The sequence below is a fragment of the Pseudorca crassidens genome, chromosome 9, assembly GCF_039906515.1.
Source record: "Pseudorca crassidens isolate mPseCra1 chromosome 9, mPseCra1.hap1, whole genome shotgun sequence".
Taxonomy (NCBI): Eukaryota; Metazoa; Chordata; class Mammalia; order Artiodactyla; family Delphinidae; genus Pseudorca; species Pseudorca crassidens.
Genome location: NC_090304.1, coordinates 4,134,509 through 4,204,308, shown reverse-complemented (window position 1 = coordinate 4,204,308; position 69,800 = coordinate 4,134,509). Strand labels below are relative to the sequence as shown.

The window sequence follows — 69,800 nt, the reverse complement described above, 5'->3', positions numbered from 1 at the left end:
CGCGTACTGCAAAAAAAAAAGAAAAAAAATTTTTTACTGAATTAAGTTAGGCACAATGGTAGTATTTTAAAGTGACAACTTCCAGTGAGGTTTTTAAAACAGATTTTTACAAGCTGTTTTTTCTTCCCTTTTTTTTTTCTTTCTTGTTTTAAACCGTGCTCAGTGAAAAGCCTTCTAAATTACTGTTAACCACATTATTTTCAATTCTTGAACCGCGATTTTTCCCTGTGCCTGGGGAGGCTCCGTCTCCGAATTTACAGATGGGCAGGCCAGTTTCCCAAAGGGCAGCTGCAGCAATTCAACTCTAAGATTCCTTAATGTGAGTCTGCAGAAGGCATTTAACAGTAACCCCGTTCCCACGGGCCCCAGAAGGCCTCTGATGGGAGACCTAACGCTATGAGCGCTGTGATTCCTCAGAGGCCGGTGTCCACATCTCTCCCCCACGCTTAAGGCAAAAATGAGAAGATGGAGTGAGGAAAGACCTTCTGTAGCAATAAGCCACTTGAGACTAAGAGGCGGGCTACGGACTGAACGTTTACGGCCCCCTGAAATTCATATGTTGCAGCCCTAGAGAGATGTAACTTAGCTTTATCCGCGTCACGCAAGAGAGTTTGGGAAGTTCATACAGTTCTGCGATGGGAGAGAGGCCGCTGGCCCTTGGGCCGTCCGGTTCGCCGACAAGCTGCCCTCATTGGCCCTTGGAAGATGGAGCTGCACCCTGCCGAGCTAGGTGTGGGCACTGGGATCCTTTGCCCCGAGTATACCCCCAAACTCCCCCTCCTCCGTCCCCCACCCTGGCGCCCAGGTGCCACCCTGCCAGGTGGTGAGCTGCCACTTTTCTGAATGCCATGGGGAACAGGGCAAGGGTCTTCCCCACTCTTGGAAAGCACCCACCCCCCTTTAAATACAGCCCCATCGTGCCTACCAGGTCCAGCTGCCTGCAGTTCTAGCTGCTGTTTCCAGCCCCTGATGCAAACCCTGGCTTCCCCCTGCCCTTGAGCCAATTCAACACTGTTCTCAAACCAGAGCAAACCAACCCTCCCCTGTGGGTGGAGAGGCCCCCATCTCCCTGTCTCAAGGACTTGCCTGCCCTCTGGAAGGAGAGGTAGGGAAGGGAAGAAAAGGTTTCGTTCCTTTGGATTCTTCTAGAACAGCAGGAACACAGATTATTATCACAATACACTAACCTCCCGTATACGTTTGTCCACCTGCCTGAATCGTGGAAAATTCATATCCTTCAAGGAATAAATAGTTCTTCCATTCAATAGACTATTATAAATATATATATGGGGTGTGGAATAAATTAGGAGTTTAGGATTAGCAGATACAAATTACTGTGTACAAAACAGGTAAACAGGTCCTACTGCATAGCACAGGGAGCTATATTCAATATCTTGAAATAAACCATAATGGAAAAGAATATGAAAAACTCTCTCTATTTAAAACTGAATCACTCTGCTGTACACCAGAAACTAATACAACATTGTAAATCAACTAGGCTTCAATAAAAAATAAATATATATGGGGTACACTATATAAGTATGACACAAATAGAGTTTTGAATCAAACGGAAAAGAACAGTGAAAACGTATAGGCTAGCGTCAGTCATAAACATAGACCCAGAAATCCAAACACTAAGGAGACCTAGCAAAATCCAGTGAAGCCTGGAGTTTAGTTAACCTCAGTGTCCAGATGTCGGTTTCCTGGCTTTGATGCACCAGCGGTCGTTATGTAAGATGTTAATAACAGGGACATTTCGTGAGGGATATATGGGAACTCCCTTGCCATCTAAATTATTCCTAAATAAAAAGCGTACTTTAAAGGCCCAAATACAAGCAGAGACTCTCAGCACTTCAAAGAAGAAAGTGTCTACAGCAACCAGGTAGGGTTTATCCCACGAATAAGTTGGTGGCGATAAAGTAGGAAAATGATTTATCATATATTAGCACAAGAAACAGTAAAATGTGATTTAATTATCTCAATAGACGTCAAAGAGCCATTTGAAAAAACTCACTATCTAAACATTCGTATAACTAAACAAAAATTGTGGATCCAAAAACCAATATTACTTAAGTAATAAGTCATGAGCATTAAAAATCATAATCATTCTGTGATGCGTCCCATCCAGTCATCAATCCTATTTTAAAATAAAACTAGAAATATTGGCGAAAGCTATTTGATAAGGAAAAGAAATAACATACACATGCAGGAAGAGAAGACATACAAGCATCAGCTGTGCTGTGGTCATGCGTATAAACCTAGGAAAGCAACCAGAAGTGCGAGTAAATTAACTCTGGAAGTTATGCTACATAAGAAAACAATGTTTACCAACTGTGTCTTATATGAGTATCAGGCAACCAGAAAATGCATGTAAGATGAAAGAGATTTCAAAAGCAATTTTAAAAATCAAATAAGTGAGTATCCATTTACCTGGGACTACAAAACACATGAAAAGACCCTAATAGGAGAAAAAAAAGGAAGGCAAAAAAGCGGAACTTTATTCTGCTCTTGAGGAAGAAGAAACAGAACAAAGAGGACGGGCTAGTGGGCTGGAGCCAAACGTTAAATATTCAGGAAATTCACAAGCCATCTGACAAATCTCGGAGAGCTTGAAATCGGCCACGTCAGCCACACTGAGAGTATTTACACCACAGGAATCAGCAAGAGCCACGAATCAGGGCTCTCCTTCCTACAGAGCCGGTTTCCTGCACACCATCAAATTTGATAAAGGTCAAAGGGTTTTTACTGGTACTCTTAGCCATGCGATAAATTGTGAAATTCCAAAATTCCAGTGGAAGAGTGTGTGTGCGCCTGTGCACACGTATGCATATACATACATGCATGGGCAAGGGTATGTACACTTGAAAAAAATTAAAGTTAAAAAATTTTGAACTTGTATGTAAGCACAGAAAAGTCCGAAAAGAGCTACAAAAAAATATTATCAGTGTTATCTGGGTGGTGAGATTGCAGGTCCTTATATTTTTCTTATGTTTGTTTATTTTTATTTTCCATAACATGTATTGCTTGTATGATGAGAAAACACACATTTTAATTTTTTTCAGGTTTGTTTTAACAAGCTAGAAGAAAATAGAATAGCATTTTTTCCCATCCATGTAAAGGAAACAAATTCTGACTAAAGAAATGGAAACATCTCATTGAAGACAAGATGGAGGGTTTGAATATGTTAAAATAAACAAGCAATTTCAACCTCTCATAATCATATGCATGATAAAATTTTTAAAAGAGCAGCAGCATTGGGAAAATGTGTAATAAACAAATAAAAAGTTAAGCTTCCATGGATATAAGGTATCGGTATAAAATATACAAGATGGATATTCAGTTTCAACTTAATAAGTGATCAGAGACAAAAAAGAAATTAAATTTATATGCCAGAAAATTTAGGTAACACATCGTCACATGGGAAAATGCAAAGCTTCTTCACTAGCAATTAAAGAAATAAAACTCTAAACAATACGAAAGTATTATTATACCCCTGTGAATCCAGCCGAAAGAACCAAAATGATAAGACTCTGTGTTGGAGGAGTTGAAGGAAAAGAGTATCTTTCTCCTGCCTGCCATAATCTGGTTGTGTCTGGCGAGTATTCTGACAGCGCTATTTGTCTTATTGAGTAAAAGAGACCAACTATTTATATCCTTTTACATCACGTTGGAAAACATGTTCTGAGGCAGTGTTTCTGAAGAAAATTTCTGGAACCCTGCCAAACGAGCATGTTTCTACACTGCAGGACTTTTCAGTGCCTTTACACACAAGTGTGTACCACAAATCTCCAAGAGTATTTAGCATTTACCCAATTAATAGGTCCCCAGAACCTTTCTTGTGGTAACTTTACTAACATCCCACAGAGCACTAGGGTACTGGAAATCAGACTGAAAATAAGAGACGTATTTTGTATAAAGATTTTATTTGGAAAAGTGAAAACTTTGAAAGAACCTGAATTTACTCCAGCATAGGAAATGTTGTCCCATTCAGCTGTATTTAGTAAGAAATCTTTTGAGTGGAAGTTGCCCATCGTCTGCCATGCAGACAAGCAGGCTTTTTCAACTTCTTATTGAACTCATTGGGAAAGAGTTGAACAGGACTAGAGCCCTGTGCCTTGTCACTAAAGCCCCATTTCCTCAGTTGCCATTGCTCAGGGGTCCCTGTTTCATTGGGTAAAACCAACCGGACTCCATCATCATCTTGCCCAGAGATGTTATCAAAAATCACATGTCCTGCCGCAGGCAAACCGGAAGGTATACTTAGCACTAGATGTGTACGTATCTTGGTTAACCTTCAGAAAGGGGAAGAAACAGAAGCCTGCTTCCCCATCGATGGTGTCAGCTCAGCCAACTGACCCCTGATTAGATCTTTGTTTGAGTTAGGATCGGAAATTAGCACTGTATAAACTCATTCACGTCTTATTCGGTCTCATATCCTGCTGATTTGTTTGTCTTCAGTTTCCTAGGAAGCATTCCTGTTTGAAAACATCCACATGGAGGGAAAGAGGGAATTCACCCTACTTTGGTCACTGGCAGGGGTGGGGGGTTGAACCAAAGAAATGTAAGTGTAAAACGAGAGCGTGGAAGACTCACCCACATATCACACATGTTCACAAGGCAATGGTGGTGAATGCAGCCCAGGGGCCCTGCAGGGACCGAGAGGGTGGAGACCCATGGCTGTGGACAGTGATTCCTCCACTCCACCCCCAGCCCCCACTCCATCTCCCCACCCCGTCCATCCACCCCTCACCCCATCCAACCACTTCCATCCCATGCCTCCCAATTTTCCCACAACATTTAACACACACAAACACACACTTAAAATTTATCTGTCTTCTCAATAGCCTGATCTTGGGGACTCAGGAAGCAAGAGAAAGGTACCAAAGTGGTCATTAGCCAAAAAGGACCCATGTGTTCTGGCGACATTCAAATGACCTTGGTCATCAGGAAGACCTCTTGGGGCAAACCCCAAGCTGAAATGACCCGAGGGCCATCACTCTTCAAACCAAAGACACATCTTTTCGCCTTTATCCCATTCATTCCTCATTCCTTGGTCCAACACATCAGTGCGAAGCCCCTCAGCGAGCATGACCCCAGGACAGGGTACGTTTTATGCTTCCCCTCCTGCCTTCAAAAGTTCACGGTCTAGGACATGGAGAAGCTCAAAGACCCACGTCCAGCAAAAATCAAGCCCTCCATCAGCGTGCGTTTAGAGCAACATGGCAAACAAGACCAATGAATTTTATTTCCAGATTTCCAAAGGCAGCCACGAAAGGAGCAGTTTCCACGGCCTGTGGAGGCTCAGCCTTCCCGGCCTGTCGCAGCCACAGGGGCTGAGTACGTGTGCCACCAGCCCTGAGGGCTGTCCGTGGGGGCCGTACTCCACGTCTGGTCACCAGCAGAGGTTTGCGAGTTTATCACATTAACTGTGTCTGACCCCCCGAATCCAAATTACAGGCCAAAGCCACAAGATTGTCTCCAACCAGAGGCCTCTTGCTCAAGGCCCTCACGAGCACCAATTCCCCTTAATCAGGACCTAGGGGACGGGCCAGGCACTCTGCAGCAAGGAGACGCTCATTTTTCCAACTTTGCAAGACTCCTCGGCAGTCTCCCTCTAATTTTCCCGTTCGTGTTCTTTTGAGGAGGTTTTGTGCATGGCAAGCCAGAGTCTGGCGGCAAACAGAACAAGAACTGCAACAGCAGAATGCCAAGCTGAGAACCCTGGAGGGCCGCCAGCCTAGGTTCCATCCCAAGAGGTCCCCTGCGAGCTCTGCGTTCACGAGTCCCTCGTTGCCTCGGTCTGCGCCTCCGATCACGACGTGCTTGAATCTATGAGTTCTGGGTGTTTGCGTGACATCCAAAGAGTTACCTTTGCGGGCAGACACCCTCCCTTCCTGCATCCCACCCTTGCATCAAAACTCAAAGTGCGATTTCCAAACTCTCAAGACTTTCAAAGAGACGGCTTCCCTGGGAGGCCAACCTGGGGTCCCTTTTTCCCCTGAGCTCCTGGGAAGTCCGGGATGGTGGTGGGACGCGACGGATGGTTATAGACTCTAAAGGAAATAACACTTTAGCCCAGCAATGTGGGCGGCCCGCTCTGCGTGAGAAGTGCCCACGGTCGGAGGTAGCCATGCGGTTGACCACACAGCAGGCTTCGTGAAGGGGTTGCACAGCATTTAGGTCTTGCGTGAAGGCCAAGCTGTAATGCACTTAGGGCAGGGGGGACACCACTGCAAAGGAGGCTGAATGCCAAGGGCAGAAATAGGCGAGTGGTGCACATGTGAAGGTTTTATAGGAGGAATGAGAGGTAAGGGAGAAGTTGACTTGGGCAAAGGGGGTCTTGGAATACCAGGTTAGTGACTTGAGAATGTCTTCAGGGGGCCCTGGGGAGCCACTGAGAGTACCTGAGCTTGGAGGAGCATCATGAGATAGAGTCCTCAGGCGCGGCCCACAGGGTGAGTGGGAAAGGGGAGCAGTTACATCCAGAGCAGGGTAAGAGTCCTAACTTCAAGCCAGGTGATGATTACAGTGTCGACGAGCATCTTATTCACAATGGTGGTTCCACTCAACGATGCAGCTTTACGGTAAGCCTTGAAGTCAGGTACTGTCAGTCCTCAAACTTTGTTCTCCTTTATTTATTTTTTATTTTTATTTATTTTATTTTTTTTTACATCTTTATTGGAGTATAATTGCTTTACAATGGTGTGCTAGTTTCTGCTTTATAACAAAGTGAATCAGTTATACATATACATATGTTCCCATATCTCTTCCCTCTTGCGTCTCCCTCCCTCCCACCCTCCCTATTCCACCCCCTAGGTGGTCACAAAGCACCGAGCTGATCTCCCTGTGCTATGCGGCTGCTTCCCACTAGCTATCTATTTTACGTTTGGTAGTGTATATATGTCCATGCCACTCTCTCACTTTGTCCCAGCTTACCCTTCCCCCTCCCTGTATCCTCAAGTCCATTCTCTAGTAGGTCTGTGTCTTTATTCCTGTCTTACCCCTAGGTTCTTCATGACATTTTTTTCCCTTAAATTCCGTATATATGTGTTAGCATACGGTATTTGTCTTTCTCTTTCTGACTTACTTCACTCTGTATGACAGACTCTAGGTCCATCCACCTCATTACAAATAGCTCAATTTCATTTCTTTTTATGGCTGAGTAATATTCCATTGTATATATGTGCCACATCTTCTTTATCCATTCATCCGATGATGGGCACTTAGGATGTTTCCATCTCCGATAGAGCTGCAATGAACATTTTGGTACATGACTCTTTTTGAATTATGGTTTTCTAGGGTATCTTTAATATTGTGTTGGATTTGCCTCTCCATATAAAATTTAGAATCCGTTTGTCAAAATCTACAAAATAATTTGCTGTGATTTTGATCAGATAGCACTCTATAGACCAAGTTGGGAAGAACTGACATCTGGACAAGATTGAGTCTTCCTATCTGTGAACATGGAATTTATTTATTTTGCTCTTTGATTTTGTTCATCAGAGTTTTGTAGTTCTCCTCAGATAGATCTTGTACAAATTTTGTTAGCTTTATACCTAAGTATGTTATTTGCGGGGGAGGGGGAGTGCTAATGTAAACAATACTGTTTTTCTAATTTCAAATTCTGTTCATTGCTGGTACATAGGTAGGCACGACTGACTCTTGTATATTAACCTTGTATCCTGCAACCTTGCTATATGCCTTTACCTTTTAATGTCCCAACCTGGAAGTTTCACTCATCACTCTTACTCACAGCCTATTGGCTAGGACTAGTCACATGGCCATACAGCAGCAAGGGAGGCTGGGAAATGTAGTCTTTAGGTGAATAGTAGGTGCCTAGTTAAAAATTCCATTTCTGTAGGGAATGGATCTCAGAGGACACAGTGATACGTGCCCCACAGCCTCCTCCCCCAGCAGTCTCTCCTTGAGTGATTCTGTCTGTACAACGTCTATTTGTGTACAATCCAGGGGTGGGACACTCTAGGTCTAGCCCCCTTCAAGGTGCCTTTATTTGTCCTAGTAGACAGCAGGCAACTGCTGGATCAGCACACACACATGTGCCTCCCAAGGACCACAGAATTCTCAGAGATAATGCGGTCCAAGTCCACACGGAGGAGAAGACAGCTGCCCCAAGTGCTTCTCATTCATACTCTCAGCCGCAGCCTTGCTGGTCACAGAGCAGAGATCATTGTGCACGTCAGGCTCTATCTGTCGGTTCCCCTTTACATTTCCTCCTGCTTTCAGCCGATGCCCTGCATCTTAGGAGGCAAAATCTGGGCCTCGTCCACTCCGAAATGGGCACTACCCAGTGACGATCACACTGGCTATGTGTTTACGAGCACTGTTTACTCTGGGACCCATTAAACTCTGCCTTGAAACACCAGCCTCCCACCGCTTTGTCTGCTGGAGTCATGTGAGAGTTGAGGCTCCTCCTGAACTTGCACCAGGGACGCTCCTCCACGATGGGGAGGACCCCATGTGGCTACTGCCTGATGGACCACAGGGGGTCTGGCTCAGGTGTCCCAAGGACAGCAGGGGACCTGGGGGCCTGGAAAATGCCCTTGTATCTTTTGGAGTTGTCTCTGGTTGGATTCTTTTTTCTGGTTTTAAGATAATATTTGTTCATAAGAGGATACAGTATATGGAAAGCACGTGATAGACTACAGAAGGAAGGAGAAAAAAATCATCCCTGTCACCTCCCCAAGGCTCAGCTCTTTCCATTTTGTCACATGTCCTTCAGATCAGCTACGTAAGTCCTACAGTTGAGCTAATGCAGTACTGTACGTTTGTATCTTGCTTTGTTTCATTCTCTGAATATACCGTCCCTCATTATCGGGATGTGAATAATCCATTAATTAGTCCTTAATAATCCCTTGATGATCTACCGTCCCTTTTTATTGGACCTGAGCTTGTTCCTAGGGTGACTCTTGTAAGTTGCATATTTGGCAGGGACGTCATAGGTCTTCGTGCAAGAGCTGCAAATGTCTTCAGTCAAGGTGCCCTCCTCATGCTCGTTTTTGGTCTAACGCAACCGAAACCAATGCTGATGGATTTAAGCAGAAAAGGTAAACCAGATGGAGAAAACAGGCGGGAACAAGGGAGGTAAAGGCAGCATGAATCCCAACCAGACCGTGCTCCGATCCTGTCTCAGGAGGGGCCCATACCGTCCCCAACACCAGACCTGCAGCACGACTGCCATAGCCCCGACCCTGTCACCGACCCTGTGACCTCAGCCATGGCTACCCCTGAGCCTCGATGCCCTGCCAGTCCCACAGAAGGGATTTTCTACCTCTTCTGATTCTCACCATCACCAGTCCCCAATTCAGCGCATTATCGCCTCTGTGGCGGAGGAGACAAAGCAAAGGGCCACTGCGTGGAAACACTCCAACTCCCTCACCACGCGGGGTGCGGTGATAAGCCTTCTGTTCCAAGGTGAGTCAGCTGCCCTGGGGGCTCTGCAGGCCCAGACCTACCGGTCAAAAGAGAGAAGAATCTTGGACATGCTTCCAGACTTCTCCCCTTCCTCCCTCTCAAGTCTGGAAGCTCTTTTGACAGGTTGAACCCCTTGGGTTACTCATGGGATGTTAAAGGTACGGGTTTATTGGGTAAAGGTCAGAGCTGACACACCCTGGCTGCCTTTCCCGGGGTCTCGAGGACCGCCCCTCCCTCACCCTGCTCTTTACTGCGCATGCCTAATTAGGGCTCGTATCCATCCTATTGAGTTTCTTAACGTCAGGCAAAAAAAGCATTTCTGGTGCATATTTGCTTAGGTTCCATGCTTTAGGACCTCCCTGTGGACGCTGTAGGAGACAAGGTGAAAGAGAGAGGGCAAGAGAAAGACGGGTAAGGCAGGGGGTTTGAAACCACTGAGAAACCCTCGGACACATCCAGGTCTCTTCCTGGGTCCCAGAGAGCAAAAACCCCCAAGACTGACCCTCCACCTGATTGCATAGTAAAGATGATCCCTGTCACACAGAGAAACGGAAACATAAATGTTCAGAACAGCATTCTTCTCACAGTCCAAACACGGAAGCAACCCAGATGGAGACATCAAATGTGGCACCTCCACGCAGTGAATTATAACTCAGCCACAAAAAGGGACGAAGTACTGATGTGTGCTACAAAACACAGACGAACCTTGGAAACATCGTGCTAAATGAAAGAAGACACAAAAGAACCCATATCGGAGGATTCCATCTACAGGAAACATCCAAAGTGGCAAATCCAGAGACACAGAGAACAGATTACTGGGTTCCTGGGGCTGGGGAAGGGCGTGAGGGGGAGAAGAAAAGGGAGTGTCTGTTAACGGGTTTGGGGTTTCTTTGGGGGTGATGAAAATGTTCTAAAATTAAACAGTGGTGATGGTTGCACAACTCTGCAAGTATACTGAAAATCACTGACTTACACACTTTAAGTGGGTGAACTTCATGCTGTGTAAATTATATCTCAATAAAGCTGTTTTAAAAATAGGTGGATGCTGCAATCTCTGGGGGCTTCATAATTCGCCTCTTCCCTTGGGTTTTAGAGTCAGAGCCGGAAGTATCCCAGTTCTGCCAGAGCTCATGACACTGTGGGCCTCGATTTCCTCGTCTGTAAAATGGGGATGAAGTGACGGTCCTCAGAGGCTGCTGTGAAAATGACTTAGTTGCTCTCTGTAAAGATGCTGTGCGGCTGTACAGGAAGAGGTCTGCGGGGTGCGTTCCTAACTTTCCTTTCTGCTCCCACCTTCCAGGTTGCTGCTCCCCCCTCCTCCCCCACTCCCCTGCTTCGCAATCACACCTTCCTTGCCACCATCCCTATCTTTCATCTCCTCTTTCCAAACAGCCTCTTTCTATGACCTTGACACTTATGTGGGAATGTGCTGGTGGGTGGATTCTGAGCTTGGCCTCATCAGCCAGTAAGGGAAAGGCAGAAGGAAGGGGTGGGTGAGGCCAGATTCCTCTTCCCAGAGAGCTACTCTGACCTCACCCTCGTGGCCCCCCGACCCTGCTCTCTGCCCTCTGTGACCCTCAGTGGCTCCCTTCCTGCCGTTGTAATCCCAGTCTGGGAAGCGACAAAGGATCGCGAGACCTATTGTTTTCAATACCTCTAAAAGCACAGAGGAAGCCATACATTCACCCAGGACAAAGCAATAAAAAGAAACTCTCAGATATTTTCCTCTATGTCTGGAAGGGTATCAACTCGGCATAACAACTTTGCTAATCTCACGTTGATTGAACTCATTGGCAGTTACAGAAGCTTTTGATTGAAAAACATGGGGAGACGAGTCGGTTGTGACTTAATGAAGGGGCTCCTTTTCATGCCTACGGGTTCCAGACTTATCGTGAGTCTTGGCTAATAATGGCCTCACTCCCTGGGTGCCTGGATTTACTGACACTAACTCGTTTAGTCTCCGTGAAAACTCTGTGAGGTCAACACCATCCTTACAGGGAATTAATGCCCTGGCGGCCCAGCGGTCAGGACTCCGCGCTTTCACTGCCGAGGACGCGGGTTCAATCCCTGGTCGGGGAACTAGGATCCCGCGAGCCGGAAAACAAAACGAAACAAAAACAAACAAACAAACAAAAACACTATCCTTACAGCCAGCCCTCATATCCATGGGTTCCCCATCGCGGATTCAATCAACCATGGGTCAAAAAATTAAAATTCCAGAAAGTTCCAAAAAGCAAAGCTTGAATTTGCCTCCAGACGGCAACTATTACATAGCACTGACAGTGTTGTTGGTATTATACGTAATCTAGAGATGATTTAAAGTATACGGGAGGGGGGCTTCCCTGGTGGCGCAGTGGCGGAGAGTCCGCCTGCTGATGCAGGGGACGCGGGTTCGTGCCCCGGTCCGGGAAGATCCCACATGCCATGGAGCGGCTGGGCCCATGAGCCATGACCGCTGAGCCTGCGCGTCCGGAGCCTGTGCTCCGCAACGGGAGAGGCCACAGCAGTGAGAGGCCCGCGTACAGCCAAAAAAAAAAAAATTAATTAATTAAAAAAATAAAGTATACGGGAGGATGTGTGTAGGTTACAGGCAGACGCTACACTTTTATAAATAAGGGACTTGAGCACCTTTGGACGGTGGCATCTGAGGGGGTTCTGGAACCAGTCCCCCATGGATACCGAGGATGACTGCATCTCCATTTTCCCCCAATCTGCTTTAAAGCGTTCAGAGATTCTTTGCTTTTCAGCCAAGTGCATATCCTGCACCTCCTCCTTTCAGGGTTTCGCTTACGCTGTTCAAACATCTAGAACATTCTCTCTTCCCTTTTTGCCTTCCTCATTCTCGGGTGAAGCCTTTCTCTTTACCCCTCCTTAAAATTCTAATTGCAATCGTGCTGCTCGTGATTTTTCCCTGGCTACCTCTGGAAAGGAGTGAACTGGACAGGGATGGGGGTTGCCTGCAGAAGGCACCTGCCGACTTGGCCATGAACTTGCATTAAAGAAGAAAAAAATTTCCAGGCATTATTTCTCAGGTCCCCAGTGGAAAGCCCTAGAAGACAGAGACCATAACTCAGTCATATTTGGGCCCTGTCTCCCTGCCCCGAAATATCTAACAAGGCCTGACACAAAGCAAGACCTTATTTGTTTGCCTAGTTTAAGCTTTAAGACCTGTACCATCTTTCTCCCTCTTCCTACCTGTAGTGAGCTGAATGGTGGCCCCCAAGAGACGTGGTCACCTCCTCACCGCCAGAGCCTGTGAATTCGACCTTATTTGGAAATAAGGTCTTTGCAGATGGAATCAAGTTAAGGATCTTCTTGGATTACCCAGGTGTGCCCTAAATTGCATGACGGGTGTCCTTATAAGAGACAGAAGAGGACAAGACACACAGAGAAGAGACGGTCCTGTGAAGACGGGGGCAGACACTGGAGTGATATGGCCACAAGTCAAGGGACATGGGAGCCCCAGAAGCTGGAAGAGGCAGGAAGGGTTCTCCCCACGATGCTGCAGAGGGAGCAGAGCCCTGCCAACATCTTGATCTTGGACTCTGGCCTCCAGCACTGTGGGAGAATCCTTTTCTGTTGTCTTAAGCCCCCCAGTTTGTGGTTCTCTGTTACAGCAGCCTTGGGAAACTCATACACCACCTGACTCGCCAAAGGCCAAAGAAGGGTTGAGGCTTATGTTGGAGGGAGGAGCTCACCCATCTCACTCCACAGGAGCTCATGGAACATTTTTTTGCCTGTTGGCTGAGCTGCCGGCACTAAGGTTGCGTTTTGCCTGGAAGCCTCCCAGAGGATGCTTCCAGCTTCCTCTTTGGGTTAGAAAGTTGATTAGACAACTTGGTCCAAAGGAGCAAAGGAGAATGGATGACCAGAGTCCTGGGGCACCGGGATGCCCTCCAGACTGGTGGTCCAGAAGCCCTCTCTCCCCAGCGATCTCCAGCTGTAACTAAATGTTTAAACCAGCCTCCCCCTGCCCTTCCCTCCTTGCAGGGACCCTGAGGGCTGACTGTGCCCTGACCATGGACTGACACCGTCAGCGGCGTCAGTCCATGGCTTCTTGACACTTCTGCCTCTTTGCTTCTGCCAGTGTCACTGACCCGCACGTTTGGTCAGTTTCACTTGTGATCGCCTCCCCCTTTTGTGAACAGGGCAACAGGCCCTGCCCCCCCCCCTCCCGCCATCCAGAGACCTGGGCAGGGCCTCAGGCTGTCCCCTTCCCTTGACGCCCCAGAAATCCTTCCTTTTGTTTCTGACCCTCATCCTTGCCTTGACACTTGTGCCCTTAATTAATGCTCTTCCTTTTTTAATCAACCTTTTTACTCCGTTTGCATGTTGAGAAGGAAGAAGGGAAGATGAACGTGGTTAAACTTTTTTTTTTTTAATGTGTGTTCTAGGATTTAAACCTCACGTCCACAGACAGCTCAGGAGAAGTCACCAAATAAAAGTGAATTTATAGACTATAAAGCCATTTTTAAATCCTCTTTCTGAATATAAACTGAAATGTTTAATTAATTCCACATACAGCATGCATCACACGGCCTTCTTTCCGCACAAGAACAAATACACGAATAACGCTTCACACACATTACCGTAATTACTCGTCTCCACAGCCTTAGAAGACACACAGTCATACCCGCTTTTCCAGATGGGAGAGAGATTTGTCCAAGGTTGCATGGCAGTTACAGAAGCTTTTGATTGCCCTACTGGCAGATGTAGGTCTGTGTGTGATACTCTTGTGCATCCTCACAAATACGCTTGCAAACTTCCTGGCATCTTGAAAAGTGGTTTGGTTTTGCATGAATCCTTGAAAAGTAGATTATTATCCTGATCCTCAGAAAAAGACACCTCAGGATTTAAAAAAATAGTATAGGCAGCTTTATGGACGTTTCCTATGCGCTAAGGACGTCATGGATTCTGTTTCCCAGTTTCACAGGGTATTGCACTGAGCCACCTACTGATGTGGAATAATCAGAAAAAGGAGAAGAAAGCCATCAGCCGGCTGCAGCTCCTCCTTTTCGCTGTCACTGCTGGGAAGGCAGAATGGTCATCGGTCCGTTTCGGTCACGTTCCTGAGATGGACAGTCGCCCTACTGAGAAACCAGCGGGGCCTGAGCACCCTTCCTGCCTGTCTTTACAAATGAGTGTGTCATTACTCCAGCAGTACTTCTACTTATTACGTAAAAGAGCAACCTCTATCTGCGCACCAGGAGTGGGCAGGTCCGGCGCACCCTGGGAGGTCCGCACGCGCTCCGAAGCTGGGGAGTGCTCGTCTCCTCTGAGCTTTACGGTAAGCGCGGCGCGCAGAGCGACCACGTGGCGGCTGAACCCAGGCCGGGCGGGAATGCGCGGAATGCGCGGCGCGGCTCCCGAGCCGAGGCTCAGGTTCCCGCGGCGCGCGCGCTCTCGCCTCCCCTCTCTCCCCAGCGGGGCCGCACCCCAGTACCCAGCCCCGTGTCCTCGGACTCCCAGGGCAGGCGATCCTAGCTCGAGCACCCCGGCGGGGCGTGGGGACAGAGCGCGGCCTATCGGGCCCCTAGCACCCCGCACGCCCAGAACTACCCAGCGGGTCCAAACCCGTGTCCCGCCACCAGCCCTGACAGCGCGAGGCCGAGGGACCCAAGGGAAGGCGTGCAGGGCGTTAAGTACGCAACCCCTCTCCCCGCACCTGGAACCTTACCCCGACCCCCACGGCAAGAGTCGAGAACCCTGTAACTCATAGACTGCCCGCAACTAAGACCCCGGTCGTCCCCGCACCCATCCCCAAGGCCAATTCGAAGGACGGAAACGTTTTCGGGCATTTCAAAGGCGCAAAAAAGCGGGCTGGAACGCACGAGGACTCGGGGTCCTCCCCGCAGGCACTCTCCGGAAAAGGGCGAGGATGGGGGCTGCGGGGGGGGGGGCAGTGACAAGTCCTGGAGGCGACGGAGCGGGTGCAGCGGGACCCAACGAGGGTCTTAGCGAGGGTCCTCCTCGCGGAAGGTTTCCGAGGCCCCGCGGGCCTCCGCAGCGGCGCCCCGGTCCCGGGGCAGAGGTGGGGGGGCGGGGGGATCTGCTCAGCCACTGGTAGGCTTGGCCACGGGAGACGCGGGAGGGGTATGGCCTCCTAGGTCATTATCCCCACCTCCCGCCCGATTCCTTCGCCTTGATTGGAGGTGGTTATCTAATGAGCCTGGGCGCCCACTCCGCGACCCTTAGTTAGAGACCGCGCAGGGGCCTGGGCCAAGAGGCCAGGCAATTCCTAGTGGACTTTCATATTGCTCAGGGCAGCAGGCGATGCGTTCTGAGGGGCGGAGGTCAAGGAGTTAGAATCTTCTTTCATCCCCAAGAGTGCACCTTCTCCCTTGGGATTCCAGCGGCGTTGCGGGAGCCAGCACCCTCCCCCGCCCACCCCCGCACACACACCTGTTGGGGTTTGCTTTCATCTCCCGCGCACACCTAGCCCACGGCCTTAAGAGCTGGGGGATGGGTGTCCCACCCTCGCAACCTGCCCGACCCAAGACTGGTGCGCAGGGGTCTGTGTGTGGCTGAAATTAATTGATCAGAGGCGGAAACGCACGTCCGGGGTTTGGGGCGGTGGGAGATGCGGCTGCCCCTGTTCCCAGCGTGTGAGTGTCCCGGGTGGGCCCGGGGCCAGAGTTTGCTCGGGCTCGTTCCCCAGCTTTCGGGGGCCGGGGATCCGCGCCGGGTAGCCGGGGCGGAGCTACCTCAGTACGTGGACCGCCACACGCCCCCCGAAAGCGAGCAGTGTGGGGGAAGTGGAGCCCGAGCGCCCCCGGAACCCCGCGGTCCGCATTCGGAAGCGTTTTCCAGAACGACTTAAGGGCTTAACAATGGAAAACTCGCGTAGCTGGAGCCAAGTCCTTTCAAGTCGCCGCCAGGTATGCGGCTGCAGGTGACCCCACCTGCATGCGCGCGCCCGCCCTCCGCCCAGTCCTCTCGGGGGAGGGCGGGTGCCGGAGGTCGAAGCCCGTGGAAGGTCTCCAATGGGCCCCGCACCCCCTCCCCAAAGCCCCCGGCCGGGCGGCGCGCAGCCGCGGTGCGTCCCGAGGTCGGCGCCGCGGCGCGCGGGTTCCTGAATGAACGCGCTCCCTTCCCCCGCCTTGAATGAAGGTTCCCACAGCCAGGGACGGTGGCAAACGCTCCTGCCGCGGAATTCGCCCTCTCGGGGCCGGCGATCCTCCCCGGCCGCGGTCACCTCGGCGGGGGACGAGGGGGCGAGGAAAGTGGGAAGGTGATATAAGTTACTTTTGGATTTTCTTTCCAACCAGAGTGGTCTCCTTTCCCATTGGGCCACTGGCCCTTTGTTCCACAGGGTCCCCAAGAAATAGCGCAGAGCACTTTAAATGAGCCCAGAACGTGCAGTTCCTGCTTCGCGGTGGGTATTTTAAAGGCCTTGCAAAATTAAAACTTAAACAGTAAAGTTTTTAAAAGTTGCTTTTCTCTCTGAAAAAAATAATTAAAATCAAAACTCTTTCCCCGCTCTCCTGGAAGCAGCCGCTCTCAAGGGCCCCGAGGCTGTTGGCCCGCTCTGAGTCTCCGGTGAACGCAGATCTGGGCTCCCTGGGGTGGGGGCTGGGCGGCTAGCGCTCCCCGCCGGGCCCCAAATTCCAGCGCCTCCCCCGCGGGTTCCTGGACGGCTCTTCACGCTCGCCGGCCGGGCTTGCACTTTTGCGCCCGTCCCTGAGCGGGGAAATCAACGGAGTTCCTCGTCGAGATCTGCCCGGTCCGCCTAGTAACAGCGCCGCGCCCCCATTGGCTCATGCTAATTCCAGTTTCCTCTGTCTTTCTCCCGGGTTAGGGGGAAGCTCCCTCCTGGACCCAGAACCCGTTCTGCCGGAGTGGGCGATGCTCTTTATGACCCGATGCCCCTCGCCGTCGCCAGCCTGCCTCGGGCCGGGCCCGGGCGCACGCGGGGCTCGGGTCCCCTAACCCCCCGGGACAGAAGCAGCCCGGTGGTAGCACGCAGCCCCATAAATCATCCGGGCGGCCGCCCGGTCGGGATTTTATGAATGAAAAAGCAGCCCGGCTGCCCTCGTGCGCGGGCTGATGCTCCGAGGCTCCGGCGTGCCGGGGGCCAACGCGAGCGTGGGTGCCCAGGGAGGGGGACACGGCGGTGGGTGCTCCCTGGTCGGGCCACCCTCTGCTCCCGAGGCGTGAGCCGGGGGTAATTACCCTCCTGGACCCGGAATATTAGTAACCCTAAATCTCGGCGGGGGAGGGGGCGCGGGAAGAATCAGCCCCGAAAAGGAGGGGGGGGAGGTCCTTGTCCTGTGGCGTGCGCCCTTGCGAAGGGAAGGGGGCTTTTTAATCCGTTTTCTTTGAGCCTTTAACATTAGGGTATATGGTGGTTTGATGACACTAAACTATATTCAGAGGGAAGTTAATGAACAGTTTTCTTAATTTGGGGCAGGTAGAGTAAAAACTGTAAAAAAAAGTATGTTAAGACTGAGCAAAATGTCCTTTTATTTTAAAAATAAGCACCAAAGAGACTGAATCTTTAATTCGAAAAGAAGCTTTATATATTCTTTTATATGTCGTACAAGTTTGCGATAATATTTGGGACTCTCTTCTAGCCACGAACATATATAGGTTTTGTTTAAAATCATCAGATCAATACACCCATTTCTTTAACTTGTAATTGCTCTGATTGTTGCCAGCCCCCACCATCCCCCTCAGGCTCACGAATGCAGCCCCAGGGCAAGTTCTAAAGGTGAAGAGACGTCCACACCCCCAGCAAAACCAATTAGGAAGCTTCCGGTGGTCTTGTCCCAGGCGGAGAGGCGACTAATATTTCCAGCGATTTAACTTAATTTTTAATTTTAAAAAATGAGACAGGACAGAGACCACTATTTTGCAGCCTTCCTTTCAGGGTGTTTTTCTAGCTGCCGGGACAGGGCGGGGGTGGGGGGGATTGGGGACCCCCGCAAGAATGGACTGGCTAAGGTAGGAAGACAGCCCGCAGATTCCCCCAGGCGAGGAGGACAGGATGAAGGAAATGCTGGCCACCATCTTGGGCTGCTGCTGGAATTTTCGGGCATTTATTTTATTTTATTTTATTTTTTGAGCGAGCGCATGCTAGGCTGAAAGTCCTTTAACATTTAGGGTTACCCCCTCGGGCATTTGCAAGACCCCCCCCGTGTGCGGGAATGAAGCCTCCACCAGTGTTGCCGGCTCTGCCCTGAGTCCCTGAATGTTAAATGGTTCCTGAAATTTACACGTGTTAATGAAAATGAAAGAAGATGTAGACGCTAAGATTCCTAGGCTGCCTCTCCGCCCGTGGGTGCCCTCGTGGCGTTCTCGGAAATGCGCCCATTCTCCCGGCTCAGATATAGGGTGTCACCGAACTCCAGAGTCCCCCCTCCATGCGGTCTCCCCAGGCTGCGTGTGGCCTGCCCGCCCTTCTGGCTGTCCCCCTCTGCAGAGCCACCTTCACCCAACCCCCCAAATCCTGAGGGACCCACTCGGGGACGACAGGCCCCCCTGCACCCCTCTTCCCCGGCGGGGAGAAAGGCAGCCTCGGGACGATTTGCATTTCTATGAAAACCCGGCTTCGGGGGCAACTCCGCGCGGTGCCGGCGCGGCGCCTCCGGGATGGCTTTTGGGCTCTGCCCCTCGCCGCTCCCCGGCGCTCGGCGCCCGCGCCCCCTCCCCCTGCGCCCGCCCCCCCCCTTCCCGCTCCCATTCTCTGCCCGGCTTTGATCTCTGCTTAACAACAGTAACGTCACACGGACTACAGGGGAGTTTTGTTGGAAGTTGCAAAGTCCTAGAGCCTCCAGAGGGCTGTCGGCGCAGTAGCAGCTAGCAGCAGCGTCCGCGCGCTCCGGCGAGGGGCAGCAGGAGCTAGAGCCGAGCGCGGACCCAGCCCCGGACCCACCGCCGCCCCAGGCCGCCTAGCAGAGCCCCTGCCATGGCACACCAGCTCCTGTGCTGCGAGATGGAGACCATCCGCCGGGCGTACCCCGATGCCAACCTCCTCAACGACCGGGTGCTGCGGGCCATGCTCAAGGCGGAGGAGACCTGCGCGCCCTCGGTGTCCTACTTCAAGTGTGTGCAGAAGGAGATCCTGCCGTCCATGCGGAAGATCGTAGCCACCTGGATGCTGGAGGTGCGGGGCTCCGGGCGGCTCTCTTAGCACTTTCCTGCGACTTGTTGCGCAAACCCACTTTTCTTTGCCACTCATCGCCCTCCCTTCCCTCCCACCCCAACTTTTGAAGTTTGCCAGAGTGTTGATAGGAATCGTAGTTCCGAAATATATAGATATTCTGGGTATTTTTTGAACAAGGACGGGGTGGGGGTGGGGTCATCGGATATTCCCTTGGGGGGCAGCGGTCGAGGAGGGGTACCTTGGGGGAAAGCCACGACCGGGGCACCCCAGTATGCTTCAGGGTTGGGGCCCGCAGGCTGGGCGCCCTTTGCGGCCCCCGCCTGGACCGCCACTGCTCAGTCCCCGCCTGCGCCAGAGCCCCGCTGCGCCTCTTCTCCCGGCCGCGCGGCCGCTGAGCCGCCAGCTCCAGGGGGAGGGGGCATAGATTTGATTTTTAAATTAATATCCATGGACACGTATGCAAGGGACGCTCGTGCCAGTATTATGCGCCATCTTTGTTCTTTTATTGCAAAGCAAAAGTGTTTATTAATAATTGGGGGCAGGGTGGGGGTGGGGAGCGGCCGGCGAGGCGCTTGGGGCCGCCGCGAGGGGCCGTGCGGCCACCGGGAGCCGGCGGGAGGGGTGAGGGGCCAGAGCTCGGGCAGCTGTGAGGGGACCCCGCTCGGGAGAGGGGGCCCCTTTGTTCAAGCAGTGAGTCCCGGGGCGCCCCGCACGGCCAGCTTGGGCCGGAGAGCACGCCGGGCTGCAAGGTCGCGTGGCCCCCGAGACGCTGGGGATTGACCCTCATCTGCAGGGGTCTCAGCTTGGGGGACCAGTCCGGAGCGAGCCGGGGTCCAGGGGCACGTTTTCAGGCCTTCAGTGGGCTCCTGAGTGCACCGCAAGTATTTTAAAATAATTTTTAAAAGTGCGGCGTGGTGCCCTTGCGAGAGGGAAACAGCGCCCGCGCCCAGGGGGAAGGGGGGCCCCCGAGTTTGAATTCCTGGGGCTCTCCCTTGAGCCTGCAACGAGCTCCCGACCCCCGGCCTGGGTAAAGGACCGCCTGAGGGTCATTTTCAGGGGGGTTTTATATACCCAGTTAATTTTTTAATATTTTTAAATATTTTTTGAAAAGATGACGTCTGGGGAAATGCGGCGCGGCGGCCTGGGACGCCACCTTTGTGTCTCGCAGGCGCTGCGAGCGCGGCGCCCATCCCCGCGGCCCGCCCCACGGCCCTGCACCCCATTTGGTGCCGACCCCAGGCCTGGAGGATCCCGAAGCACCCACGCGGGCCGGGGTCCGCCGCCCGCGCGCGGCACACGCCGGCCAGCCGTGCCAGCTCCCGCCCCCACTGTGCCAGCCTTGCCGGGACTTTCCCTTTCAGTTTCGGGTGGGTGGGTTTGGGGGACTCTCGGGGAAGGGGGCGCGGCGGCGGCAGCTCCTGCCGCCCCCTGTCCTGACCCTCCTCGCGCTCGGGGCCCCGCAGCCCTGGCGCGAGCCGGGTGGGGGGCGCGAGGTCTCCGCAGAGGGGGCCGGGCGCTCCCGGTCGCGGCGGTCACGGCCCCCGGTGCCCCGGCAGGTCTGCGAGGAGCAGAAGTGCGAGGAGGAGGTCTTCCCGCTGGCCATGAACTACCTGGACCGCTTCCTGTCGCTGGAGCCCGTGAAAAAGAGCCGCCTGCAGCTGCTGGGGGCCACCTGCATGTTCGTCGCCTCGAAGATGAAGGAGACCATCCCCCTGACGGCCGAGAAGCTGTGCATCTATACTGACAACTCCATCCGGCCCGACGAGCTGCTGGTAACCCTGGGACCCCCACCGCCCCGGATGCCCCGTTAGCCGTGGGACCCCGGGGGTGGGGGAGGTGCGGAGAGCCAGGGGCCCCCGCGGGCCGCTGAGAGACCCTCTGCCCCCAGGGAGGGCGGCCACACCGGTGGGGCCCCTCTCGAGGAGCTGACGGGTCCCCCGCCGCCCCACCTCACTCACACTTTCTCTCCCTCCGACTCCCACCGCCTCGGCGCCCCTAGCGCCGCGAAAAGTGGGCGGCGTGCGCCCTCTAGCGGCGGCGGCGGCGAGGGGCCCGCGCGAACGACCAGACCTCGCGTTCCAGGTGTCGCGGGCTTCTGGTCTCCACCCGCGGAGGGTGGGCTTAATCGAGAACGGGAGCCTTTGCGAGCGGCACCTTCTCTGTTTGGATGTGGGGTTGCGCGTTGTCCCCCCAACTTCCCGGACCCTCCAACACGCCCCATTCCTTCTCCTCGCCCCCTGTCGCATTGGGGTCCGCGCCTGCGCCTCTCTTTACGCACGTGTCCCTCCATTTCCGCAGCAAATGGAGCTGGTTTTGGTGAACAAACTCAAGTGGAACTTGGCTGCCACGACCCCGCACGACTTCATTGAACACTTCCTCTCCAAAATGCCGGTGGTCGAAGAGAGCAAACAGGTCATCCGCAAACACGCGCAGACCTTCGTTGCCCTCTGTGCCACAGGTAGGGTGCCGGCCGGGCCTCTGGGTGCCCCTGGAGGAGCTTCGTGCCCTCTGCCTCGGTTTCCCTGTCCAAGGACATGGTCCCCAGGCTCCTCCGCTCTCGGAAGCTTTCCTCTTTCCCTGTTCCGGGGAACAGAGGGCTGGGCTTCTTGTTGGGGCTCCAGGGAGGGGGTGTGGGCTCCTGGGCCCGGGTCGCTGAGGCTGGGCGGCAGCCTGCCTGTGTCCAGCTGATGTGGCTTCTGCTCCCCACGCCAGGCGGGGGTCACTACATGCTGAACGGGGTTGACTTTGGCAGTCTAGCCTGCCTCCTCCCCCCACCCCAGTCCTTCCCGTGTCCTCAAGGAGCCTGAGCTGCGGGGGCCCCCTCCTGGCCTCTCCCGGGCTGGGCCACCTGCCAGGGGCGCCTACAGGGGTGGGGAGCGCCGGCCGGCAGTGCCTGGACCACGTGCTCTGGGCGGCCAGCAGCGGCCCTCGTGCGGGGGCGGCCAACAGAGGCGCTTGGCCGCCTGAGGCCCCGCCAGGGGCGCCGCAGGGCGGCTCAGCTCACTGCCCTGGGAGTGGCTTCCTAGCGGCCTGGGCTTGGGCTGCTGTGGTTGGCGGCAGCAGCAGGCCCTCCGTCCTTCCCCCGGCACCGCTCTGGACCATCCCTGGGGGCCCCTCCCCGGCACAGCCCTCTCCCCAGCCCCCAGACGGCCAGTCACTCAGAACCCAGTGAGACACACGGTTCTGCCTCCTGCCCGTCCCAGCCCTGCCCCTGAGCCCCTGCGACCTCTTCCTCCTCTCCAATCCCATGAGCTGGCCCAGAACCTCCGGAGACCCTGATCGGAGGACCCTTGCCCCCATCCTGCCCAGCTCTGCCGTGGGCCACCTCTGCCGCTGGCCAGGCCTCAGCCGTCAAATCTGCTTGGGGCTCACTCGGTGCGACCTGAGGGCGACAGGGCACCAAGGGGGGGAGTTGGCATCCTTCACCCCCTCCCCGGAAGGGGTGGAGCCCCCCCAGCCTGCCACCTCGTGTCACCCTCCTGACGTCTGGGTGCTCTGGGGACCGGGAGTTCTGGGTCAGGAGAGCTGGGAAGATTCTGCTGGCCTCCCCACCCTCCTTTGCCCGCTCAAGGCGTGAACCCCTTTCTGAGTCCTTCCAAGCGAGCCGCGGGGTGGGGGCAGACCAGAGGCCCGGATGAATCTGAGGGGTCAGGGCGCCGCCTCGCCAGGCGTTTCTGCCCCGCAGCACCCGGCCTTGGGCGGGGAGGGGGAGGCTCTCACCCGCGTCCCCTCAGCCTCCAGGCCTGCCCAGCAAGCAGGCAGGAGGCATTCTCCGGCTGGGACGCCTCTGAGAAGAGAAGCCTCCAGGGACTTCCCGGCAGCCTTTTATGGAGCTGAAAGTGGTTCAGAGAAACGGCAAAGTCTCCGGCAGATAATGCAGAGAACACTTCCTGCGTGCCCTCCCCCCAGGGTGGCTGGGGCAGCCTGGACCTCCCCCTCTCCCAGGACCCCAGGAGGCGGGGTGTGTAGCCCGCGTGGGGTGCTGGCAGCGCAGAAGCCGGGCGCAGAGGCCGTGAATGAGCTTGGTGTTGGCTGTCCAGCTACTGAGACTGTCCAGCACCCCCGGCCTGGGCACACCTCGGGTGAAGGCGGAGGGATGGTCAGGGGTGACCCAGCTTTTCACATGCGTTAGCTTCGGTGGGCCCCGGTGGGGGACAGGCAGGCCAGGGGAGGGAGGGGAGCGGCACCCCACCACGACCGGGTCCTGGTCCGTTGGAACCTAACTGGCACACAGCAGTGTCCTTAGTCACAAGGGGGCCTCTCGAGATGAGATCGACTTATTACAGCCTAAAAACAAACAGATTTTGTGAAGTGGAGGCTTGAGTGAAAGTCCCGGGAGATGATTTGCTCTCCGTGTAGCAAGGGTCCCTTTTAAAGGTGCAGGGGGCCGGCGGGGGAAGGGTGGCCTCTGCTCTCCCTGGTCCGTGCGCCCTGCAGACCTGGGTTCCCGGGTGTGCATGGGGGCGGGAGGGGGCACGTCACCCATGCACAGCGTTGGGTTTTGCCCTGTTTTTAACCTGTGTACGGATGTGCGCACGCAGGAGAGCGTTTCTGCGGCCGGTGAGGTACCTCTGAGGTTGGCACGTAACTGAGCTGAATGAATGGGCCTGAGCAGGGTCAGTGGAGCGGTGCAGCTCCGATGCCCACCCCGGCCATGGCCTGCTGGGCTCTTTGCAGCCGGGCAGTGAATAGGAACAGCTGTTGGAGCTTCCGAGTTGAAACCTGCGGGCTTCTCAATCTAAGCCCATACACCCGCCAAGGCACGCGCACATGTGCGTGCGCACACACACACACACACACACACACACACACACACACCCTGCGTTTAGTTATTCCTTCCCTGTCGGACCGGGTCTCGAGCTGCGGCCAGTCAGAACCTGCGCTCTGGCCACAGCGATTTCTGTGCAGTCCTGGTTAGCCTCAATGAAAACCTCTCATCCCGGGCTCCTGGCTCCCAGCCCGCGTGGAACTGGTCCCGTTTAAAGGGGAGAGAGGGCGCGCCTTGTGAGGGACTTGCTTTTTCAAGTGGTCGGAGCGCCCAGCAGCAGCTTTGTCGCCCCGTCAGTGTGGCCGCCTGGCTGCCTTTCTTCTTCCCACCCCTCCGCTGGCTCCCGCTCCGCTGAATGAGAGGCCCTGGCTGTTTATTCTCAGGCCAGTGGGAGGGGCAGGGGGGGCCCCCCGCCCCCGGGGGCCGCACACTCCCTTTGTGCCCAGTGCCCTCCCACTCAGCTCACCGTCCAGTTCCTGGGCACAGGATGAGGGGGTAGGGGCTGACCTTCTAGGGCCTGGCTCCACACTGAGAGGCCCCCTGGTTCAGATGCTGAAATCGGTGGCCTCCCCTGCCAGGAGTTTCTCGTTGGGAGCGACAGAAAGGCGGCCCACAGGCGCTGGGTCACCTCTTAGGTGTCCTCATGTCCGTGACGAGTGTGCTGCCAGGAGGGAAACCAGAAGTTCCCATGTCAGTGAGCTGCCAGGAGGTGACCCTGGAGCCCACCTGCCCCGAGGTGCAGGGTTTCCCAGCAGTTTGCGGAGAGCTGCCAGGAGGTGACCCTGGAGCCCACCTGCCCAGAGGTGCAGGGTTTCCCAGCAGTTTGCTGAGAGCTGCTGAGGACGGGCAGATGAAGTAACGCTGTAGCCCTGCCGTGTCCCTGGAGGCAGATGAAGTGGGGATAAGCATCTGAGGGCAGTGGGGGCTTCCCTGAGCCCATCTTCCCATGTGCAAGACGGCCACTCCCCCTGGGACCTGGCAGCGCAGGTACTTGGGGTTAGTGTTGTAGGGGACACGGGCTTTTGTGAATAAGTGATACATTCACAGGCTCACGTGCTAAGAGAAGGGAGTGAGCGATGACCCCTCTGCAGAGGCCACTGTGCCTCCTCGCCCCCCCCCCCCCCCCGCCGTTGTCTCTTCCAGCAGCTGTTCTCTTGCTTAGCACTTCTGCTGTTTGCAGTGGGGGGCGGGGAAGGGGATGGGGAGGTTTTTTGTTTTTTTACCATTATTTATTTGGTTGCACTGGGTCTTAGTTGCAGTACTTGGGCTCCTTAGTTGTGGCATGCAAACTCTTAGTTGCGGCATGCCTGTGGGATCTAGTTCCCTGACCAGGGATCCAACCCGGGCCGCCTGCACTGGGAGCGCGGAGGCTTAACCACTGCGCCACCGGGCAAGTCCCTCTGCTGTTGTTAAATGAGCATCACAAGCTCGGGGTCAGAGGGTCCGGCCCGGCTTCTGCCCCTGCTGGCGCCCACTCCCTGACCACCCCCTCAAGACCAGCCATCTGCGGGACAGGGCCTCAGGGGGGTCCAGGTCACGGGGGTCCTGCTGCGTCCCCACTCACAACCCCTTTGCCTCCCTCGCTCTCCGCAGATGTGAAGTTCATTTCCAACCCGCCCTCCATGGTGGCTGCCGGGAGCGTGGTGGCCGCGGTGCAAGGCCTCCACCTGGGAAGCGCCAACAGCTTCCTGTCCTGTCACCGCCTGACGCGGTTCCTCTCCAAAGTGATCAGGTGTGACCCGGTACGTGACCGCTGCGGCGCTGGCTGGGGGCCTGTCCGGCACCGGTACTAGAAGCATCCAGGGCCTGGGAGGCCCAAGCTGCAGTCGTCCGGTGGGAAGTGGCAGAGGCTGGGGCCACGTGGGGGACAGGCAGCCACCTGCGTCCAGAGGCACAGGACCTGGCCGCGGCCCTGGCACACGCTGCCTGGGGGCCACTGCACCCCGTCTCCTGGGGGGCTCCTGGGGGAGGAGAAACACCTCCCAGAACCTGCGATGGGCGGGAGGGTCCTCCCAGGCTTCTGGTGGCCCCAGGGGCGCCCAGGAGCCTTAACCCCTCCTGGGGTCGTGGCGGGGGGCCGTCAGGAAGAGGGGCCACACGGCAGGCCGGGTCAATGATCCGTGCCCTAATGGTGTGTGGGGTGAGGCCCCGTCGAGCTTTGTCTGGGCGACAGCGTGGACTCCCAACAAATGGCCGCTTTACAAGGGCCCCTGTGAGGTTTCCCGTCCACAATGGGCCTGGTACAGACAACTTGTTTTTATGACCCCCTTTGAGAGGCTGCTGCTTTGGAAGCCGGAGTCCATTGTATCTTTTTACTTAAAAATGCCACTGTCTTATTCCCCATTCTTTTCTTTTCTTTGCTCAAAGAATTAAAATAACAATTACAAGGGTTTGGGGCTTCACCAAATTAGACCAGCGAGGTTGGTGGCGGGGGTCACTGCCAGGCCCCGCTAGTGTCCCGAGTAGGAGCCAGTGACCACCTTGACCCCGATCCCCGGTCCGGCTCCGGCCGCTTCTGGCGGTCCACCCTCGAGCGCCCGGGAGGCTCGGGGAGGAAAGCTGGTGTGAGATGGATGCCAGCGGTGCTTGGCCACCAGCCTGCGTGACCCCCAGAGGAGGATGCCTTCTTGTTTGTAGGCGCGGGCAGCTCGGTGGCCCCCTGGGAGGGGGAGGCATCCTCGCCTGGCTGCCAGGGCCAGCGCCGTCCCCCAGCTAGAAATGCCACAAACAGCGCTGTCTACAGACAGTGGTAGGAAATCGCTGTGTGATCCCTTATCTGAATAGAGATTATTTTAATTAGATCTGAAGCAAAATGCCCTACGGCTGAGGAATGCTGGGAGGAATCAGTTGAGGCTGAAATTCGTCAGTCTGGTGACCGGGTGACAGATGTCGCTGAGCTCAGACGCAGCAAATTCTGGGCTGTGGAGCCCCGGGGCGTGGCCGAGTCTGCCCGTCCCTAGAGCTGGCCCCCGTGGCCACAGTCTGCTCTTCACGGGGTGAGGCTGCAGTGCCAAGCAGGCTGCTGGGAGGAGGAAGCGTGGGCCGTGGAGCTGGAGGATGCACCGGGACCTGCAGAGGGGAGGCCCCTCCTGTACGCCTCTGCTCTCCGCTCCACAGCGCGGCCCCCCAGGTTACAGGGCCCAGGGGGCCACCTCTGGGGGGCTGCCTTCAGTGGGTGGGTGGAGGCTCTCGGGCCTCAGTAGGCCGTGGTGGGTGTTTGGATCAGAGCCTGAGGAGGCCGTCAGGAGCCTTGGGCCTCAGTTTCCTCCTCTGTAAAATGGGGCCTTTGGCACCTGCCCTGCCTCCTCCTTTGCCGTGACGAATACTGAAAAGGTGGGTAGGAAAGCCCCCCGGCCCCATAAGCCCTGTCCCCTTGGGACATCTCCAGGGATTCATTCAGAAGCCCTCCTGGCCTGGCTTCACTTCTTTGGGGCGGGGTACACCGTTTCCAGCCCCATCTAGGAGGAAGTTAGCAGCGCCTTCTCCGTGCTGAACCTCGTTCTTGTGGGAAAGGCATGGGTCTGTTTCCCAGGCTGCCCTGGAGCCTTTCCCTGGCTCTAGAACAGAAGCCCCGTGTGGCATCCCAGGAGTTGGGGCAGCCTCTCTGTTCAGATCCGGGAGCCGCGACTGCCCGGCTGTGGGCGGCACCTTCGAGCTGCTGGGAGATGTGCCCGTGGTGGGACCAGGAGAGGCCCCCGGCCTCCGGGGTTCCTCCTCTCCATTGAACACGCGGGGTGGTCGCTGCCGGGAGCTGTGCGCGGCCAGAGCGTCTCCCAGGACGCAGGCCCGAACGGGAGAGGACAGGGGATAAAGGCCCCGGGGCCACCCAGCATTCATCCTCGGTCAAGCACGGCCTAACGCTTTTGACGGCCATTCATCACGGAATGCTGGGTTCACTGCGAGGGCTGACACGGCAGAGGTTAAGTCCGAAAAGTGGGCCTCAGAGGGCCTCCCCATCCTGGATCAGATGGCACTGAATTCGCGGAGGGCAGCAGTGGGGCTGGTGGGGACCTGGGCCCAGAGATGAGAGCCCCGGCGAGGAGTTCCAGCGAGCGGCCGGGCAGGCAGGGGATTCGGGGCAGGTGGGCAGGAGCGTCTGTGTCCACCAGAGCCCTTGGGTCCCGAGTGGGCTCACCGTGGCCTGGTTGACGTGGGCTTTTCAGGCCGGGAGGGCAGCTGGTGGGCAAACAGGGTCCCCACTGTCGATCCTGGGGTCTGGGCGGCGGCTTCCTGGGTTTGGGGGAGGCGGCGTTTTCGGTGAGCATTGGGAAGGGGCCCCTCGCCGCGGGCCGCCTCCTGAGGACCTGTCTTGTGCAGGACTGCCTCCGCGCCTGCCAGGAGCAGATCGAGGCCCTCCTGGAGTCCAGCCTGCGCCAGGCCCAGCAGCAGAACTTGGACCCCAAGGCCGCGGAGGAGGGGGAGGAGGAGGACGAGGCGGACCTGGCCTGCACGCCCACCGACGTGCGCGATGTGGACATTTGAGGGCGCCGCGGCGGGAGCGGGGCCGGCTGGGCTCGGCGGACGGAGCCGCTCAGGCCCGGTCGCCGTCGGAAGGCAGCCCGCCCCTCAGTGTCTTGGTGTTTTCCTTTGCTCTTTCTCCCTTCTGTCTCTGAGTTAAGCAAAAGAAAAGAAACGTCCCCGAAAACCTATCTTTAAGAAAAAAAAAAAAAAGGAGAGGAAAAAATAGAATTTGCATAACCCTGAGCTGGAGGGGGAGGAGGGTTGTGCGACAAAAATATAGGATTGTATACCCCGTAATCAACTAGTTTTTATATTCATGTGTTTGTGTCTCTGTGTTATAAGGATAGGCGTTAACACAAGAAGCGAGTCTGCAGGGGAGGATTAGATTTGATTCTTTATGTGTTTCAAACAAACAAAAAGCATAAAAACGTTTGAAAAAAAAATAGGAAGAAGTCCACAACCCGTTTTTAAAGTAGAAGAGGGTTTTAGATAGAACTCTACCCGTGTGCTTTTCCCAAGGGCAGAGCTTTAAGGCGGTTCTAGGCATCCTGTATCTCGCTTATGCATGTAGTCACTTTATAAGTCATTTGTTTATTTTATTTCGTAGGTAGGCGTGTAACCTTCACCTTGTCGATGGCTGATGTAACCTCTCGGCTAGGGTAGCGTAGAGTTCGGCATTTTCAAGGCCTGATCCTCTTTCTGCCTGTGGACCAACCACCTGAGGGGTTTGCGGGCGCCAGCCTGCGCCTCGGTGACGGAAGGCCACCTCCGACTCCTAGCGTCCGCTACTAGAAAGAGAGACCGCAATAGTGACCTAATATATTCTATTTTTATAATCTTCATATTTTTGTAGTTACCTGTTTATGAGGTGCTGGTTTTTCACCCAACAGATCTGCAGCCTGCTCACATCCAGGTGAAATCGTTTTTTGGTTTTTGTTTTTTGTTCCTTCTCAATATTCCAAAACCATTCCATTTCAAAGCACTTTCAGTCTCTAGGTGACATCTCTGTGTATGTTGTGTGTGGAGGGGGCGGGGAACGGTTTCTTAATGGAATGGTTTGGGAATATTCCAGTACTTGGGTGCAGACAGGACGGCGAGGCAGGTGCTTGTTGATATGGTGTTAGCGAAAGGGAGATGATGTTTTGGAGGGCTGGGTTCCGGTCAAGGAGAAGAAAACGTGCATTCATTCTCACACTGCCAGGATGATGTGTTCCTTTCCTTTTCTGTAGAGAAGTTGAAGTTTAGGAATCCTTCCGTGCCAACTGGTGTTTGAAAGTAGGGGCCTTAAAGGTTTACCTAGAGAACCAGCAGTTTCAGAGTTCTCTTTAGATGTTTTGCCACGGAAGGTTTTTAAACACTAAAATATATAATTTATAGTTAAGGCTAAAAAGAATATTTATTGCAGAGGATGTTCGTAAGGCCAGTATGATTTATAAAGTAATGCAGTCTCCCCTGATTTACACACACACACACACACACACACACACACACACACTTTTCTGCCTTAGATGTTGCAGGTGTAGGACAGTTTGTTCAAGTTAGGTCCTTTTATAAGAGAGGGGAAAAAATCCCGAGGAAAAAACACAAAGACGTGGATTTGGCTAATTTGGCCCGATTGGCTTTTCGCAGAGGGATCCAACTGGACAGGTGTCAGAGTGATAAGCACAATTAGGATGCTGGAAACAAGTTCAGTTCCGAGTTCAGTTCCAATACGATCTCATCCCCGAACCCTCCTTTCAAAAAAGAAATTTAGCGACCGCTAGATAATTTGCACATCTTGGCTATGTTCGTTTTTGTAATTATTCTGTAGGGAGTGTTGAAGGGAGCGAGGAGGTGAGGGAGGAAGTGTGTGGAGGGGAGGTGGGCGGGGACCACGCGAGGGACAGGCTGCGGCTCCATTTTTCTTTATTCGCTGCTACCGATGACTTCCCAGTACAGTTTGGAAACAAGATGCATATCGCTTCTCTTATCTTTCACATTGTTTTGCTGCTATTGGAGAATCAGTTTTTTTTTGTTTTACAATGTCATATACTGCCATGTTCTAGTTTGAATTTTCTCATAGAAAAAATGTATTACGGATGCCTTTTGTTTTTGGTAGCGTTGTTGTTGTTGTTGTTTTTCTTTTTTTTTTTTTTTATGTGATCAATTTTGACTTAATGTGATTACTGCTCTATTCCAAAAAGGTTCCTGTTTCACAATTACCTCAAGCTTCACTTAGCCATTTTGCAGACCAGGTGGTCAGGCTCTGTCTGCTGCTTTGGCAGACAGACACGCGGACGAGATCCCAAAAAGGACCTGGTGGGGGATCCCCACCCCGCCGGGCCGCGTTCACGAGGACCCCCCCGGGCGTCTCTGGAGACAGGCCATGTCCGTTTCCTTTGCCCTGCGCCTGTTATGCTGGACTCCCCATCTGACCTGGGATTTACCATCATCGTAGTTTTTACAGCCCGTATCGTTCTTTGCGTATAGCTATGAAAGTTGCATTATTATTATTATTATTATTATTGTAACAAGTATGTCTTCATGTGCCACTGTGGTGCTGTGCTGTAGGACTCGGTCATTTGGCATGAGTGGAATCGCTTCTGGCCTGTGTCACAGTTTGGGGTGCGTTGTATCTGTTATTAGTGTTCTGTTTGTCGTTCTGGTCATTATAGCAAATGCTCCTTTAAAGAGACTTCAGATCTCAATGAAGCCAGCCAACAGTGCCGTGTGCCCGAGAGCCGCCTGACACGCTGCCGAACCAAAAGGATTTGGATTTGCACCGTCCGCGGCGGCCCCAGCGGCCCCAGCAGCCCGTGCGCTTCAAGGCCATTGGCAGGTGCAAACCCGCCCCGCCCCACCCCACCCCTGCAGGAACACTGCTTCCGCTTACCTCAACCATTCTGGCTGCGGCGTCTCTGTCTGAACCAAACGGGGTCCGTGAGGGACGGTCTGTCCGTGGTGGGGGGTGAGATGTGTGTGCTCTAAGGCCAAAGGCCAGTGGCAGGTCCGGGAGCACAGGAGGTCTGTCCCGTGACCAGCAAGTCTGAGGGTCCGGGCGGGCAGGCACTTGGGGGTCTGTGTGTGTTTTTGGTTGCACACCACGGTGTTTCCCAGCACAGACATGTAACCGGCACGTTTCCAGCAGGAAACAAGACAAACGTGAAAAGTCTAGAAATAAAATTGGTAAAACCCCAGTGCAGTGTCCGCTTGTCTGTTTCCTGGGGCGGGCAGGGAGCCAGGGCCATGCGCCCCAAGTTCCTTGGATGGGGGTGGCAGGCGGGTAGGGGGCCCGCCTCGGCCCTGCGGACGCCGGGGCCAAGCCATCCTCTGTCATGGGGGGCTGCCCTGGGCACCGTGGGCTGTTGGGCTGCATCCCCGGCCTCCACCCGCTAGATGACAGGACCGACCCCGGTCGTGACCACAAAAATCCCTCCAGACGTGGCCAGCGGTCCCCTGGTGATGCAGAAGGAGGGTGTGATTCCCTCCCAGCCAGGAGGAAATCCGGACCAGAGGTCAGTAGTGGGAGAGGGCCGCGTGGACCCCCTCCAGAGTTTGAGGACGGCTCGCAGGCGGCCCCGACCACCTCAGACTACGGCTCTGGCCCGGGTCACGTGAGCCCCGTCGATCAGCCGCCTCCCAGCCCACGTCTGGCCAGTTCACCCTCCCAGGTTATTTGCAGATAGGAAAGTAAATGAATGCGCTAACCCTCTTCTGGCACAAAGTGCTGTTTGCTCTGGGTGAATCATGGCCCCAAGGTGCCCTGAGCTCGGGGCAGGGGGGAACGACGCCAGTGTCCGGGCAGCGGTCCAGTGGCCTTTCACATGGACCCGGCGACCTGGGAGGCCTGGTGGACACCTGTGACGTCCACCTTTGGGCTCCAGATGCCTGCGAACTGGCCGCGTTCCCAAAGCCGGTGGAGGTGGGAAATGAATCTTGGTCCCAGCTCTGCGGGGCCGGGGCCTCTTCCCAGAGCCGGGAGCTCCCCAAGGTGCCCTCACCCCCCAGCTGAGCATTCAGCGAGCGCTCCAGAGCCCGGAGGAGGCCTGGGTCACGCGCCAAGGATGGCACTGGCTGCCAGGTCAGTTCGCTGCAGCCCTAACGAAGCGCGTGCCGTGGGCCAGCCTGCCCAGGGGGTGCCCGCAGGGTCGGTGGGGCCTGGAGCTTCTGGGAGGAGGTGGGGTGTGCAGGCGCCGGAACTGCTGCCTCCCTGCCCCAGTCCCTCGCCGGCTGGGTGGGGACGTGAGGCAAGGCCCCTGCCCCCGGGGCCTACAGGGTGCTCTGAAAGGGAACCGAGCGAGGGTCAGAGCCTCGGGAGGTGCCCTGAAGCCCAGGGCCTGCTCTGCACCACCGTGTGGCTCAGCCCCGGGGACCCGCTAGTCTGTGCCAGCACCAGGGCCCAATGACATCGACGACCATGGGCGTACAGAGGGGCCCAAGCGAGGCTGCGACGCCGCAAGGGCCTCGGGGTATCTTGAGGAGCAGGGCCAACACTCTGACTGCATTAAGTTCCAGCGAGGATCCGGGCAGCGGAGGCCGGGGGGTGGCCTGCACTCCACTGGCAGCTGGACGCACAGGACGCCAGGCCTGCGGGGCTGTTTGATGGTTTCTAATGTTGCAGGTGGAAAATCTGTTTGTGGGCTGACAGGTCGGACAGTGGAAAGGAAGAGGGCGTGACGGGGAGGTGGCCTGTGAGGCACAGGGGGAGGCGGGGGGAGGCAGGGGCAGGGGCGCAGGTAGGACCCAAAGTACACAGAGGGTTTGGGCCGAGTGAGGAGGGGCCCGGAGCCCCCCAGGGCCGTCTCCCCGGCCGTGAGGCCCCCGGAGGAGGGGCAGCAGGCTTCTCTCAGTTATGCCACGGGTCCAGACCTCTCCAACCGCCCACGTCAGCTCGGGCATCCCCTCATGGGGACCCCCCCGCATGGGGGTCTGGCTGCCCTGTGCATATCAGGAAAACAAAAACTGGCCTTTGGAGACAAAGCCTTCCGTGTCCACTCCACTGCCCCTCCTGGAAGCCCGAACGCCTGCTCTCACTCGGGCCCACGGCCACTCACCTGGGGCCTCCCTGCCTCCCAGCCAGTCTCCCTGCCCCAGGCGGGCCCACCACCCTCTGCCAGAACCCCCTGGGGCTTCTAGCTCCTTCCGGCTCCATCCGGGGTCCTGGGACCTGGCCCATCTCTCCAGCCTCACCCCCCGTCTCCCCCAGCCTCAGACTCCTCATTCCCCGAAGTTTCTGCCCAGGGGACTGCAGGACACACCAGACTACTTCCGGCCTCCAGTTTTGTGCTGGAGTGCCCACCCCCTGCTCTCCCCCAGGCTCATGTAAGACTCTCTGCGGTGTTCTCCACCCTGCCCCAGCCAGGTGGCTCTGGTGGTCCAGGAGCCATTACACGTGGTGTTTCCCCTCTGGGCTGTGAGCCCTTGGGGACAGCTGTCCGGCTGGTCCTTCTCTGCCCACGCCCTGCACCCCGCCTGCACGCAGCGGCGCTGAGCAGTAGGGCCACGTGCGGGCCGCGGGCTTTGTGAGCTGCCGAGGGCTGGGCCCTGCCTGACCCGGGTGCGGTGGGCACTCGGGGGCCGGGGGGCTCCCCAGGGGCCGGGAGCACCTCATCGCCCTGATGAGGCCCGATAAGCCCCGGGACACAGCCTGGGCACTAAGGCGAGTCAGTTCCCTGCCAGGGCCCCAGATTCGAGGGGCCCCAGGGCAGGCGTGTTTGCAGAGGTGGGTACTGCTGGGACCCTGGGCGCTAGGCTCCCCACCTTCCCTCTGAGCCCGTCCCTCCTGGAAGCCCGGCAGCAGCAGGGCTTGGCTGTCCCACCACGAGGCCAATCCCAACTCTGGGGGGCGGCTGCATGGGGCGTGTGTCCCGCACGCTGGGCTGGTCTCCGCCATGCACAGGGCTCTGTCAGCCCAGGAATGTCTTTGATCAGGAGTTTATGCAGAGGGGACGCAAGCCCCTGGCCTCTAATCCGTTCCCACAGTCCCCCTGCCCGCCGGCCCCTGCCCTGAGCCACACCTCGGCCCAGCAGACAATAGCCACGGCCGGTGGGCGGGCAGCGCCAGGGACGAGGGCCGGAGGCCCACATCCGGGGGCATTGTCACCGCCACTCACAGGGCGCACAGGAGGATGGGGAAGCTCTTGGCTCAAGGGCTGCCATCGGCCCAGAGCCTATCAGAGATGGCAGCGTCTGTTAATCCTTTCAAGTTTCAACTAGCAGCGAGACAGCCTCCCCAGGGCGGTCCCTCTAGAGCAGACCCGTCTAGCTAGAGGGTCTACCCACATTCTGGACCCCAAGCCCGCCGAGCACGCCGGGCAGTGTTCCTTGCCTGCTCCCATCGCAGGAGGACAGTAGCTTAAGGTCACTCAGCACGTACTGGGGGCTGGGCACTGTGCTAAGGGCCAAACACACCATTTCTCCCACATCTTTTTGTTGTTGTTGTTTTGTTTTGTTTTTACGGCCGTGCCGCAGGGCATACGGAATCTTAGTTCCCTGACCAGGGATCTAACCCGTGCCCCCTGCATTGGGAGTGCAGAGTCTTAACCACTGGACGGCCGGGGAAGTCCTCTCCCTAAATCTTGAAACAGCCCCCAGGGGTTGGTGACAGGCAGGGGACACACTGGCGAGGGGGCCCTGTGGAGCCCACGTTCCTCTCGCAGGTACAAGTATTCCCATCTTCCAGGTCAAGGGTGGGCAGGCTTCTCCACAAAGGGCCAGATAGGGAGTGTTTGGGGCTTTGCTGGCCATGGTCTCCATCCAGCTCCTCTACTCCACTGCACGGAGCAGGCAGGCACGGAGGACAGTACGGCAACGAGCACAGCCAGGCAGGATCTGGGCTGAGGGTGGGATTGAGCCGACTCCTGCTGGGGACGAGTAAACCGGGGCCCAGAGAGGTGAAGTAACTGAGCCAGGATCACATGGCGGGGAGCTGACCGAGCCAGGCCAGTGGCCGAGTTTGTGTCTCTGGGGCCTGGGCCCCCGGCAGTCAGCTTGGCTGCCTTGCCGAGAACGAGGTCTTCAAAAATGGGCTCGAAGAAAACGCACGAAGTCTTCATTTGAGTATTTTTCACCCGACGGTCAGTGCGTGCACTCGGGGCGGCCCTGCTTTGCCAGGAGGCCCAGGGGTCGAGGTCAGGTCCACCCACGTCCAAGACTTGAAGTCAGCGGCCCCTGCGGCCAGGGCAGTGTCTCGGTCAGCCGGCCTGGAGAAGGGCGGCCAGGCGTGCTGGCAGTGTCGTCTGACGTGGCCAGTCGTTGTTTGAAAAACACTCTCACACGTGAGCACATTTTAGAGGAAAAGACCCAGGAGTTGGATCTCAGCTCTGCAACTTTCAGGCTGTGCGGCTTCGCCTTCTGGGCCTCAACTTTCTCACGCATAAAATGGGGACAGTCACGTCTGTAAGAAGGGCGGCTCCGAGAGGGCACCCTAGCATCTGTGACACACCCAGCACGAAAGCGGGGCTCAGTCAATCTGTTCAGTGACCGCCTCCTGGGGTGACGCGAGGACCAATGGCTCGACGTCCATGAAGCATTGAGCACAGTGCCTGGTGCACAGGCATCACTCAGTAAACGTCACCACACTGTCAGCGTGACCACCACCATCCCATGCATCGTCCAGGTGTGCAAGGAGGCCCCGCTGGTCCCCGGGGGGTGGTCGAGGCCATCCTTATTTCCCTCCTCTAGCAGTTCTTGGTCTTTGTGCCCACACTGAGCCTCCCACCTTGTGTTGACAGCACCCAGATTTCACTCGGTGGGAACCACCGTTCTCAGCTCTGTGGCTCAGGTGGGACCGACCCCATCCCCAGCTCCGGGACAGGCGCCAATGGGCTCAAAGCCAACAGCACGTCTGCCCCCCCGGACCAGTGGCAGGTTCAAGGGCGGATGTGAAATCTAACAGCCAGCGAGACTCAGGGAGACATTGTCTGGAGCTTCTGGAGAAGAGAGCACTCCACTCTGTTCCTTAGGCCTCCTGGGGGCGGGCACAGCCCTTCTGCCCCGATAGGGGCGTCCGTGGTGCTGCGGCCCCAGGATGGGTCCCGAGCGTGAAGCCGGTCGTGCGGGAGAGCAAGAGTGGGACCAGGTCTCCAGACGAGCTGCTGGAGCTGCCCATCACTGCCCCTTACTGTTTGAGTCCATTTGATGAGTTTCCTAGCATTTTCAAGGCTTCTTAACTATCACACTGTATGTGTGTTTTCTACCTTTTCTAGATGTAACATGTATTATTGATATAAACAGGGGCTGAGACCAGGGGAGAGCTTCGAGCCAGCCTTCACTGGCAGACCCTGTCTCGGCCCCTGTACAGAGCCAGCGGGGCCCCCCAAAGGCAGCAGCCTCTCAGGGGAGGGAGCCAGGGGGCTCCCGTGCCTTGAGACAACAGCGTCTTTCTGGGGTGTAGGTACCACCTGCCCCTCAGAGCAGCTGAGTAGGGAGCTGAAGCAAATGCCTTAAGAAGGAAGCTCGCCACACGTCAGGCCAGGAAGAAGGGTCTGGACATCACCGCGTCCTGCCTCTTCACTCAGCAGATGGCCGAACGGCAGCCCAGACCTCGTTATCAGTGTCCTGGGGCTGCTGGAACAAGCCATCACAGAGTGCGTGGCCACATCAACAGGAATTTATCCTCTCACCGTCCTGGAGGCCGGGGCCGTGCTCCCTGCCCCAGGTCTCATGGAGGCCGGGGCCGTGCTCCCTGCCCCAGGTCTCATGGCTGCTGGAAACACCCGGCGTCCCTGGGCTTACAGACGCCTCACTCCGTTTTCAGCCTCTGCTCTCGCACGGCTGTCTCTCCTCCATGTCTCTCTTTACATGGCATTCTCCTCTTCAAGGACACGGTCACGGGAGATGTAGGGCCCCCTACTCTAGTACAACCCACCATAACCTACACGAGTCACGGCTGCAAGAACCCTATTTCCAAAGGTCACATTCCCAGGTACCAGGGGCTGGGACTTCATCACATCTTTTAGGGGATATGGTTCAACTCAACAGATGTGTCTGAGCTCTCAGAGCTAGGGAACCTGCTCGTGGAGCACCCTGGGATTTCAGGGGCGCATGCCCACCAAAAATAATGGAAGTTCAATAAATCCTTGCTGAAAGGATGGAGACAGCCCGCCACTAAGTCTTCAGTTCCATGGCCGTTTACTTGGGGCATGGGGTCCCCTGGCCCATCACACTCCTGAGTGGGCAGAAACAGGATCATACTCAGATATCGCTCCAACCCTAGGGACCCAAGGCCCAGCTGATCTGGTAAAGGGCACCAGGGAGATGGGGCCGAAGCGCTGTCTCCACAGGGGCCCCCAAGGGACACACCAGCCAGGGCCTCCATGTCAGGTGAGTTTAATCAGCCATCAGAGCTATGGAGAAGTTCACAGGCAAGGAGCGACTGTCCTTCTAGGGACACTGAAGTGAGCCCCTAAGTCCTGGTGGCTTGGATAGGCCCGTCCCTCTGGGGGCCTGGCCCAGCACCTGCACGGCTCTCGTGTCCTGTGAGAACTGAACGCAGCGCCCGCTGTTCTCTGAGGGATCATACTCGCTTGGGGACACGTTTCCTGGGCCGCAGACCGGTTCCTCACTTCACTCACCAAGGAATGGAATAACTGTGGAGTTGGGACGACCTCACCAGTTACTTACAGGTTTTGATCTCTCCAAATTACATGGTGTTTTCAGGTAGGGTGGAAGAGACGTTCTCCACGGTGCTGAGCTCAAATGAGAGCTCACAAAGCGAGTCATGCCAAGGTCACCTCCTCCAAGAAGCCTTCCTGCCCACCTTCCCACTCCCTTATCCCCCAGGCAGAGCTGAACGCCCCCCCCACCCCGCCTCCCCATCCATCCCTCAGTGAGCCGTGCTCAGAGGGTCGAGGGCAGCCGATGGCCCACGCGGTCCACGCCTCCCCTGCTGCGGCCAGCACGGGTCCCTTCCCATAACGCCGACCGTCTCTGCCACGGTCAGCTAGGTGCAGGACCGGTCACACAGACAGGCTGTGAATCATCAGGAAAGTGAGACTGCGCCTGGCTAAGAATAACTTAAGCAAGGCCCCTGACCCCCGCCGTGCTCAGGCCTGAGGTCAGCCACTTACTGCGACCGCTGGTACATCACTCAGCTCGGCTGGGAGCCCCAGGCCCCCATCTGCCGGGGTGAGGGGGGCAGGCAGCGACCCCACCTCATGGGCTTTGTGGACACTTCAATGACCCAAGGAAGGTCAAGGCGGCCACGAGCAGCCACTCAGTAAATAAGACTTCTTATCCCTCCCTCCAAATCACTTCATTCTTTTCTCACCACTGGGTAGAGAAAAACAACAAGCTGAATGGGAAGTAAAGCAAGCGTCCGGGACTGGGCTCTGGCCTGTGGGTGGGTGTTTCCCACCACCCACCGCGGTGCCTCTGAGAGTATAGTTCCAACGTGGTAAGTTCAGGTGGACTGATTAGCCTGCTTACTCCCAATTACTGATGTTCTAAAAAATAAAATGAAGTAACTTCAACTTTTTTTTTTAATAAAATTTATTTATTTACCTATTTATTTTTGGCTGCGTTGGGTCTTCGTTGCGGTGCACAGGCTTCTCTTTGCGGCGGCTTCTCTTGTTGCGGAGCACGGGCTCTAGGTGCACGGGCTTCAGTAGTTGTGGCGCACGGCTTCGTTGCTCCGCGGCATGTGGGATCTTCCCAGACCAGGGCTGGAACCCGTGTCCCCTGCATTGGCAGGCAGATTCTTAACCACTGCGCCACGAGGGAAGTCCCAAAGTAACTTCAACTTTTAAGTGAAATGGTCTTCTTCTCTCCCAAGTTAAGTCTGTCCAGGCAGCCAGACAGGGTGGCTATTACAGGCCACCCTGTATTCACCCTATGGCTGAATTATGTCCCCACAAAAATTCATGTTGGAGTCTTGCCCCTCAGAACCTAGAATGTGACTATATTTGGAGATGGGGCCTTTAAGGAGGTCATCAAGGTGGGCCCCAATCCAACAGGGCTGGAGTCCTTAAAGCAACACCAACACACACACAGGGACGACTGTGTGAGGACACAGGGAGAAGATAGCCGTCTACACACCAAGGAGAGGCCTCAGGAGGAACCGGCCCTGCCCACACCGGGATCTCAGATTCCAGCCTCCAGGACTGGGAGACAGTGAATGCCTGTTGTTTAAGGCACCCACTGTGCGGCATTCGCTATGGCAGCCCCAGCTGACTAATAATGTGGCACAAAGTATGCTGGGAGCTTCCGACAGGGAAGAGCAAGCAGGCCAGAGCGGTGGGAAATCTACGAGCCCCGGAAAGGGGGAGATCCAACAAGGTTAATATCCACCAGGACCAGGTGTAGGTGGACAGGAAGGGATGGGCTGGGCTGGGGGACAGGGCAAGCAGGATACCTTTGCCTGCAAACAATGGAAGCCCTACCGAAGTGGCCTTGAACTAGGGCATTCATCAGCTCCTATAACCGAGGCTGGCAAGCACAGCGCCTCTCGGGGTCAGTCAGCACAGCTGCTCGGCAATGTCCTTGGGCTGGGTCCTCGCTGGCTGGGCTCTGCCATGCCCAGGTCTGGCTTCATCCACAGCTGCTTGCAAGCTGCCTGTCATAATTCCAGGTGTCGCATCCCCACAGGACAACTTCCAAAAGAGATACCATCTCTCTCAAGAGTGATGTGACCTTTCCCAGAAGCCCTTGGGTGTCCTCCACCGTCTCATCAGCCAGAAGAGCAAGCTCCCCGGGCCCCATCGCTGGAGGTGGCATCACAGGAACAGAGTGGTTGTGACGCGAACAGGGGCTCTGTCTGTACTGTAATCCAGAACACCTGTCTTTGGGTGACCAAGGGGTCCTGGAAACTGGGTCTCATCCTCCAAGAAGGAGCCAGGCTGGCACAGGTCAAGTCCGGTGTCCAGGGCCCCTGAAGATGACGGATGAGGCAGCTCGGCCCCGCGGGACGGGGGAAAGGAAGTGGCTGCCGGCTGCTCTGGCTGACACCTGGCATGGGAGAGGCTGAGCGGAGAGAGATGGAAGGGGTCGGGGGGAGTGAGGTTTGGGGCAGGAGAGGTCAGTGATAAATGCACGTGGTGGCTGGCCAGGGGCAGCAGGACCCGACCCTTTCCTGAACATCACGGGGCGCCGTCCTGTCGTGGTAGCTGCCTCCATGCGTGTTAATGAAACATGCAGACACAAACACAACAGAAGGCTGTTCGGTGCGACCCTGGTACCTCAACCCCAGATATCACGGAGAAAGGAATGAATTCGCTAGATGTCGCATCAAAAATGGTCCCAGGGCTTCCCTGGTGGTGCAGTGGTTGGGAGTCTGCCTGCCGATGCAGGGGACGCGGGTTTGTGCCCTGGTCTGGGAAGATCCCACGTGCCGCGGAGCGGCTGGGCCCGCGAGCCATGGCCGCTGAGCCTGCGCGTCTGGAGCCTGTGCTCCGCGACGGGAGAGGTCACAGCGTGAGAGGCCCGCATACCGCAAAAAAAAAAAAATCCACCCAGAAAAACGACAACAAAAGCCCCTCCATCCCACCAGCCCGAGATACGCGCTACTGGTGTCTGTGACCGAGATGCACCTGAGGCCGTGCACCGCGTACAGATGGTGCCTTTTAAGTCCAGGCAGAAAGCAGAAGAACTCACACTAGAAGGAAGGCTGCAGTAAGGCTCCAAAGTTTCTGCACACAGAACGGTGGCCTTAAAGGCTCCTCCCCTTGACCATTTTTGAGGCTGCAGAGCCCCACCCACCCGGGGACACAGGAAGAGCACGTCCCAGCTTCCTGGGGACAGGGCTGGCCTCTGCTCCTCTCAGCCAGACGCCCACGTCCATGGCCACATGAGAAGCCCCAGGGCTCCAGGGGGCACAGCGGGGACCTGCGGGCAGGGACCCCCGAGACTGTGGGTGCGACTGTGCATTCCAGAGCGGGCACCAGGAGACAGGGCTGAAGTCCCAGCTCTGCCGCCCACTGCCCTTGGACCAGGCAGTCTCTTGGGCCTGTTTCCTAGTCTATAAAATGGGAATAACGCCTGCCTCATGGGCTCCTGAAGGGACTAAATAAAACATGAGAAGCAGGTCACAGCACTGGCCCATCTCAGGGGTCAATAAATGTCCCAGTACCCATCACTCCTTGCCATTAACCTGCTTCATGTCAACCCTGTGGCTCTCATTTTTTTAAAAACTGTCCCTCTGAGCGCTGACCAAAGCCCGGGGAGTAAAGGGGAGGTTTATCCTATCCAGAGCCAACCCGAGTCTAGATCCAGCCAGGCCTGCCAGGTGACGAGAACCTGTGAGCCAGGGGCCTGGATCCTGGCTGGACCAGAGAAGAGCAGCCCGGTTAGGGCTCTGCCAGGGCTGCGTTCACGCTGCAGAGCAGACAGGGCCCAACAAAGGACGGGCCTATGTGGAGGGGCCCCGTGGGGGGAACGGAGGCCACCCGGCAGACCTCGGGGGAAGGAAGCCCTTTCAGCGGCCAAGCTGGAACCCTCCCTGCAAAACAATGAATCCCCCATCATTGTTTTGCCTTTAATCACATTTTTAAACACTTAACATACAAACATCTGTTCCCTGATGTTTCGTCTTTGTGCGTCTGTCATCCTCAAAATGAAAGTCCGGAACCTTCTGCACTAATTTTAAAGTCGGGCTGGAGGTTTAGTAATGAACAAAGCTGAAAAAACACAAAAGAAAAAAATGTTTTTTTAAATTAGAGCAGAAGTCTCTCTAGCTGGAGCTCTACTTGTCTAGGTCACCTCCCTTCAAGAAGTTCCCACACCTGTTCCCTACATGGTCCTCGGTCTCCTTACATCGACACACACAAGGATTTGCTTTACTGACCATTTGTATGTTACCGGTGGCCCCTAAACCATTAGCGAAATGAGCCCCCAGGGCTGCCCCAGCTACATCTGAGAAAGGCACCCCGATCAAAAAGAAACACACAGGACACAAACCTGCTTAAATTTCCCTCTAATTCTGTCTAGGTCTTCATGAAGTTTATCATAAGTAGGGTCATCATAAGGGAATTTCTGAATCATTCCAAGCAGCGATTCTAAGACCTTCATCTTTTTGCTGTAAAACACAGAAATAAAGACTTTTGGTCCTTTGCACACAACAGGCTCAGCTTACGTAACAGATGCCGCTCGACGGCTTTAAAGTGCTGGTGCCAAGCGTGCCTGGCCTCAGGGCTGGTGACTAACTTTGTCATCACACGAAACAACCTTTACTCACCTGCCAATGTGAGCCCGCCCGCACCCGCATCTGGACGTCAAGAGCGAACTGACCTTACAGGGACGGCTCCATCCGGACCCAGCGGCCAAGGCAACACCGACAAGCACACCGACCACCGGTCCCCAGGTCTGACCCCAGAGCGGACAGAAGCAGACGGGAAAGAGTGCCGGGCACAGCCTTGCCTGCTCTGGACTTGGGGATTTTCCAGGATCTGCAATCTTCACGCTCACGGCCTCTGGGAGTTTAACAGCAGGTAAACCGGCAAGCCCCCTCCATCCATAGGGCAGAAACCAGTGGCCGGTGTTTGAGTTCGGCTCCGGCTCCCTTTCCCAGGAAGACGAGGAGCTCAGCTGGTGGGCGGCCTGGAGCGCAACCGCCCCGAGGCACTCAGGTGTTTCACATCTCTGAGCCTCAGTGTCCTCATCTGTAAAATGGGGCCTTAACGGCCACCTCCCAGGCTCTCAGGACGATAAAGCCCAGAACGTGCTACAGAGTAGGGGCTCGATAAACGTCAGTCTCCTCGCTTCATCTGGGCGGGTGGGTGCCCTCTGGGTCACAGGTAAGCGACCCTGCCGAGCCACCTTCCCCTCACCACATCTGATCCCCAGGGTGTCAGGAGCGTGCCAGATATCTGATCCCTGGGAATCCTGAAGGACTCATCCTTAGGATGAAGCAACGGCCATTCAGAGTGACCAGGGCCTGCTCACATCTGCGGCTTTTAAACCAGTTTAGAAGAACTATGATGGCCACCTCTTGGAGAAAACACAGAACTGCAAAAGGCCAGAGCGAGTGAAGTAAAGCAACAAAGCACTTGGTTCCCAGGGAGTTGCAAGGCAGATGCCAACACGCGGGAAACGACTGAACCTGCCACGGAACAATGACTACCACCCACTCCCAGCTCTGCAAGCAGCGACGGGTCATTCCTGCCCTCCCCGGTCAGTGAAGCTACTCCAGACACACCCAGCCCGTCGCACGGTCAAAGCCAGTGCGTGTCAGGAGGGTGTGACCCGCTCACGGCTGGTGTAAGGGAAAAAGCCTTCACCCGACTGCGGAAGGGGCAGAGGAGCGTCTCGGGGTGGGTCAGAAAGCTACGGTCACCTGATGGAAAGGTCGCCATCCTTCAGGCTGAGATACGGCTCTCCACACAGCTTCTCTGGTGTTACCGTTCCCTTAGCTCACTGAAGGATAACACACGTGGCAGGTGTTTCTCTTTTAACATCCTTACTTGAAACATAAAGAAGCAGATCCTCGGCCCGCCTTCTACCATTTTTAGGAAAACTGTAGACTTAGAAAATCCAAAATCCACTGCTCTAAGATAAAGGGTTTTAGGCTCTGCCTGTGGGGTGGGGATGGCGGGGCGGCGGGCCACGGGCCCTCTGATGGATGGACCGGGGGCACGGCTTTAGGAGGGGAGGGAACCCCTGCCCTGGGGTGCGGATGGGCAGCCCCCAGGTGCGAGACCCTTCCCACCCAGTGCGGGCCCTCCGTGAGCCGCAGATCCCGGGGCGGGGAGAAGGGGAGGCTGCTGGAGCATTCCAAGTCCGTGCGCTCCACCCCGCCTTCGTGGACCGGGAGTGGGGAGCCACGCTCCGCTCCGACAGCCGCCCAGTGGCGCCCGGGGCTGCCAACCCCTGTCCCAACCTGACCGCCAGCTACCCGCCCACTCCCACTGAATCTTCAGAGGAAAATCTCCCCAAGACGGCCCTCGGCTGATGGACGAATCCGGTCAACTCCCACGCACTCCGTGACGGGACAGGTCAGAGGGCAGGCGACCCCACAGTCACCCACACTGTCTTGAGCATCCCTGCTCTGACATTTCCATATGGCTGTGGCCCAAGTTCTAGAAATTCAAAATATTCCAAATAAGATGACAGGTCACGTGGACGGGGGAATGCCAGCTTCCCTGCTCTGTTACCCACTCTCCGGGCACCCCTCCCAGGCCAGGCAAAGCCACCAGACATCGAGATGATGCGGCGCAGCCGCCGAAGCCCAGTGTCGGCTCCCATGGGCGGCAGGACGGCCTTTCACGTAAGGGTGCGTTTCCAGCTTAAGAATGAAGACCGGGGGTGGGGACAGGGTCCCGGGGCTTCAGGAAGCAGCAACCAGCACGAGCACACTCCAAAGGCTACAGACGGGCTTCCCTGGTGGCGCAGTGGGTGAAAATCCGCCTGCCAATGCAGGGGACACTGGTTCGAGCCCTGGTCCGGGAAGATCCCACATGCCGCGGAGCAACTAAGCCCGTGTTCCGCAGCAGCTGAGCCTGCGCTCTGGAGCCTGCGAGCCACAACTGCTGAGCCCGTGTGCCACAACTGCTGAAGCCTGTGCGCCTGGGAGAGGCCACCGCAATGAGAAGCCCGCGCACTGCAACGAAGAGGAGCCCCCGCTCGCCACAACTAGAGAAAGCCCACGTGCAGCAACGAAGACCCAACGCAGCCAAAAATAAAAAAATAAAAAAATAAAAAAAGGCTACAAACACTACAAATAACAGCTCATGGTTACTTAGTGCTTCCAGGTACCCGACACCTGTGAAACACATGAAATGTGTCTCCAGGGAAAAGGCAGGGGGATCCGAGGACCCTTGGGAAGTAATAACAAGGGATGTTCACCCAACACCAGAAATGCACCCGGCGCTTTCTAGTTACTATTTCCTGTAAACCTCATGACAACGTTTCAGGTTCGGCCTGGTTATTTCTCCATTTTACAGGTGAGGAGACTAACCGCCCAGGGTCAGAGTGAGCTATGAAACCGGAACTTCCCGTCCAGACGCCGAAGAAGAAAGAAGGCTCAGCTTTACCTGTCTTTCTCAGTGGTGCAGCCGTGCAGGAGACATCTCCAGGCAAGAGCAAAACCTTGGTAGCACCCGATCTGTGAATTTACAAAACATTCAAGAGTGAAGTGACTCACCAACAGCTCTACTTGATCTAAATATCAAGCTCTCAAAACAAAAAGGGGGCGGGGGCCCAGGGGGCAGCGGTGCTTCTTCTCTTGCTGCTCTGGAAGCACCCACTGGGCACCAGGCTACAGAAGTTGGAGGTCAAGTCACCAGCGGGGCAGCCAGCCTCCAAGATGGCCCTACTGGACCCCACCTCCCCACCCCTTGGTATTCCTGCCCTGTGCGGTCCCCTGACCGGATCAGGGTGACCTTGATGAGCAGAACACACAGGAAGAGGCAGCACGTGACCTCTGAATCTAGGCACTGACAATGTCACCTCTGCCCTGCCGACGTGGGTCACCCGCACAGTGTCTCGAGGACACTCCAGCAGCCCTGTGGAGAGGTCCACGCGGTGAGGACCACAGACCCTCAGAATCCGTGTGAGACCCCAGCAAGCTGACTGCAGGCTGGCTGACTCGTAACTCCAGCATCCAGAGACCCCGAGCCGGAACCAGCCGGCTCAGCGGCTCCTGGACCACAGACCCTCAGAATCCGTGTGAGATAATAAACACTGGCTGTCTTCCGCCCACGTGTCTTGTGCTGATTCGTTCTGCAGCAACAGACACCTAATACAGTCCTCACGGCCTCAGACGTTAGTGTTTAGGGCCAGTTATCCCCATAAGTGAGGGCCAATCTAGGTCGAAGGGCAGGAGAAAAGGGAATCAGGGATTTTATGGAATTTCAACAGAAATATAAATGGCATGTCTTCGCAAGACACAGGGTGCTCACTCTCTGGGGGAGGATTCAGCTGCCTTAAGACACAGGGCGGCACCATGACACTCGACGTCGACTGAGGTGAGGGGGGACTTGTCTTCTCTTTCTCCGGCCCACCTGACTCCATCATCTCCACACAGCAACACCCTCTGCGGGCTCTGTTCTGTGACGACTTCTCCGTCAACGTTCTGTCTAGCCTACTGCCACGTGAAGAGGCCTGAAGTGGCAGCTCCACCACACCGATCATCAAGGCAAACTGTCAACAGTAAGAGAAAAGGATTCCTTTCCAAGTGGGGGGTCCCACTCACCTCAGATCCGATTTTAGCTCCATGTAACGTGCCATACCGTCTTCCTTCAATCATACCCAAACTACTTCCTTCTTCGTAGCCTTCCTGATAACCTTCCCCGTGAAACCTGCGACAAAGGAGAGGAAGCGTGAGCAAATAAACAGGAGAAAGAGCATTCTTCCTGCAAAAACTTTCCTCTTCCACATTACCCAGACCTAGCAAGACAAGACCGAGTACTGCAGAAAAAGAACAAAATGTAAGTCGGAAAACGTCAGTTCCAGTCTCAGCTCCACCCCTCCCCAGGCCTCTGCGTCTGGCAAGTCGCTGTAATTCTGGAAGCCCAATTTACCTCTTCTACAAAGAGGAAGGTGGGCTAAATCGGTGATTCCCAAACCTGGCAGAATATCGGAGACACACAGGAAATTGTCAACGATACCAATTCAGGGGCCTCACCCCTCGTATTCAGTAAGTCTGGAGGAAGGCCCAGGAATCCGCTTTGCAAAATCTCCCCGGTAACTCGTCTGCAGCCAGGTCAGCGAGCCCCAGTTCTGGGTCTGTAAGCTAGACTGCTTGGTCAAGTGCTTCAAAAAAACTCAAAAACTCTGCAACGTGTACCGGGCTTTCCATCACATCTCAGGAGGCTAGCAAGGAGAAACGCCATCAGATGATCACAAAATGTACCGTGACCGTGGCGCCTGCAGTAGCATAAAGGCTCTGACTTTGAAGGCCCAGCAGTGTAATTGGCACCAGCATAACTTGCGGTCGCCGAAGTGAAAGGGGTGTGCTGGAGCGCCCAGTGAGGCCGAGGGGATAGCTCCCACTTACTGGCTGTGTGGCCCTGGGAGTGACCTTGCCTCCTCATCTGAAAGACAGGGTGAAGGATAGGATCCCCTTCACAAGGAGAGCTAAAATAAATAACTGGATACAACGCTTAGCTCAGCGTCCAATTCACAGCAAACTCCAAATAAACGTCAGCGACTGTTTACTGTTCACTCTCTTTCTTAACTGACATCTACTGATGTCTCAAGTGGGCAGGGCACTGGAAGACAGCCACAAAGCAACCAGCAGCTCCCCCGTCACAGCCCTAGGCGCTCCCCGGGGGCTCAAGAGGGAAAAGGAGGACGCCTGACACATTTAAGAGCATGTCCGTGAATGCTGCCTTATGTCCTACCACTGAGGAACAAGAAAAAGGGGCAGCGCCCAGATGGCAAAGGTCCGTCCCACCCGAGGAAGGAGCGTCCCTGGAGGGAGACAGTCACCAGACCGAGCAGATGCGTGAAGCAGCCCCGGATGGGGGAGGCGGATCCAGAGGAACAGCTGGGCACGTGGCGCTCGCCCGAGAGGCCGATGAGCAAAGGAGAAGCAGAAGCATCTCGGGCCCTCCCGCGCCAGCCGCCTTCTGAGCCACAGCGCGTTCCCCCAGGGCCCGGGCGGCCGCCGCAGCCCAGCGGCTGAGAGCAGACCTGCTCGGGTGGGGGCCCGGCCCAGCCCCCTACCCACCTATCATCCGCCATCACGACGGCGTCGAACATGTCCTGACTCCCGGCCATGGCGGCAGCCGGCCCGCCCCCAACCCCCGCCCCTCGAGCTCCGGTGCCAAGCGCTGCGGCCGCAGACCCACGAGCCTAGCGCACAGACGCACCGCTTCTGAGGAGGCGAGGTCCACTTCCGGGGGCGGCCGCGCGGCGCAGGCCGGGTAAGGACGGCACGCGGGAGGGCTCAGCACGCGCCGGCGCGGGGCCAAGCCGCGTGCGCGGCGGCGGCGCTGGGCGGGGCTGGGTCGGGACGCGGCCCCGCCCCGAGGCCTCTTCGCGTTGCTCCACGGCTCCCGCCAGGGGTCAGCTGCTACCCGCCTGGAGCATCCACCTGGTTGCGGGGGTGGGGGTTGGGGGGGGGTGACCCGTGACCTCACCGTCAAGAAACCAGGCAGATGCAACCGAACTGCCAAAAGCAGCTTGGAAGGAATCAGGGGAAAAAAATGGAAAAGTTACCAAAGAACCAGCGCCTCCGGAGGCTCTGCCAGTGGGGTTTTGGGGGGAAAAGTTCCAGGAAGGGCAATTCCCGGGGTGGAGGCACGACCCAGAGGAGAGTGGCCCGGTCGCCCACCGACCCCGACCCAAAGCCAGGGGCCACCCTCCGGGACGACGTCAGACTTGAGACCCCGCCTGCAATGCCATTAAATCCATGTTAACAGTAATCCAGGGACTGCAGGCCTTTGTCCAAGAAACGCAGGGCTGATCCGACCCCAGGGAAAGTGAAACGGCAGCAGGTGACAGGGAAACAGCCTGGTCGTCTTAACACTCGCTGGGAAAGGCATTGTACATGTTGAAACTTGATTGAAACTCTATAGTTTTTTGAAAACTGGAAATAAAAGTTTTTGTGTTTTTATTCTTGCAGTTGTTTGATTGTAAAGCAAAAGCAGATTAATTCATAATTCACGTAGCGAGTCAAGAATTGGCACAGAAGGGTTCATGATTAAGAGCCACCTGTGCCCTCACTCCAGCTGGAGGCATCCCTGCCTCTTGAAAAAATAGCTTCTAGCTTTAGTCCTCCCATTTGTCATTGCCATGACAGATACTTCCTGAACACGATTTTTGAAAGGTACTTCAAACTATCAGCCACAATAGAACATAGATATGAAATACCAAAAGAATTCCCATTAAAATCGGGAGTAAAACGAGAGTGCCTTTATCACGTGCCCATTGAATGCGTCTAGGAGGCATAACCAACTCAATAAAATTGAGCAAAAAGTCTACCCAAAAAAAAAAAAAACCCAACAAACTACTGTTATTTGTAGGTGTGATGGTCCATCTAGAAATCCCCAAATAAGCATTTAAGACACTCTCAGAATTCGTAATAGAGTTCAGCAAGTAGCTATATACATGGAGAATCGCCCAAAAAAATCACTTGCTTTCTATTATTCTAACACTAATTGGTAGTAGCCTGAGCAGGGATGACTGGGGAAATCCACTATACCAAGGTCACAGTCAACTTCTTAGAAATAACAAGATTTGAGCAGGACCTATACAAAGAAAACTACAGCTATACCACCCCCCTGGATGGGAAGAAATGCAATACCAATCAGTTTCCGCATGATCTGGGGAGAATGTGTCAAATTCTAAATTTCATCTGGATGAATAAATTGATAAGAATAACTAAGATGTTTTTGAAAGAGAGAATGATATGGAGGACTTGCCGTACCAGGTTTGAAAAGATAGAAGTCTCCATAAAAATATTGTAGCATGTTGGTTCAAGAACAGACAGATGAATGAAATAAAGATGGAATGGCCTGGAAGGAGACTCTAGGAAATGTGAAACCTTTCCACATGATAAAAAGCACCACAAATGAATGAGGAAAGGGGATATGCATCAATCACTAAAATGGGAACATTTGTGGTTTGGGAAAAGTCAAGTTCCATTTATATCTCATACCATTCATCAAAATAGTTCCAAATGAATTAAAGACTTTTTCAAAAAGACATTTAAAAATTTAGGTGGAACATTCAGGTAAGCGTGGAGATGCATCTTTTTAAAAATATTTATTTATTTATTTGGTTGTGCCGGGTCTTAGTTGCAGCAGGTGGGCTCCTTAGTTGTGGCACGCATGTGGGATCTAGTTCCCCGACCAGGGACCAAACCCGGGCCCCCTACATTGGGAGCACGGAGTCTTATCCACTGCACCACCAGGGAAGTCCCTGGAGATGCATTTTTAACACATGAAAAGCCACGGAGGACATCACGAAGGAAAAACCAATGCAAATGTGGTAATGAACAAAATTAAAAACTAAAGAACAATCTGGGAATATATTGGTCATAAATTTTATAACTAAAGGAATAATATTTCTGGTTTATAAAGAACTTATTCAAATGCATAAGAAATAAATGCATCTTAACGGGAAACAATGGGCCAAGGACTTGAATATATAATTCACAGAAAAGAACAACAGCTGACTGGCAAACAAAAGTATAGCAGAGACAGACTTACTAGTAATAAAAGAATGAGAATCAAAAGAAAAAGTTGAATTTTTTACCTTCTTAAAATTGTGAAAAAAAAAATCATCTTTTTTAGAATGAAGATACTCTCAATGCCCATGGATGACTAAGTTAAAGCTACCTTTTGGTCCAGCAGTTTGAAAAGATAGGAAGGGCATTTAAAATGTTTTTTACCCTTCCACCTGCTAATTTCACTTCTAGAACTTCAGCTCAAGGAAACACACAGAGAAAAGTGAAAATTTTTTGTACAACGCTGTCCATTGCAGCATGATAGCATGATCTGTAAAAGCCAGAAAGAGAAACCAGCTTATGATGACAAAAGGGAGGATGATGATACGTATATGGTAGGATATTCACACGGAAGACTCTTAAGCAACCACCAAAAATAATATTTGAAACAAGAGTAATGTCACAGAGAATGCGCGTGATGTTTAAGGAAAGAGAAAAAAGCTCTAGTACACCTGAAACTAACACGATACTGTAAATCAACGATACTTCAATAAAAAAATTAAACTTAAAAAATAGAAACAAAAGGGGAAAAAAAGAAAAAACTCTACATATACTCCAATTCCATCGACATTAAACAATTATGCTTTTAAAAAGACTAAAGTAAGCACACCAAAATGTTAACGGTGATTATATCTAGATTTTGGAATTACAGTAATTTTTAAATTTCCTTTTATTCTTTTCTAAGTACTCCATGTTCGCACAGTGAACACGAGTGACTTCTGTAAGAATAAAAGCGTTCAAAAAATATATTTTGGGAAGGTGAAATGAAATAGACTTTGTATTATTTGTCCGTTAAATGTCTTTTCATTTTTAGCTTTTTTTTTTTTTTTTTTTCCGTAAGCAAATGAAATCACAAGACATTTGGGATGTAGGAAAAAGAGCAAAACAAGAAAGCAAACAGGACTTCCCTGGTGGCGCAGTGGTTGAGAGTCCGCCTGCCGATGCAGGGGACACGGGTTTGTGCCCCGGTCCGGGAAAATCCCACATGCCACGGAGTGGCTGGGTCCGTGAGCCATGGCCGCTGAGTCTGGGCGTCCGCGTCCGGAGCCTGTGCTCCGCAAAGGGAGAGGCCACAGCAATGAGAGGCCTGTGTACCGCAAAAATAATAATAAATAATAATAAATAAAAAGTAGGCAGGAAAAATCTGAATTAAACTCTCTCCTTGTTACGTTAGTTTTTGAGAAAACGTTGTGATATTTCCTTGTGTTTATCTTAGGAACTGAAATTTCTCCACCTAATTGAATGGAATAAGAAATGATTTGGATGGGTACAATGAAGACTATCTAAAAAGGTTTTCAAAGGTATAGAGCTTTCTAAGCTCTCATTTTTAGTTCCCTCCAAAAGCTGCCTTGATTGCACTTATTCTAGTGGTAAAACACTAATATTAAATACTTAATTTATAACAAAAGATATAAAGGAGATGGTATAACCAACTCCCAGGGATCTACCATATTAACAAATAAAACACACTTTAAAAAATAGAAATGTTTTGGGCTTCCCTGGTGGCACAGTGGTTAAGAATCCGCCTGCCAATGCAGGGGGCACAGGTTCGAGCCCTGGTCCCGGAAGATCCCACATGCCGCGGAGCAACTAAGCCGTGCGCCACAACTACTGAGTCTGAGCTCTAGATCCCACGAGCCACAACTACTGAAGCCTGTGCACCTAGAGCCCGTGCTCTGCAACAAGAGAAGTCATCACAATGAGAAGCCCGCACACCGCAACGAAGAGTAGCCCCCGCTCACCGAAACTAGAGAAAGCCCGCGCACAGCAACGAAGACCCAACACAGCCAAAAATAAATAAATAAATTTATATTTAAAAAATATGCTTGCAGGTTTCTTCTTCAACCAACATAGGAGCAAATGACGCCTTTTTTTTTAAACTTGCTTTTTTTGTCCTAATAAAATGGATGTGTTTCCAGGTTAACCACTGTACAGCTATAAATCAATTTTTGTTTGGTTAGTTTTGGAGGCTGCCTAGTATTTCATGTGAATATAAAATTTAAAAAAAAATCAATTCCAGTAAGTCAGCACTTTCCAATAAGCTTTGATGAAGTTTGTTTTTCATTTTAGTTATATCCACCTGGTTCTCTTTGAACTTGAACAAGAATATGCAAACATTTCTATTTTTAAAAAAAATTTATTGAAGTATAGTTGATTTACAATATTGTGTTAATTTGGACCCAACACAGCCCAAAATTAATTAATTTTTTAAAAATAGAAATGTTTTTAATGGAGAAGAATATGAAAAATATATATATATGTATAACTGAGTCACTTTGCTGTACAGAAGAAATTAACACAATATTGTAAATCAACTATACTTCAATCAATTTTTTTTAAAAATAGAAATATTTGCATATTCTTGTTCAAGTTCAAAGAGAACCGGGTGGAGCGGTGGGGCTTCCCTGGTGGCGCAGTGGTTGAGAATCCGTCTGCCAATGCAGGGGACACGGGTTCGAGCCCTGGTCTGGGAAGATCCCACATGCCGCGGAGCAACTAGGCCCATGAGCCACAACTACTAAGCCTGCGCGTCTGGAGCCTGTGCTCCGCAACAAGAGAGGCCACGTGCACCGCGATGAAGAGTGGCCCCCGCTCGCCGCAACTAGAGAAAGCCCTCGCACAGAAACGAAGACCCAACACAGCCAAAAATAAATAGATTAATTAATTTAAAAAAAAAGAGAACCATTGGCAGATGGATTCTTAACCACTGCGCCACCAGGGAAGTCCCCTGCAAGCATACTGACTGGTTTTATTATATGTTCAAAACTAATCTGCAGGAGGGACTTCCCTGGTGGTCCAGTGGTTAGGACTCTGTACTTCCACTGCAGGGGGCACAGGTTGGATCCCTGATCGGAGAACTAAGATCCTGCATGCCTCGCCGGGGCAAAAAATAAGTAAAGAAAATAAATTAAGAACTACTTTAAAAAATAATAATAATCTGCAGGAACAGGGTCCCTTTCCTAGTGTAGATTAACTCTATCCAAGTCCTAGAGTTACAGAGCCCCTCTCTGGGGGATAGGATTGATGAGGTTATAAATAATCTTTATTTTCTCCTTTATATTTTTTATGAGTTTTTTTTTTTTATCACAGAGTAATATCGCTTTTCATAATCAAGGGAAAAAAAGGATTTCAGTTTCTTAAAAGGAAGTCATTAAATGACAACTCACTTCCAGGAAACAAACCTGCGTCTTGTTCTCTATTCATCATACATAAGTGAAAACACAGTTGGAAAAAGAGGAGTGCTTCAGGCTTTCATCCAAGTTTGGCCCCCTGGGGCAGGGGGCAGAGAATCCAAGGGTTGAGTCCCTTGCAGGCTTTCTGTTGGATTCTCTTCTGCTCCTTCCCTGCAGGAGGCGCTCTGGAGCCTGCCTGCAAGGGCCATTTTCCACCTGCCTCCCCAGGAACCCTCAGCAGCCACAAAGCAGAAGACCTGGGGTAGGGGTGGGGGCCTGAGCTGTGACCAGTGCCCATGAGCAGGGGTCCCCTGAACACCCTCTTGCTACAGAAGGGCCCTGGCCAGCAGGGGTGAGCCTCTGCGCAGGGCAGGGAGCAGGGACCCCTGGGTGGCTGAATGGCATAGGCCAGTGCTGTGCAGGACAAGCTCTGAGATGCGGGCCATACTGTGTGACCCCAGCCCCCCAGCTCCTAATCACCCATCTTTCTGGCTCGGCTCTGGGATCCACAGGGACAGAGCCATCGCTTCCCAACGCAAGAAGGAGAAGCAGTGGTGGCCGCCACTTCCTTTCTTGAAAGGAGAGTCCTCCGAGCAGGCAGGGCCAGACTCCCTGCCTCCTTAAACCCCGGGCCAGTCTCCGGGGAGTCACATGCTGATAGAGAAGCAGAGAGATTTGAGGCAAATAGCACAAAGATGCGGCAACAAGCCCTCCAGCGAGGGGGCGCGGAAGTCTAAGAGGAGACTTACTTCCCACTCTTAACCCTTGCGTTAGTCAGGCTGGGCCAGGCTGGGCTGCGCAAACAAAGAAACCCACTTACGCAGACTCCAGTATGGGCCAGGCAGCGGTTTCTCCGAAACTGTGATGTTCAAAGTAAGTAAAGTTTGAAAAGACAATATGAACGCTTGGGTGTTAGCAGATCCCAAAACTGTGAGCTTACTTTGCACAGGGTCTAGTACAGAGTAAATGCCCAACAGATGGCTGTTGAATAAGTAAGTGAGAGGACGCGGGCGCTGAGAGGTAACCCACCCCCCCCCCCGCCCCAGCTTTGGAGGGAGGAGGGGCCAGAGGCCACCATGGCTGTGTTTGTCCATGGCCTGCAGGGTCATCCCGAAAGAGAGAAAGGGTTTTCTTTATCAGAGCTCAAAGATCTTTTAACAGGATGGGAGCCAGCCCTTAGAGCTATACTACACCTGTGGTTGAGGAAGTAGAGCCCCAGACCAAGCCATGACCGGTCCAGGCCTGGCATGGTCTTCCAGAGAGCGAGAGGTCCTGCCGAGGCCACGTGATGGGCGAAGGCACAAGCCAGCTCTGCTCCGTCCTCTAGCGTAGGGGGCGTGTAAGACTCATGATCACCCCCTCATTTGTAGAGATGTGGATGGATCTAGAGATTGTCATACAGAGTGAAATAAGTCAGAAAGAGAAAAACAAATATCGTATATTAATGCATATATGTGGAACCTAGAAAAATGGTACAGATGAACCGGTTTGCAGGGCAGAAATAGAGACACAGATGTAGAGAACAAACTTATGGACACCAAGGGGGGAAGGGGGGGTGAATTGGGAGATTGGGATTGACATATATACACTAATATGTATAAAATAGATAACTAATAAGAACCTGCTGTATAAAAAATAAATAAAATTCAAAAAAAAGAAAAAGATACATGACACCCCTGTGGAGGCTCTCGAAGGTCTCCACAGGGCTGACACCCCTTCCTTTCTTCAAAGGGGCCTCAGCTCTGAGCCTCCAGTGTCTGCCTCCAAGGGCTGTGGTCCCCCCTGGCTGGGGACCCCTCTCTGGACTTTTCCTCTACTGTGCCAGCAGCCCTTCCCCCTCCACGCACCGCCCCCCATTCCTCCCCAGCTGGAGGGCGGCATCCGGAAGAACCCCAGTCAGGCCCAGAGTGCGGTCTTGGGCAACAAAAGGTGGGCAGTCCCCTCAACAGCCTTCCCTTCCCTCCTTTGCTTGGTGGCTGGTTCTGGTCCAGGAAACCAGCTTTTGCGGCATCTGAAATGCGGTCTCACCCACTGGGCATTAGTGGAATTCCCCTGGCCATGCCTCAGTTTGCCCATCTGTAAAATGGGAGGAATACTGATACCCACCTCGCAGGGTTGATAAGAAGATGAGTATCTGGCACGCGGGCAATAGAATAAATTCATGAATATTATAAATATAATACGTTTAAAATGTCGGGCTGCAGAAGGGATGGAGCCTTCCTCTCCTTTCGCACTCTCCCCGGGTCCACGATACGAGGTTCTCCCGCCTCCCACGGGGGTTGTCTGCGAAAGAGATGGGCGGGCGGCGGCTGATCAACCAACCACAGGATGAGACAGAGGATGGGCGCACGGGAGCCCCGAACACGCTCCTCCAGGTCTCGAGCCCGCGCGGGGCAATTCGCACACCCGCCACCGGGGGGCGCCATTGCGCTTCGGACCAGCTCCCGCCCCACTCGGGCCGCCGCCGCCCCGCAACCAGGGCTCAGGCACCCCCTCCTCTCTGCCCTCCTACGAGTTCTGGAACATTCTTCTCCGGAGCTTACATTTCCCCAGCCGGGACACCATAACAACGATAAGGACCCACTGTGTGTCAGAGCCTCTTCGTAGGTCATCACCGTCATTCTTTTTTTTTGTTTTTGTTTTTGTTTTTTTGCGGTACGCGGGCCTCTCACTGCTGTGGCCCCTCCCACTGCGGAGCACAGGCTCCGGACGCGCAGGCTCAGCGGCCATGGCTCACGGGCCCAGCCGCTCCACGGCACGTGGGATCCTCCCGGACCGGGGCACGAACCCGTGTCCCCTGCATCGGCAGGCGGACTCTCAACCACTGCGCCACCAGGGAAGCCCATCACTGTCATTCTTAAAAGCAGCCTTGGAGATGGACTTTATCAGCATAACTCACAGAGGCTCTGGAAGGGTACGCGGCTTCTAAGAGGCAAATGTCACAGCCTGTTCCCCGGGTAGACACCTCTGTTACACCCCGACTCAGCCCCTGCCTACGCATCCCCCACCAGGGACTGATCAGGGACCCTGGGTCCACCGCCCCTGTCGGCTCGGAGCCCTCAGATCACATATGGGAGAAAATGTGGGCCAAGTGACAGGTTACCCAGTTCTGATGGGAGAAGCGGGGTTACGGAGCCCCACCTTCCAGGTCCCCCAGGGGAGCACCCATGCCCTGGAGCTTTGCCCCTACAGGCGGCTTGAGTCTGGGCCCAGCTACCCGCCGAGGTCTCAGACGCCTCATGGGGGGCTGGTGTTGGGGTCCAGCTTCAGCAGCAGTCACTCCACCTGGGGCCCAGGGGCTGTGGGCAGAACAGCTGACAAAGAGGTGACCACCACCAGCCCTCGTGTTTGGGGAAGCCCGGGCTGGCTGGTGTCTGCCCCGCTGTGGGCGTGGCACCGTCACCACCCGTTCTCAGTCTCCCCTAAAGTAAATTGAGGTCGGAGGTGCTGATGAGTCTGTGCCCAGGTGTGTGTTAAAATTGCCCCTGGGTAGATACATTGAGAATGCAGTCCGGCAGCCTCTGGAAATGTTTGTAACGTGCATGCCCTTTCATGCAATTCCACGTGTGTCTGTCCATCCGTCGTGGGTTGAATGATGGCCCCAAGAAGATATGTTTAAGTGCTAACCCCAGAACTTGTGAATGTGACCTTAGTTGGAAAAAGTGTCATTGCAGATATAAGAATCTTGAGGTGAGAACGCCCTGGATTACCCACATGGCCCTAAAGGCAATGACAAGTGTTATATTGTGACACAGAAGAGGAGACACACAGAGGAGAAGATGAGGCAGAGGCTGGAGGGATGCGACCACAAGCCCAGGGACACCTGAAGCCCCCAGAAGCTGGAAGAAGCAAGAAGGATCCTCCCCCAGAGCTCAGGAGGAAGGGGGGCCTGCCGGCACCTTGATCTCAGACCTCTGGCCTCCAGAACTGGGAGAGGACAAATCTGTATTGTTTTAGTCTCCCGGCTTGTGGTCATTTGTTACGGCAGCTCTAGGACATGAACACAGCACCCTGGAAAAGTCTTGCTGATGAGCACGGAGAGACATGTTCAAGGATGTTTCTAGAGCACTGCTGGTAAGAGGAAAGCATCTCAGCATCCGTGTGCCTCCACAGCCCACGGTGCTGAGAGCGGTCCACGCGTAGGACGGAATCCTGTGTAGGACGAAGCAGGCTAGTTTAGTTGTCATGGTCAGGAAGGTCTGCAATAAAGTGAGAGGGCGCAGTCACTCCAGGCAGAGCCTAAGGGTGAGTGGTCAGGTTGGAGGAGCCGTCAGGAGGCCAGAGAGGCTGGTAGAGGGATGGAGTGGGATGGAGAGAGGGGGCAGGTGAGGGCAGGGAGAGGAGAGCAGTGCGGCAGGGGATTACAGGGCTTGGGACCACGGTGGTACCAACAACGGATGTAGCAATGCACACAGCCCTGGATGGGTGGGAGAGTGAGCCAGGGTGGGGGGACTGGGGAGGAAGATAGACTTCTTCTTTGCCCATAGAATTTGCTTTTCCACAAGAATAACTCATGCATCTTTATTAGTGTAGTTAAACACACATCTTTTTAAAAGGAATCTCACGTGGAATCCAGGGACCCAAGTCTGATCCCCCATTTTACAGGTGGGAAGGTGGAGGCCCAGAGAGGACCAAGCTCTGCTGCTGGTGTCATAGCTGCGGCCAGTGAGGACTCCTCTCCAGGCTCCCCACTCCCCCAGTTGTCCATCAGCCCGCCACCCACCTGGCCTGGAGGGGGTGCGTGTTTGATGGACAGCACTCCTGCAATGATGTCCCCCGCATTCTCTTCTGCACCCCAAGGCAGATGGAGCTTCCCAGGGACCTGCAGGACCCCAGGGCTCTGAATCGCGCCCCCCCCCCGTGACTCACCCTCCAAGTTATACTTCTTCCTTTGGCCAAAAGGCCCCCTCCTCACCTAGGTTTTCCCTCCATCACCCACGAACAAGTGCCTCCAGGACGCAAGATGCTGGGTGAGACCCGGATCCTGCCTCCCCAGGAGCTCCTGGTCCATAGCCTGCGGTTCTGTGAGTGATGCAGGCTGACATCATATCAGTGAGTCTGTGGGTGTCCTGGGGCTGTGGGTACAGCGGGAAATGAACATTAAAACCTGCCTCATGGGGCTTAGGTACTAAGAAAATGGGCTGAGTCCAGGTTAACTTCTCTCATCTGGACTTCATTCTCAGCAACATATGTGGAGATATTTATTAGTTTGCTAAGTATGCCATAATAAAATGATCCCAGCGATCCCCCTCCTGGGCATATAACTGGAGAAAACTCTAATATGAAAAGATCCGTGCACCCCAATGTTCACAGCAGCGCTATTCACAATAGCCAGGACATGGACGCAATCTAAGTGTCCATCGACAGACGAGTGGATAAAGACGTGATATATATATACTGATGGAATATTTTATATTCGGCCATAGAAAAATGAAACCATGCCATTTGCAGCAACATGGGTGGACCTAGAGATTTTCATACTAAGCAAAGTAAGTCAGAAAGAAAAAGCCAAATACCATATGATATCACTTATATCTGGAATCTAAAATATGATACAAATGAACTTTACAAACCAGAAATAGTCTCACAGACATAGAAAACAAACTTATGATTACCAGAGGGGAAAGGGAGGATTAATTAGGAGTTCGGGATTAACATACACAGACTATTATATATAAAACAGGTGAACAACAAGGACCTACTGTGTAGCACAGGGAACTATACTCAACGTCTTGTAATAACCTATAATGGAAAAGAATCTAAAAATGAACAGATAGCTATATACGTATGTATAACTGAATCACTTTGCTGTACGCCTGGAACTAGCACAACATTGTAAATCAACTATGTTTCAATAAAAATTTTAAAAGCCCCAGTTGGGAGGCTTAAACAACAGAAACCAGTTGTCTTGGTTCTGGAGGCTTCAGGTCCGAGGTTTGGTTCCTCCTGAGGGCTCTCTCCGTGGCTGGCAGGCGGCGTCTCCCATTTCCGCGTGTGGCATTTTCTCTGTGTGCACAAACGTCCTTCATGTCTCTTCCTCTTCTTTTAAGGACACCAGTCATGTTGGATGAAGGACCCACCCTAATGACCTCATTTTAACTGGGTTCACCTCTTGAAAGACGCTATGCCCAAATACAGTCACATTCTGAGATATACTGGGGGTTAGGGTGTCAACATCTGATTTGGGGAAATGCAATTCAGTCCGTAACACACACAGATATATGTACAGGATATACATATCCTACAGTTATGTGCTCCCTGCACTTCCTTTCAGAGGTGTCCCTGCACACATAAGCCTCTGGGAAGGACGGCAGTTGGTGACATTTGCCTTAAACTCTAGATGGGAGGAAGAGAAAGCAAGCAAGAAACTTAAAGTTATTAAGGAAGTTAAGAGGGGGGATGGAAGGAAGGAGGGAAGGAAGTTTGGATGGATGGATGGATGGATGGACAGATGGAAGGAAGGAAGGAAGGAAGAGGAAAGATTGAGTTCTGCCTTAGTCTAGCAGGGCTGCCCTATAACAGAATTTCACAGACCAGGTGGCTCCACAATGACGGAGAAATAGACATTCTCAGAGGAAGGAAAACTAAGAGAATTTGTTGACAGCAACCCTGCCAATGAAGAATGGCTGAAGGAAGAGAAAGAAATTAGAAGAAGGCTTGGAACTTCAGAGAGGAAAGCGCGTCGGACTGGTCACACCAGGGCTAAATACACGAGACTAACTTTATCATGCGTTTTTTAAGATCCTGTTTGGTGAATCAAAAACAGTAACATCTGACGTGGGACTCAACGTTTGCAGAGGAAAGACTTAAGACGATTTTACTTGGAAAGTGGGTGGGGGAGCAAAAGATGGAAGTCAAAGGAATGTTCCTCCCCTCCACTCAGAGTGTTAAGGGTCTGGTATCAGTAGGCAGTGAGGACCTGTGTGTGTGTGTTGGGACACCCAGAGCACAGCCGCTAAGAAAACTCTCTGTCCCCCAGTCCCCCTCCCTCCCCTCTCTCTCTCCCCTCCCCCACCTCTCCCTCCCCTTCTCGGTTTCTCTCCACCTTTCTCTGTCTTTGTCTCTCCCCCCACTTGCAAAAGATACACCTCCCCTCCCCATTCCCGGAGTTGAGCCTCCTTTCTGGTGCCTTGATAGTGGGGGAGGGCAGTCTGATAGCGCAGGTAGGTTGTCCTGTCCTCTGTAACGAACTGGGTGAGCGGTTTCTGCATCCTGGGTGGCCCTGTACTCACCCACCCCTTAGACCTCCCTGTCTTTTGGATCCTTTCTAGGTGGCACGTCCTGATCCAGAAGAGGGAAGCTCACCCAATCTAGCCCTAAATGGTGAATGTAGGCATTTAGAGGGAATTCTTCTCCCCCTGGGTTTTCTCCTAGGGAACCAACCCCCCTCCATCCCAGAGCTTTTCGGGGCTGACTCTTCCAGGTACTGGAGGAAGTGACATGGAGCTGACCAGTCAGAGCATCCTGGCCCCGGCTGTGGAGACCTGGTGCGGGATGAAGATGGGACATGATAAGGGTCCGCCAGACCTGATTCTGGGACTCCTGCTGGAGCTGTTGGTAGGAGAGAATTGTGTGTCACCCCTGCCGAGGCTGCAGGAGGACAGAAGAGAACCTGAAGCTGCTGGGGACCGTCTTGTCATCACGAACAGGAAAGTGCCTGGAAACTGAGACAGAGACGTACAGAGACGCGCCTGGAAACAGAGACAGAGACTCACAGAGACGCTGAGCTGTGTCTGGGCCCACACTTAGCGTGCCACAGCCCTTGAGGGGGTGTAAGGATTCTCACTTTACAGACAGGAACCAACCCAAAGAAAGAATGGGATTCTCCCAAGGCTTCCCTGCCCCTGGGGTCTTTCGAATTCTGCTTCTGGGCTCTGACCACTGGACAGACTTGTCCAAATGAGCCATTTTCTGCCCCTGGTCCTGTCTCCTTATTTGACCCCCATGCAAATGGTGTGGAGCGAAAGCAAGGGCTGCCAGATAAAAAACAGGACACCGGTCATATGTGAATTTCAGATGAACAATGAATAATTTTTTAGTACGTCTCAAATATTGCACGGGACATCCTTATACTAAAAAAACCAAAGCGTTGCTTATCTGAGATTCAAATGTATCTGGGCACGCTGAATTTTATTTGCTACACTTGACAACACTATCTAAGGCAGGAAGGGAAAGACAGCAAGAGGGCAAGGCTACCTTCCTAGGAGGTAGGACAGGTGGGTGGATGCTAAGAGACAGACTCAAAAAAATATTCTTCCCTATCTCCTGCCAGAGTGCCCACATCAGCCATAGACTCTTCGGCCACCAGGTCAAGTGACAATGGGACCTGGAGGGAAAACCTATCAACCATCAACACTCCAGTGCGAATTAGTTCACAAGGTTGTGCATTTACTCATTGCCAGCTATGCTGTAGGGGGGAGGTTCCAGGGAGGGAGGCTTTTCATTTTCCCTGTTTCCCTGTGGTCCTCGACCTGGGCTGCAGAGGAGAACCACAGGGGAGCTTTAAAAAATCCCTCTGTCCATGAGAACAGTCTGGTGGTTGCCAAGGGGGAGGGGCTTGGGGGAGGGGTGGGGTGGGAGTTTGGGGTTAGCAGATGTAAGCTATTATATACAGGATGGATAAACAACAAGGTCCTACTGTACAGCACAGGGAACTATGTTCAGTATCCTATGGTAAACCATAACGGAAAAGAATATTTTAAAAATTCCACTTTGCTGTACAGCAGAAATTAACACAACATGGTAAATCAACTATGCTTCAATTAAAAAAAAAAAATCCCTATGTCCAGGCCACACTCATTCCAATTAAACGAAGATCTCCAGGGCTGGGGCGGGGGGTGGGGGGGGTCTAGTTATACCCCAGGGGATTCCAATAGGCATCCCGTCAACTGAAAAATGCACTACCTTAAAGTTGAGAATTATGTTTTATTCCGCGGCCTTTCTGAGGACTCGAGCCTCTCAGATAGCTTTGAGGGACTGCTCCCAACACCCCCCCCAAAAAAACCAAAAACCAGGTAGTCACATCAAAGCCTTAGACATCAAAATATTACTGTTACTTAAAGAAAAACCAGACATCTCAAGTTAATGAATTTAGTGCGCCATTTCTCTGTACGGGGAGATGGAAGAGTCTGGGCTGATTGAAATCATTCCTTTGATACGCACCTTAGCTATCTAGGGCCAGCATCCCGCTTTCCTCTATCCTGAATCCCCTTAGGGTGCACAGTCCAGCGGAGGCGGCTGCAGTGTCTGAGGGCTTGATGGCCACAACATCCTTTGTTTACTGATATGGCAGACGATATTTTTCATTCACAGCCAAATCTGAGAACCAGTGGAAATGATGGTTCAGGGTGGAGAGTTCTAGTCCTTGTGAGGGCTGATGTCGCTGGCAGCCCACCACGTAACGGGATCTTGCAGACAAAATTTTATCGGATTTCCCCAACAGTTCTGCAAGGCAGACATTGTTCATCTCACCGTCTGCACCAGGGTGCAGACTCAGAGAGGCTACAGGACTGATTCAAGGTCACGCAGCAGGCTAACGGCCTGAGGATTCCTTGCCTGGTTGGTCTGACCCCATAGCCCTTCCGCCAGGCTGCCTCTGGGCTGTGCAACTTTGGATGAGTGCCTTGCCCTCTCTGGTCCTGCACTTCCTCATCTGTAAAACAGGGCTAGAGGATGCTGTGTCAGCAAGCATCATGCAGTTCTGCCTGCCCAAGACGGCTGGGGTGTTAAACAGTGAGGGGGCCTCTTGATGTGCAAAAGGCAGGGGTCAATTCTGAGCGCCTTGGGCGTGTCATCTGTGTGAAAGGTGGTTTAGAGGGTGGGGCCCCCTTGCTGGTGGGGTGGGAGGTGCCCGGTGAAATGGTTTTCATAGACTTTAACAATGATCTCAATCATCGTAAGGGCCCCACCTAAGCACCCAGTAATCCCCTGCTGAGCGAGTGAAGAAGACACTAGCCCACTCCAGGCAGTGTGCTGCAGCTCCATTCTCATCCCACCCTCGGCCCATTTTACAGATGAGGAAATTGAGGCTCAGCTAAGAACGGACAGCCAGCGTCTGTCCCCCAGCAGTCTGTGGCCCAGCCTTCAAACTTACCCATGCTGCATCTGTGACCCGGACAGCTTGAAGAGCAAACATTGCCCAGCCTTCAAACTTACCCATGCTGCATCTGTGACCCGGACAGCTTGAAGAGCAAACATTGCCCAGCCTTCAAACTTACCCATGCTGCATCTGTGACCCGGACAGCTTGAAGAGCAAACGTGTGTGGTTTTTATGTTGTCAGAGAACAGGTTGTTTTTGCTTGGCAGGACGGGGCTTTATTTTTTCTTTTGAAATAATTATAGATTCACCATAAGCTGCAAAGTCGGTACAAAGAGGTCCCGTGTCCCCATTGCCCAGCTTCCCCCAACGGTTGCATCTTAAGTAACCTTGGTGCTACGTCAAAAGCAGGGAATTGAGGTCAGTCAAAGGTGAGCGTCCTTCTGGCATTTTATCACACGTGTAGATTTGAGGCCACACCATCAGGGAGACAGGGAGATGCAGAGCTGTCCCAGCACCACCTTCACGTTCACACCACCCCTAACCCCTGGCAGCCCGTCAGTCTTGACTTTTAACGCACATTTCAGCTGCCGAATCCATGTATCTGTACTTGCATTTAGGGGGTAGGTCCTGAATTAGCCGCCCCATGGAGACCGTCCCCCACCCCCCTTCTTCCTTGCTAACAGACCCCCCCCACCCCGTTTGATCAGAATGGCAGTGTGCCCCACCTAACACCTGCTTTCCCAGCCTGCCCTGCAGCTGGGGGTGGCCCTGGGATGTAAGTGGAGTCTGCTGGAAATTTCTAAGACAGCTTTGGCTTTGCAGATGAGAGGCCAAGGCAGCCATGAGTCCTTGTCCCAGGCTGGAGAACAGACAAAAGTTTCAGCTGAAGGCACACCGCCATGCTGAGACCACAAAGCCACATGACAGAGACACCATGAGGGTCACAGAAAACAGCCTGGGTTATTGCTGGGCCGTGAATAGACATCACCACCTGCTTTGTTACTGGACAAAAGAAACCCTGTATGTGTAGGCCAGTGGTTCCCAATCAAGGGGTGATTTTGTCCCCCAAGGACACGCAGCAACCTTTGGACATTTCTGGTTGTCACGATGGGGGGTAGGGGAGGTTACTGATGTGTTTTGTTGTTGTTTTTGTTTTTTTGCGGTACGCGGGCCTCTCACTGCTGTGGCCTCTCCCATTGTGGAGCACAAGGCTCCGGACGCGCAGGCTCAGCAGCCATGGCTCACGGGCCCAGTCGCTCCGCGGCATGTGGGATCTTCCCGGACCGGGGCACGAACCCGCGTCCCCTGCATCGGCAGGCGGACTCTCAACCACTGCGCCACCAGGGAAGCCCCTGATGTGTTTTTGAGTAGAGGATGGGGATACTGCTCATCACCCTAGAACATTCAGGAACACGTGCCCCCAAATATCAGAGTCCCAGACACAGCAAACACACAGCAAGTACCTCCTCGCCTCCCCGGCTTCCGCCCAAATATCCCAGTTCCACAAATATTCCAAACAATGTTTGATACAAAGTCTGCTTTAATGTAGAAAAAAACCCTCATGTACATACATAAATACCATTTGGGGGTATAAATAAAGTAAGAAAATAAAGGGATGTACATATCAAACAAAATAAATTACTCATAAATATCACAGTGGAAACCAAGTGCTGGGGAAAGGACCTGATCTCCACGTGGCTTTTACAAGTTACTGGAGAGAGCGGGGGGTTTTCAGATCTTCCTTTTTCTGGCTTTGAGATGAAATGTTTGGGTTTACCTAAGGTGGGAGGCCGCCAAGTCCCAATTCACAGAATGACCCCACACCAGGGACCACGGGCTGGAAAAAGGGAAGCGGCTGCCAGAAGACAGCGTTTTGCCCTTTTCAGGCCAACATCCCAGCGCGTAAGGAGGGAGTCAGCCCCCAAAGTGAGGTGAGAGCGAGGAGTGGCGGGGGGCAGTGGGGTTCCATCTCTAGGGGGCCTCAAGTGAAATCCACACCAGAGATCCCATTCCCTGGAAACCCCAGCGGCTGTGACAGGGACGGGCGGACTGGCACCTCAGGGGGTAGGGAAGGAGGTGGGTAGACTGCCTTATCTGCCCTGGGCAGGTTGCAAAGGGGTCCTGTGGAGATTACCCATCCCAGAACCAGCCATAGCAGGGAGTTCTCAAGATTTACACCCAGGCTGGAGGGGGCCTCTGCGCTCTCCCTGCTCTTGAAGCCTGGTGGGCAGGGCCTGCACCCAGTTACTTCTCAGCCGGAGGGGCTTGAGGAGGGCCAGTGGGCCTCCTTGGAGTTGGGACCTGGAACAATTTTCACATGCAGTAGAGTCAAATTTACCTGAGGTTTCACCAAGGTGATCACCTGTACATGAGTTAAAAATGACTGCTTTTCCTCTGGCTGCCCCTGCTAGAAAGGATGGGAGAGAACTGCAGAGAATGCCAGCTTGGCATAAGAACGCTGCCGAAGGTAGTGAGCTCCCCACCAGAGGAGGTATTCAAGCAGAACCAGGGCAGCACAGTGACTTGTCCAGCAGGGTTGGGGGGCTGGGGTAGGTAGCGGCTGGACGGGTAGGATGGAAGGCTTACAATTTTATGATCATACAAGTCTATCCACTAGAAACTGGCACAGCCAATGTAAAACTTTTGTCTATGTACAAGTTCTAAATGTTTCTTCCTAAAGCTAAATAGAACCTGGACTCAGGATCCTACTTGTAGAAAACCCAGTCCGCCAGCACCACAGGCCTGGGTCCTGGTCTCCAGGAGCTGGGGGTGGGAAGAGGACAGAGCCTCTAGTTACTTATAGAAGCTGGGACTCTTCACCACTCCCAGTTTGGTGGCGAGCCCAAATGGGTCCATGCTATCTGTTTTCAGGGGCAAAGCAAACAAATCGGGCTTCAAGTGGTCCTGGATTTCATCGGGCTCTGTGGGGATGGTGGACAGCATGGGAAGGAAGTGAGACAGCGGCAGGAAACCCCTGCCTTTGAACAGCTGCCTCTGCCTGGCGCTGCTCAGGGACACCGGGAGGTGGTGTTTCTTGGACCAGTACACGTTGTAGCCGTCCGGACGGATTTCCTCCTCAAAGGCACAGTCCTCAGCCGAGTACTGACTCTGCAGAGCAAAGAGGCAGCTTGTGAGCGTCAGTGGGTGCCCACCAGGTGCGACACCGGCAGAAGCAGTAGAGAGACCAGAGCCAGGGGAGCGTGTGTGCCACATACCGCCACTTGGGTCCACACCATGAGCCGCGCGCGCGTGTGTGTGTGCGTGTGTGTACAGAGTTAAAGGTTATATAAAGCTTATAAACTATGAAGGTGTATAAAGCACATATTTATATATATATATGCTTACATGTATTTAGTATAATGTATATATACTTATATAAAGTATAGAGCATGTGTTATATTAGTATACTCATTAACCATATTACTTTTATTAATATATAAATATAATTATATAATATTAAGTGCGTGTTAATATAACACTAAACATATATACTAAACATATACTTTATATATAAATATATAGGTACTTAGGTATATTCAGTATAATGTTATATAACATATACGAAGTAGAAACCTTTTTGTTATATTAATATACTCATTAAACATACATCACATTGTATTAATAGGTAAACTTTTTTTTGTCTGTTTTTGTTTTTTTTGCTGTACGCGGGCCTCTCACTGTTGTGGCCTCTCCCGTTGTGGAGCACAGGCTCCGGACGCGCAGGGTCAGCGGCCATGGCTCACGGGCCCAGCCGCTCCGCGGCATGTGGGATCTTCCCGGACCGGGGCACGAACCCACGTCCCCTGCATCGGCAGGCGGACTCTCAACCACTGCGCCACCAGGGAAGCCCAATAGGTAAATATTTAATAAATTATATCATATTAAATACATGTTAAATATAACATTAAACCTATACACTAAACATATATTATACATATATATGTACCTTATATACCTTTATACTTTGTAACCTTCAACTCTCCACACACACTTCATGTGTTTTATGTATATTCTCAGTATCTATATATACCTTACATAGATCCTTTATATTTTTCACTAACTCATGTCACTGTTTAAACTTAGTCTTGTTCTGAGCAACACCCATAAAATCACAGCCACGATAGGCACACATGCTTCCCTTCCCCTTACGTTGACTATATAATTATTGCCATGAAAAAGTCCCTTGTATTCCACTGGCACGTTGGGAGACATTGCTAAGCTAGGTTATCCTTTTTGGATCAGTCTTTTAATTAAGAATCAGGAGTAATCCAATCCGGGGCCCAGATGAAAGAACCTATTCCCCATTTAGGCCCAAATGACTGCGGTTCTGAGCCTTTTTGTCTGGTGCCCTGGTAAGAGAAACCTCAGCCCCTCTGGCTCCTTTATTCAGTAGCTGGGGCCCTCCAGGCAGCCTGCCAGGATCGGGGAGATAAAGGCAGCCCCCTCCCCCCAGGCCAGGAAGAAGCCGCCACCCCGTGGGTGGCCAGAAGGACCGGAAAGCAGTCTCTGGTTCCAGAACAGAGAATGAGCAAGTCGTCTCCCAAACTGGAGAAGCTCATTACGTCCAGGGGACACAGAGGACAGCCAAAGGCGGGGAGCCAGGAGGGCTGGGCCATAAACTACGCTGGGAGGCACCCAGTCTCATTTCTGCCCAAGCCTACAAAGGTCGCTGAACTGCAGGTGGGTGAGCGCTGTGCTTAGATAAGGCCCTGATAAGGCCTGCATCTCATGAAGCAACCCGTGCAGGGATAAGGCCACCAGACTGCCGGAGAAATGCAAATTGGGAAACAAGGGAATTAAAACCAAATGGAGCGGGTACTTCACTCTGCTGGTTCTTTGGGAGAAATTAGCATCTCATTTGCCATAGAGAAAATGAAATGATTTCGAGTTTCTAGAAGAATGTGGAATTTGTTTAAAAAAAAAAATCCTCAAGTTTTGCTAAATCGTGACCACGGGATGCAGAGGCAGAACAGGCTTTTACGTGAGGAGACCCTCACCCCCCAGTTTGGACTAGAATGGTGGGTTAGACCCATCGGCCCCTGCCGGCGCTCCCTCCACTGGCGCCCTCACCCCACCCCCATGAGTAAACGTCACAAAAGTGGCAACTGCGGGTTTGGAGTGGCTTTGGGTATCAGCTTTCTTTGCCTCCATTCTTGTCCTTTCACGCAGGACTGCCATAAAGCCTGCAACAGGCAGGTTCATTTATCTATGGATAAACAATAAAAGGGCACCAGAACCACAAAATTTGGGGACACAAAGATTTGCGCTGCGGAAAGGCGGGCATCTGCACCCATCTTTTCTGGATGGTGGGGCATCCCTTGAGGAGCGGTCCCCTCCCTACCCCCTGGCCCCTGCCCCTCCATCCCAGCCCCCGACCCAGCGGGGCTGCATTGAGGCCCCGCGCCAGGCCGGGACCTCACACAGCCTCCTCTGCGAGCCCGGGGGCGCGGGCTCCCTTTGAACTCTCCGCCTTTGTTCCGGCGACCAGAGACACGGCATCTGCTCACTTCCTGCCCTGAGACCTCTGTGGTTACCTGGGCCTTCCCAGCCTGCCCCCCGCCACCCAAAAAAGCCTTTGCAGTTCAGGTGAGCCCGACAAGAGGATGAGCACGGCCACTGCAATATTACCCTAACACGGCTGCAAAAATCAGTTTTTCTAGTGGATAAAAATTCAATGTAAAAAAACTCTTCAATCCCAAGTGCAGTTTTTCTTCTGACTTATTTGAAGGTTGACTTAA

General features: G+C 53.7%; 2 protein-coding genes across 3 annotated transcripts; one reads left to right on the top strand and one right to left on the bottom strand.

Annotated features, from left to right (window-relative positions):
* Positions 1–19,162: 19,162 nt before the first annotated feature.
* CCND1 (cyclin D1) lies at positions 19,163–31,942 on the top strand. Its single transcript, XM_067747997.1, has 5 exons — positions 19,163–19,537; positions 21,094–21,309; positions 21,836–21,995; positions 25,899–26,047; positions 28,623–31,942. Exons 1-5 carry the CDS (start codon positions 19,340–19,342, stop codon positions 28,785–28,787), a joined length of 888 nt encoding a protein of 295 aa, XP_067604098.1. The 5' UTR covers positions 19,163–19,339; the 3' UTR covers positions 28,788–31,942.
* A 10,260-nt stretch (positions 31,943–42,202) lies between these two features.
* Positions 42,203–48,484, bottom strand: LTO1 (LTO1 maturation factor of ABCE1). Of its 2 annotated transcripts, XM_067747998.1 has the most exons (5): positions 48,349–48,484; positions 46,870–46,975; positions 45,710–45,780; positions 42,639–42,756; positions 42,203–42,358 (listed from the first exon to the last, which is right to left on the bottom strand). In XM_067747998.1, exons 1-5 carry the CDS (start codon positions 48,396–48,398, stop codon positions 42,290–42,292), a joined length of 414 nt encoding a protein of 137 aa, XP_067604099.1. In that variant the 5' UTR covers positions 48,399–48,484; the 3' UTR covers positions 42,203–42,289. The 2 variants fall into 2 exon arrangements, with proteins under 2 accessions (XP_067604099.1, XP_067604100.1); XM_067747999.1 differs by lacking the exons at positions 42,203–42,358; positions 42,639–42,756 and adding an exon at positions 42,767–44,755.
* Positions 48,485–69,800: the final 21,316 nt, after the last annotated feature.

What these genes read in the sequence shown, in the direction of transcription:
- LTO1 (XM_067747998.1), bottom strand. Translation starts at nt 48,398, where the DNA reads ATGGCCGGGAGTCAGGACATGTTCGACGCCGTCGTGATGGCGGATGAT. An exon ending in GTCGTGATGGCGGATGATAG is followed by an intron (nt 46,976 to 48,348) that starts GTGGGTAGGGGG and finishes CCTTTGTCGCAG; the next exon opens with GTTTCACGGGGAAGGTTATC. An exon ending in TTAGAGGGAAATTTAAGCAG is followed by an intron (nt 42,359 to 42,638) that starts GTTTGTGTCCTG and finishes GTGTTTTTTCAG; the next exon opens with CTTTGTTCATTACTAAACCT.
- CCND1 (XM_067747997.1), top strand. Translation starts at nt 19,340, where the DNA reads ATGGCACACCAGCTCCTGTGCTGCGAGATGGAGACCATCCGCCGGGCG. An exon ending in TAGCCACCTGGATGCTGGAG is followed by an intron (nt 19,538 to 21,093) that starts GTGCGGGGCTCC and finishes GTGCCCCGGCAG; the next exon opens with GTCTGCGAGGAGCAGAAGTG. An exon ending in CGTTGCCCTCTGTGCCACAG is followed by an intron (nt 21,996 to 25,898) that starts GTAGGGTGCCGG and finishes CGCTCTCCGCAG; the next exon opens with ATGTGAAGTTCATTTCCAAC.